This window comes from Cyprinus carpio, chromosome A24 (assembly GCF_018340385.1).
Source record: "Cyprinus carpio isolate SPL01 chromosome A24, ASM1834038v1, whole genome shotgun sequence".
Lineage (NCBI taxonomy): Eukaryota > Metazoa > Chordata > Actinopteri > Cypriniformes > Cyprinidae > Cyprinus > Cyprinus carpio.
This window is the reverse complement of record NC_056595.1, coordinates 1224701-1296789: the sequence shown is the minus strand read 5'-3', so window position 1 is coordinate 1296789 and position 72089 is coordinate 1224701. Positions and strand designations below refer to the sequence as shown.

General features: G+C 40.0%; 2 protein-coding genes and 1 pseudogene across 3 annotated transcripts; all 3 read right to left on the bottom strand.

Moving 5' to 3' along the window:
* Positions 1-5500: 5500 nt before the first annotated feature.
* Positions 5501-9527, bottom strand: LOC122135306. 2 transcript variants are annotated; one of them, XM_042714008.1, is made up of 9 exons: positions 8878-9527; positions 8405-8460; positions 8143-8307; positions 7457-7817; positions 6579-6673; positions 6409-6479; positions 6201-6266; positions 6004-6069; positions 5501-5871 (listed from the first exon to the last, which is right to left on the bottom strand). In XM_042714008.1, exons 3-9 carry the CDS (start codon positions 8237-8239, stop codon positions 5830-5832), a joined length of 798 nt encoding a protein of 265 aa, XP_042569942.1. In that variant the 5' UTR covers positions 8240-8307; positions 8405-8460; positions 8878-9527; the 3' UTR covers positions 5501-5829. The 2 variants fall into 2 exon arrangements, with proteins under 2 accessions (XP_042569942.1, XP_042569941.1); XM_042714007.1 differs by having other exon boundaries at positions 8143-8460.
* Positions 9528-9900: 373 nt separating this feature from the next.
* Positions 9901-13736, bottom strand: LOC109051287. Its single transcript, XM_042714006.1, has 7 exons — positions 13444-13736; positions 11604-11903; positions 11172-11505; positions 10887-11094; positions 10727-10801; positions 10572-10646; positions 9901-10448 (listed from the first exon to the last, which is right to left on the bottom strand). The coding sequence occupies exons 1-7, from the start codon at positions 13487-13489 to the stop codon at positions 10389-10391; spliced, it is 1098 nt and encodes a 365-aa protein (XP_042569940.1). The 5' UTR covers positions 13490-13736; the 3' UTR covers positions 9901-10388.
* A 22149-nt stretch (positions 13737-35885) lies between these two features.
* Positions 35886-66218, bottom strand: LOC109094958 (annotated as a pseudogene).
* Between the last annotated feature and the right edge of the window lie 5871 nt (positions 66219-72089).

Genomic DNA, 72089 nt, shown 5'->3' with positions numbered 1-72089 from the left:
GCCAGAGCTCAGGAGGCTCAAACGGAAGGAGGGTTTAAACAGAGAGCAGGATAATGAGGAGCGCTGGGATCTCCCGGAGGAATACGGCCAGCTGTCACTCACAAACCCCAGCGGCCACCTGCACCCGATTCCCACACTCACCAAACCCACTGGAACAGCCTCTCAATCATACGACTCAGTGCACGTTTCTTTCAGACTCAGGATCAGCTCTCCCTATCACACTCATGATTTATAGAGAGGTTCAGCTCACTCTCAGCTGTTACAGGTTCATGCAAAACTGTTTACATTTACTGCAACCCTTCTATTGCAGAGCCTTTTAAAAAACATTTCATTGGCACTGCTCCATTGTTAGTTCTGACTGGTAACGAATTGATAGTTGGGTGAATTTCCCTCTCCACTTCCTGTGAAGTGATGTATCAATGTTCCCTTACTCCCTATGCTGTTCACAGTGCCCTCTGAACTGAACATGTTCACTTCCTTCGGACTGGAATCTCACTTAAGATGGTGAAATACCCTAACGGTCGAATGGGACGCACCTTTTAACTTTAACTTTATGGTGCATTTAAATTGTTTATCATGGCTAATAATAGTTTGACTTTTTTTTTTAATTTAAATGTCAAATACAGTTTAAAGCAAGTTTATCAAATCGTGAAAATCTGCTACCACAAAAAACACTGGGGTAATCACCCAGTAATGCCCTAGCAACCACCTACAACACTCTAGTGACACCTTAGCATAGTAACACCCTAGCAACCAACCACAAAACCACAACAACACACAAACAAACCCCATAAAACACCCACAAAAAACAATCCATGCCCTAGCAACCACATACAACACTCTAGTAACACCCTAGCATAGTGACACCCTAGCAACCATCTATGACACTCTAGTAACACCCTAGCAACCACCTATAACACTCTTGCCATGCCCTAGCAACCACCTAAAACAGTCTAGTAACACCTTAGCACAGTAACACCCTAGCAACCACCTACAACACTGTAGTAACACCCTAACAACCACCTACAATACTCTAGTAATACCTTAGCAACCACCTAAAATACTCTAGTAACACCCTAGCACAGTAGCACCCTAGCAGCCACCTACAACACTCTAGTAACAACCTAGCAAAGTAACACCCTAGCAACCACCTACAACACTCTAAGCAACCACCTACAACACTCTAGTAACACCCTAGCAACCATTAACAACACTCAAGTAATACCTTAGCAACCACCTACAACACTCTAGTAACACCCTAGCACAGTAACACCCTAGCAACCACCTACAACACTCTAGTAGCACCCTAGCAACTACCTACAACACTCTAGTAACACCCTAATGCCCTAGCAAAAAAATATATTAACACCCTAGCATAGTAACACCCTAGCAGCTATCTACAACACTCTAGCCATGCCCTAGCAACCACCTACAACACTCTAACTATGCCCTAACAACCACCTACAAAACTCTAGTAATACCCTAGCAACCACCTGCAACACTCTAGTAACACCCTAGCACAGAAAAACCCTAGCAACCACCTACAACCCTCTAGTAACACCCCGCAACACTCTAGCCACGCCCTAGCAACCACCTTCAACACTCTAGTAACACCCTAGCATAGTAACACCCACCTACAACACCACCTGCAACACTCTAGTAACACCCTAGCACAGTAACACCCTTGCAACCCCGACAACACTCTACTAACACCCTAGTACAGTAACACCCTAGCAACCACCTGCAACACTCTAGTAACACCCTAGCACAGAAATAGCCTAGGCAACCCCCACAACCCTCTAATAACACCCTATTAACTACCTAAACACTCTAGTAACACCCTAGCAACCACCTACAACACTCTAGTAACACCCTTGCAACCACCTACAACACTCTAGCTCAAGTAACACCCTTTAGCAACAACCACCGACAACACTCTACTAACACCCTAGTACAGTAACACCCTAGCAACCACCTGCAACACTCTAGTAACACCCTAGCACAGAAATAGCCTAGCAACCACCTACAACCCTCTAGTAACACCCTATTAACTACCTACAACACTCTAGTAACACCCTAGTACAGTAACACCTTAGCAACCACCTACAACACTCTAGTAACACCCTTGCAACCACCTACAACACTCTAGTACACCCTAGCACAGTAACACCCTAGTAACCACCTGCAACACTCTAGTAACACCCTAGTACAGAAAAACCTAGCAACCACAAAACCCTCTAGTAACAAACTACCTCTAGTAACACCCTAGCACAGTAACCCCTAGCAACCACCTACACACTCTAGTAACACCCTTGCAACCACCTACAAACACTCTAGCCACGCTAGCAACCACCTACAACCCTCTAGTAACACCCAAGCAACCACCTACAACACTCTAGCCACGCCCTAGCAACCACTTACAACTAGTAACACCCAAGCAACCAACCACCTAACACTCTAGTAACACCCTAGCACAGAAACAGCACTCTAGTAACAACCCTCTAGTAACACCCTTGCAACCACCGACAACACTCTACTAACACCCTAGCACAGTAACACCCTAGCAACCACCTGCAACACTCTAGTAACACCCTAGCACAGAAATAGCCTAGCAACCACCTATAACCCTCTAGTAACACCATAGTAACTACCTACAATACTCTAGTAACACCCTAGCACAGTAACACCCTAGCAACTACCTACAACCCTCTAGTAACACCCTAGCAACCACCTACAACACTCTAGTAACACCCTAGCACAGTAACACCCTAGCAACCACCTACAACACTCTAGTAACACCCTAGCAACCACCTACAACACTCTAGCCACGCCCTAGCAACCACCTTCAACACTCTAGTAACACCCTAGCATAGTAACACCCAAGCAACCACCTACAACACTCTAGCCATGCCCTACCAACCACTTACAACACTCTAGTAACACCCTAGCAACCACCTGCAACACTCTAGTAACACCCTAGCACAGAAACAGCCTAGCAACCACCTACAACCCTCTAGTAACACCCTTGCAACCACCGACAACACTCTACTAACACCCTAGCACAGTAACACCCTAGCAACCACCTGCAACACTCTAGTAACACCCTAGCACAGAAAAACCCTAGCAACCACCTACAACCCTCTAGTAACACCCTATTAACTACCTACAACACTCTAGTAACACCCTAGCACAGTAACACCCTAGCAACTACCTACAACCCTCGCACCCTAGCCCACTACAACACTCTAGTAACACCCTAGCACAGTAACACCCTAGCAACCACCTTCAACACTCTAGTAACACCCTAGCAACTACCTACAACACTCTAGTAACACCCTAGCAACTACCTTCAACATTCTAGTAACACCCTAGAAAACCACTCAAATTAGTTTTTGACCCACTTAAGAAGGACTTCAGCACATCTTTATATGTAATTTCATAATTACTTGTATTGTCTTAAAGTACTGCTGAATGTATTGACAATCTTAAATTTACTTTTAATGTAAAAAAACAAAACAACAACAACAAAAAAAAAACCTCATAAGCAAAGGTACTCGAAAATGTAGTGGAAAAATAAAAAGCCTTTATTCACATGGCTTTACATTAAAAACACTGAACTGGTCACACTAAATTTAATTCAGAGCTTTACGAAGAATCATCACAAAGAGAGATCTGGCCGAGAAACACGCTTAAACAATCATCACTCTCAGACTGTTAGTTAAATGAAACGCTTCATTATTTATCATAGCGGTCATGACTTCATCATAAGCTTCTGAAAAACAGCTGAAGCCGGTTTGCTGGTCTTATGGGGTTCTCTGGTCCTTCACAAACAGACCAGACCAGACTGAAGAATACAGTACAGTGTGACTCTTCTGTCTTGTGTTTATAGAGCATCTATAAACAGACTCTTGGTAATCACAGGTCGTGTTGAAGCACACAAAGCAGCATCATTGTGAGGCTGGTGAGGAGTGTCTCTGAGGCCCCCGTGAGGAATCAGTCTGTCATTACACACACAGAACACAAACAACAGGCCTTCACCTGCACTCTACTCAGGGTTTGTTGACACTGTAAATACATCACTGATTGTTAGAGAACATTTTTACAAGAAAATACTAATTCAGTTTTTCTACTACATAAGGTTACAATTAAATCTTTGCGTTTCTTGCCATTTCTTTGTGATTATTTGTGAAATGTACTATTTTTTTTCCAGTGTTTGACATTCATTTCTACTCAAGGTTTCAGTGAACATACAGATATATTCAGCAGTTATCTGCTAACAACACTGTCTCTCTACATCATCAGTAACACAAGATATCAGTGTCTCTGTCTGTTTACAACCACTCAGTCTTTACTGTAATATTAATACCTTCATGTTCTGTAGAGACTGATGTGATGGCTAGGTTGGGGGTCCTAAAATTAATTGTTTTTCCTTACACTTCCACAAATATTTTCTGCTGACCTAATAAGGCAGAGATGACAGATATTATTGAAGTTTAAACCCAGAAATGTGCTCTATTTGACACACAAAACACGTCCCTGACTAGAGCCCAGACTAAATTATTGTAACATTATTGTGAAGGATGTTTGATGCATGTTGTTAAATGTTAATTTTGTTCCATAATCGCTTCCTCGTAATATTTGGAAAATTCATGAAGTATCAAGGTACACGCTGATATTTTTCAGTTCATGCAACACCACACTGGATTCAAGGTACACGCTGATATTTTTCAGTTCATGCATTCCCTGGGAACTGGATTCAAGGTACACGCTGATATTTTTCAGTTCATGCATTCCCTGGGAATCGAACCCATGACCTTGGGTTATGAATGAAATAAACTGCAGAGATGTTCCCTGTAGCTTTTAAAACCGGACACATGAAAATGAGTTAAACAGTAAATAAATAAAACATCTGACTGCGTCATACAGGCTCTTTAACACAGAGGTCTTTAGTTGAGATTGGAGGTAAACTGCAGTGAACCGCTGCTGAATCACACACCGGATTCATTCCTCCATTCCTGATGAGCCAAAATCAAACATAAATATAGAATACAGTTTCATTTCCATCCTGACTACAGCACTCAGTCATACAGTAGATCAGTGCAGCTTGTTCATACATTTCATATCGCGTGCACTGCTTTCTATAAGACAGATTTGCTTTCCTTTAGGATGTTCATTACTGCTCAATTGGAGATATATTTACTTATTTTTAAGAAATTAATACTTTTATTAATCAGGGATGCATTAAATTGATCAAAAGTGTCAGTAAAGACATTTATAATGTTACAAAATGTTTCTATTTCTATATCTGTAAATCCTGAAAAATAAAATATATCACAGTTTCCCCAGACATATCGTGCAGCACAACTGTGTTCAACATTGATAATAATCAGAAATGTTTCTTGAGCAGCAAATCATCATATTAGAATGATTTCTTAAGATCATGTGACACTGGAGTAATGATGCTGAAAATACAGCTGCACATCACAGAAATACATTACACTTTAACAGAGATTCACACACAAAACAGCTGTTTTAAACTGAAATAATATTTCACAGTTTTTACAGTATTTTTGATCAAATAAATGCAGCTCTGGTAAGCAGAAGAGACTTCTTTCAGAAACATCTTACGGACCCCAAACTTGAGAGCAGTAGTGTATATGTAAGTTCAGTGAGTTCCTTAATAATTCACCAAGATATTTTGTTAAATAAATACAGCTTTGAATAATCTCTCAATAATTATGGAATAGTTTTCTGTGCTGTAACAATTAGATTTATGGCCAATGGAAGATATTAAAGAACTGATATTAAACAGCTGATCCAGATTCACAGTCACGTCTTCATAATGTTCACATAATCTGGTTCTCGCACAGGCTAGAGGAGAAAAACAAGACACAAATTATTATTACTGCAATCATTTTGTGCTGTTTTAAAGCATGTTATTTTCTCAGCAATACAAAAACTACATATGATCCAAATAAATATACAGAAAATATAAGTATTTACCGCTTTTGGTAAATCGCTTTTTTTGACCACAGCCGGGCTGATGGATTTATGACCGGAAGCAGGTATTATATCAACCGTGTTCACCGATAATCAGTTTCTACACACTGGTATCACGACGTCAACAAACAAACATCTTCAGCAGTGTTTTACTATAGTATGAAAGGCAGAAGATAAAGGGAAATCCTTGATATGCACACCTCACTGTTAGTTTTGAGTCCAGCCATATTTTCATACACTTCTTCAGCAGCAGAACACCCATTTGACTGTCAGTGAGAACAGAAAAAGAGTTTTCTTTGAATCTGTCTAATCCGTTGTTTCTCTGAATGTAACAGAGTACAGGTTGTTCCCTGATCTATTACAGTAATGCTGAACCACAGTGTGATGATGCAACGCTGCTGAACTCACACGCGATGACTGCTCCCTGTGCATCGTCACATAGTGACCGTCCTCTGCTTCATTCACAGACGGGAAGAATCCTACGAGAACAGGTGCACAGAAACCAGCATCATACTGAGTACAGAATACAGTGACTTCACATATGCTCACAGAACTAAAGATGCACGTAAACTACTTACTTGTTTTGCAAATACTAGCCAGTTTCAGTGCCAAGTAAATGACTATGAGCAGGAGAATCTCAAAAATCACCGGCAACAGAAATAAAATAGCTGTCCTAAAATACAACAGAAGAGTGAAAGGGTTTATCTGCTGAATAACTGCCTACATACCACAAACTCAGCATCATGTCAAAGTTATAGTTTTGGAAAGCAGAAAAAAGCTGCAAATTCTCAAATGGACATGAATGGTTTAAAGGAATATTCCACACAAAAAGGATCATTCTGTCATCATTTACTCTCTCTCTCTCTCTTTCTCTCTCTCTCTCTCTCTCTCTCTCTCTCATGTCGTTCCAAACCTGTATGACCTTATTTCTCCTGAAGAACACGGAAGTAGATATTCTGACAAATGTTCAAGCTGCTCTTTTCCTTACAACAAATGCATTTAATCAAAATCATATCCAAAAAGGAAACATAAAAGCAGCCCACATAACTTGTAAATAATGACCTTTTCCTCGCAGTTATCATACGAGCTCAGAAGACTTTTATTTTGACACCATCTGGCCACTATATGCCTTCAGTATATGGAAAAGAGCGGCTTGGACATTATCAATAATATCAAAAACAAATAAGAAAGATACAAATAAATGAATGATAAAATGTAAAGAAAAAAACTGATTTGTTTTCCTGCATGTCATGTGATCGTTACCTGACATCAGAGAAACATAAACATGAAAATGTGTCGTAAAATTATTGAAATATTAACTTGCTATCTCAGTGGGAATTTAAGTAAGTATTTTAGGCCAAAAAGCTGAACAGTTCTGCCCTGAAGAAAGGCAGTCGTATGAGTTTGGGCCAGCATGAGCGTGACTCAGTGAGCCGTTATATTAAAGGATCGTCACCTTTTGCGAGGTGAGGACTGACCAGTCGCTGTTGTAACTGGACTCTGCTGTCCTTCTGCACTTCTGCTCTTCTTCTGACTGACAGTGATATGAACAGGCATCTGCAGATCTTCTGTTGAGCAGCAGTACCATCCCGTGTTCTTCTTCTTCAGCCGGCTCATGCTCACAGTCATGTTTCTCAGACCGTGTCTGATCTCAACCGAGGCTCCGTCTAACGTCCCAGACGCTCCTGTAATGCACTGACCTCCAAACTTACACCACTTCACACCATACTGTACACCCTGATGGTAGCAGGTGATGGTAACACTGCCATTCTCAGATCCCATCACAGTCTGAGAGGTCACGTGAAGTCTCGGAGAGTCTAGAAATTGCATAGAAAACATCAGTTACCACTCAGTTAGCAGTGTGATAAAGGAACAGTTCACCCAAAAATTTAAATGTGCTCAGTTTGGACTCTCATTCTGACGGCACCCATTCACTGCAGAGCTGAGACACTGATGCAATGCTACATTTCTACAAACCTGATGAAGAAACATTTGGGATGGCCTGAGGGTGAACACATTTACATTTTTAGCTGAATTATTCCTTTAAGAATAATAACATTTCTGTCATTTACCCGCGCTTTTATGAGTTTGTAGTTTCAGTTTGACATCAGAGAGGTTCAGATAACTGTAAGATGTTCTCACCTGCTGTGACGTCCAAGAAAAACCCCGCACGTTTATCAAAAGCTGAAGGGATATGAATGGCACACCAGTAAGAGCCAGACTCCTGGACATCATCCATGCGGACGGTGAAGATGTGACCTTCCGTGTCATCTGAGACAAACACTGTTTTGTGATGACATCTCTGGTCTGAGAAATCCACATAATCACTCAAGAGCCAAACATATCCAGCGCTCAAGTATTTGTATGAAGATGTATATTTCTGGTTATATAAACAAGGAATTACTACAGACTGTCCTCTCTGAACAGATATCTGCCTGACCGTAGTGACGTCCTGCGCACCTTCACAAAACAAATATTGTATATTAAAATAATGAATTGATTAATCCAAAAACTGTGGCATTTTAACACACTTAATTTCATATTTATAAAAAATATATATTATATTCATAAACATATATTAAAATAACAATTTGATCGAAAAACAGTCAAATATTTTATATATTTAATAAAAAAATATATAAAAAATGTATTTAAAAAAGTGTTGTTTTTTTATCCCAGATTTTCAATATAGTCTCTGACTTTTATTCCCTACTGTTTACTCTTTATGCCAATATCATAATATCGTTGACTTTATAAATTCAGTAGTCTTGTATCTTAGCATAAACATGAAAATTTTAAGATTATTCACATAAGAAAATGATTAATGTTTGTGTCTCTGTAAATAAACGTTAGGGATGCTTGTGAAGTAGTTCTCACCTGAGAGTCTGATGAAGCTGAAGATGAAGAGAAGACAGTTCAGATGCATGGCTGTGTCATTGTGAACAGTTCGATGGGAGCGCATGTGAATCTGTTCTTTTCTCATCTCGAGTTCCTGTTTTTCTGCAGCTCCGGTCTGACTCACCCTCCCGCACACAGCACCACAATTTTGCAAGAGCATTTGTGGATAGTGTGACAAAACTGCTTATTTATTTATAACAGATTTAAGTCAGATGAAACCAGTGTGACAGATTCCCTCTAAAGCAATAATGAAAACAGCATTAACACTGACAGAGACAAGCCGACCGATGGCTTTTTGTCTGTAAACAACAACAAACAAATAAAAAAACAAGAAATAAGCACTATGTTTCCACCCACAGTTTTCCACTTGATGAAAACTGGATGACTCTCACCGGAGCCATCATGAGCTCAAGCACAGACTGAGACACACAGACTGGGTTACAAGTCAAAGAAACGGTTCGCCTAAAAATAAACCTCTGTCTCTGTTTGCTCACGCCTGTATGCATGCTATCTTTTTTTTTTTTTTTTTTTTAGAACACAAAACATTTATGTTAAAATTCCGGGTACAATCATTATTTTCCAGATCCATCATTGGATTTGATTAAAAACAAAAACAAACAAAAAAAGGTATAACATACAAAAAAAAAAAAATATATTTTTTTATTACAATATATATATATATATATATATATATATATATATATATATATATATATATATGTATATATATATATATATATATTATTATTAACAGTATTTCCTTTTTTATTTTTAATAACACTGTATTTAACAACTGTTGTTTTTACAAAATATTACAAAATTATACTATTATTAACAGTATTTCCTTTTTTATTTTTAATGCTTTTTATGTATGTGTGTGTGTGTGTGTGTGTGTGTGAGTGTGTGTGTGTGTGTGTGTGTGTGTGTGTGTGTGTGTGTGTTACACCACACACACACCAAAACCAAAAATAACACTAGCAACACCACACACACACCAACACCAAAATGAATGTTCTTTACTGGCATCGATGGGTCCATGAAGAAACTTTAACATCCTTTGAATCTTTCCATTCCACAAAAGACTGTTAACTAAAAAGGTTTTTGGGGAGATAAAAATGTAATGAAATGGACATGATTTGAATTGTAATATATAAACTCTGTACACACAACTCAGAGTTTTGAACCTTTGTGGGTATGTTCATGTCCCTAAATGAGAAACAGTCACACAACATCAAGAAAAACATCCGAGGTTAACCAGTAGTTCCCACAACTCAAAAAAGGGGGGAGGGGGGTTGGTGTCAGGGGGTCAAATTAACCTACAACATTAAATGTTTTTGTTTTTTGTTTTTTAAAGATACTTTATATTACTTATTTTTCTAACCACAGAGTCAAACTGAATAAAACTAATGCTACCGGTTTACTTGAGTCACACACATCTGATTCTATAAAACAAACAAACATTATAAAAACCCTAAGCCTGTTTATCCATTTCACTTTTTCACTTTTCTGACAATAGATGCATATGTTTTCTGCTTATCTGTAGCAGTCAGCTACCACAAGAACACAACAAAACAAGACAAGACAAAACAAAAACACAGTTAGACTGACATATTATATTAATATATTGTAAGAAATATAAAAATATATCCATATAAATGAAAAACTAAAAGTACCTGATTGTTTTGTTTAAATCCAGTCATGGTTTCATAGAGATCTTCACATGCAACCTCATTGTTTTTCCAATTTCCCTATGAAAATACATATATAAATTAATAATAACAACAACCGTTTACAGTTATGTGAATTCTTCAAATGCAATAAAAAGTACCCGAGTGTTTTGTTTAATTCCAGTCATGATTTCATAGAGATTTTCACACATAACCTCACTGTTTTTCCCAGTTCCCTATAGAAATATAATTATTAATATTAATACTAACAGTAGTGATGAATAGTGATCAAAAGCTGGCAGTATTGTGAATGTGTCCTACTTTGGGCAGCTGTTGTTTTTTTTCCATGCCTTCATGAAGATTTGAGCTTTCTGCAGATCCCGATTGTTCTGCAGATACACACACATGTAATACTGCACATACGCTGTCCCTGCACTCACGTCTCTTGTGCCTTGCTTTGATCAGCATCACAGCTCCACAGACTGTAAAGGGCAGCATCGCTCCCAGAAGCAGCAGCCACCGGAACTGCCTGAAGTCAAGTCTTGCAATAAGAGCCAATGAAAGCTTGACCAGATGAGGTCTGATTAAATGAGCTCGATCACTCACCTGTCTTCACCGAGTGGTGTGGTGCTATAAGAGGGGTTAGTTGTAAACTGTGTAATATTTAGGGCCTCCGTCACAGTAACACGGACAGGCATCTGTGAATTCTCATTAGAGCAGTAGTACCATCCACTGTCCTCTTTCTGCAGCTGCCACAGCGTCACTCTCAGAACATCACCACCATCATCAGACACTGCAGTTCTCTCTAGAGATCCTCCATCTCTCCCAACACAAGCTCCCCTGATCGTACACCAGTGTGAAGCGCCGTGACAGAGGATCGTGACGTTACCTCCCTCATAACCTGACACAGTCTGACTGGGGACGCGGAGCCTGGCTTCAGCTAGACATTTGAGAGAAAAGGTCAGAGACAAAGTCTGCTTCTTTTCTGCTTTTGCACATTCTGGAATATGAGAGGATGCTGCACAGAATCAGTGATACCTTCTGTAACGTCCAGGTAAAGATACGCGTGAGGATCATATCCAGACATGGTCACAGCACACCAGTACGTGCCGGAGTCACTCACTTCAGCTGCTCGCAGTGTCGCCGTGAACACATTTTCTGCTTGATTATCTACAATAGACATTCTGCTGTGTGATACATAACCACTGAAGATCCTGACACCTCCACGACTCATGTATTTTGGGTAATTAGCATATTTCTGATCATATAAACACGGGACTGTGATCGTTTGTTGTTTCTGAACACATATTTTACTGACTGTATGGATCGCTTGAGTTCCTGTGAAAGAAAATAAATAAATATTGAAAACGACAATACAGTTATTTCACTAAAGATCTTATTAACGCATACCATTAAAGGAATAGTTCACCTAAAAATGAAAAAGATTTGTAGGAATGCAGCATTCTATCACTTGCTCACCGCTGAATGCTCTGCAGTGTTAGGAAGTGTTATTATGGATTATAGACTCTATGTATTTGAGTTAAAAACATCTTAATGCTGGATTTGTTTCATCTTTTGTCTTCTCCAGATGTTCACTGATGGACTGGAGTGCTGTGGATTACTTGTGGATTATTGTGATGTTTTTTATCAGCTGTTTGGACTCTCATTCTGACGGCCCCCATTCACTGCAGAGCATCCATTGCTGAGACACTGATGCAGTGCTACATTTCTACAAACCTGATGAAGAAACACACTCATCTATATCTTGATTGACCTGAGGTAATTTGTCAGCAAATTTTAATTTCTGGACAAACTATTCCTTTAAATGAATGGAAACTCAAACATACTGACTGTTATCAAATGAGTAATGCTTTTGATAGCGTTACAGAGACACAGTGTTTACACTTTTCAGAGAAATGAATCTGCATGAAACATAAGCATCAATAAGCAGTCAATTTTGAGATTAATTTCTGCATTGTCAAAGGCACCCGCAGAATTTTATGTGAAACCTGACCAGAGCCTCGGGTATAACACTTCATTCTGAAAGTTTGTGTACGGACAAAAGGCAAATATTACAAAAGTATAAACCATACATACACCAGAAGTTGTGCAAAAATCCCAGTCTAATGAACATACATGCTTGCATTTCAACAAAATAACCACACATGGACAGACTACACTACACATAAGATCATATACAATATTTTACATAAGCATATTCCCACCAATGTTATACTACCACATCTAAAGATACACGATAATACGGATTGTAAAAGGCATCTGTGTCAAAGCATTACATGACTTAAATCATTCAGTTGATTGTAGATCCTGTGCTGTTTGTTCTTTGTTACAAACACCCTGATACTGTTTTACTAAGAAACCGCTCTAACTGATTCACCATGAATGAATGAAACTCTGATTCAGATGTTTGTGAACCCATTTGCCCAGTTCACCGAACAGAACCGACTCTAAAGAATACAAAAAACCAGACAGACAGACCATTACTGCTGAAATGTTTCCAAAGAAATTCATGTCTGTGGTCTATCGGGCTGCACACACCGTTACACAGAATATATGTGCTGATGAATCATGATGAAATAACCAAAACAGAGCCTCATGCCTTATTAGATAAAACATCTAATTCTTGACCTCTTAATAATGACGCATCAGTTCAGTTTTAGCTGAAAACTCAGTCATTAGATATAAAGAGATGTGAAATGTGACCTAGAAAATATTAACACTGCTAGTTCTTGGCAAAGTTGATGGTGATGAATATAAAAAACATTTAAATTTTTTTATTTGCATTTCATTTTCACAACAGCTACATTACAGGACAATTATGCACAATATTTTATTACTATTATAAAAACACACGTACCTGAAGCGTGTGTGAGGAGGAACATCAGCAGCAGAGTCTCCATCATCACTGCGCAGAGTAAGAATGAGCTCTTTATATATTTCACCACATCTGAGGGAACAGCATTTGTGTCACTGCATTTAATATGCGGTCATATCATGCACTTTACATCATCTCCACAATGCACATTTCAATATTAAATTGCACAGTTAATATTTTAATGCTACATGTTAGGTTAATGGAAGAAATATAATGCAAGACTATATGCATGTATTTGAACTATCTTTGTAGCTCCTTCCTGCCGCATCACTGTAACCCGCACTTGTGAAGATGCTGCTGATAAAAGCTGCGTCTCTGAAACCTCCTGCAGACCTGAACAAAGTTCACCTCATACAATTCATACATCGAACAGATCTGTAGATAAAACTGCCTTTCAAAGAGGTCGAAACAGTTAGCTACAACACTAAAGGGGGAAATCTCTTTATATATATATATATATATATATATATATATATATATATATATATTTATACTGTATATGATCCAGTGATAAAAAAAGTGTATTGTGATGTATAGCCATTAACACCAGTTTCCCGTCCCATCTTTGTTCCTCATGCAACATTCACTCCAGCATCAGGTCTGTTCAGACAGAAAATGATGTACAGCTGCTCTTTCACACCGGTTTCACACACATCTGAACACTTATTCTCATGTTTCCTTCTTTTATAACTAACTCAAAATCTTCAGAATTGAAGATCACCTCATGTCACTGGACAGAGCCTGTCTTTGTTGTATTCTCTAGACTGAATTATCTTGGTTTCATCACGAAGGCCCAGCGTTCAGCTAGTAAATCTATTGTCGCTCTATTGCCGTCTGTGGTGGAATTTTCTTGAAAACCTACATTTACTTCCTGTTTTTGCCATTGCATCTTTCTAAAGTTAACTCACTTTCAGCGTGTTCATGAAGCGAGCGGGTAGAATAATCTAAAAAACACCTACACGCTGAAAACAGCACATTTATGTGAAGTATATATATATAAATATACATCATATACTGAGTAGAAATACATCTGAAGTTGTGGTCAATAATTTACCGACACCCTGCAGTATTATATTACCACAATAATACAAATGCACTGAGGACGACCGAGGGACTCAAACACAACTATTACAGAAGGTTCAGACGCTCGCTGATGCTGCAGAAGATAAACCCATGCGTTCAGCGCCGGGGGTGAAAACTGCCAGAATCTGAAGAGCAGGGTCAGCTGGAAGAATTAACATTATACTCAGAGTGGGTCATTTTGACCACAACTGTATATAGATGAAAAGTAATATTCTATTAACATTTTAGCATGCAATATTTATCAGACGCCACAATCAGAATATTGTCTTACCAATTTATTTATTTCATAGTGTTTATATATATATGTTTGACATCAGAACCCGGAAGACTGATTCGCTGCTGGTTTTATAACAGGGTTTTTCAATTTATGAGTAAAATAACGGCTGTGGTGAACAACACTTTGACGTTTGATTCTAAAACATAAACTGCACAAACTCACACCCAAACATTGTAATATAGCTAATTATTATTTTTTCAGTCCAATGATGCATCATGTGATGTGTTGATATGATGGTGGTGGTTCATCAGGGTTATACTATATTTCACTTATTATGAAAACGAGGTTGTGAGGGACGTTTATGCACTACGTACAGCTGTATCCTCATCCATGTAAGGTTCTAATCTGACTAGGTTTACGGATTCAGAAGTTGCTTGCTAGAGCCAGCAGTGAGTTTACCTGGTAAAGATATCTTAGAGAGACTGTGGAGAAGATCACTTCATCATCTCTGGGAGCCGCCTGCAGCAAACGTCACACACAACATCAAGGTCTCACAATATAGATGCAAAATATTCCATAATGTGCAGGAACGAGGCCAAGGAAACCCCAAGGACAGAAGCGGTGTGGATTCCAGTGCTGTGTGTTTATTGTGTGTGTTTGTCTCTTTAACCCTGTATTCTTCAGACAGTACCTGTGCCAGCCGTCCTTCACATGTGATCTCAGAGTATGTATTCTCAGTGTGTGACTGCTGTGGAAAAACAACTAAAACAACAACAAAAAACACAAAACAAAACAAAAACCACATCAAAACCTCGAGCACACCCATGAACAACCTAAATAAGAAACCGACACAATCCATACCTCACTCTTTAGGACATATTAAAGAAGGCAATAAATAATCTGAATAACAAGTAACCGTGAGATATTATAAAAACTCATTTACTCTGAGATTCCTTAAGCTGGTTCTTCTCGGCAACACCCGCTCTGCTCATTCTTGTTCTTTGGTTCTCATATCTAGGTATTGCTGGTCTCTCTGTTCAGGATCAGATGCTGGCTGGTTTTGAGGGCAGTAGTGTTACCGTCGTCTGCTATTATCATTTGCCTAGGAGAACTGGTATAAAGTGGTGTAAGCTTGTGGGGAAGATATCAGAAAATGTGAAAAAAAGTCACTGAAAAATATTAAACATTTAATATTATATTGGGTTTGGACATCATGTGCTCCTAAAGCGACGAGATACATACTGTTACACTGACACAGATCATTCAAGCATTCTACAGTCAATAAGATGAAGGAGAATCATAATCGACTCACCTGAGATGTTGAAAAGCATGTTAATAAGGAGCCAGAGACTCATTGTTGATGTGTGTGTGTAGCGAGGCCAGCGAATGAAAGGAGTGCACCACTATAGCATTTCCTTCATCACAACAGACAGCGTCGCCCGTGTTTCTGGTTCAGCTTAGAGATTTTTCGGATTATTTTAAATTACATTTATATTTATTCATTTAATGTCGTAGGGTTAAGAGATTTGATCTAGCATATTCTTGGTATACAGACTCTCCTTCAAGAAAAATCCTGCTTAGCATAAGAGCTTCCTTAGAGCTTTTTGAAAGGCACAGCTTAGATGATTAAACAATTGCACCGAGAAACAAAAATTAGAGCAGAAACAATTTTCACTCAGAAATCGCTTGTAAATTACTCAAATACACACCAAATAACACATTAAACATGAACTTTTGACCTAAAAAAAACAAATCTTTTCTTGTGAAATGCACTTTGTCTTATTTACAACTCTCAAAAAAATACGCTCTTCTTTATTTATTCTTTTTACAGTAATGAAACCGGAAAACACAAAACTATTTTCCCCTCTCTTTAGATTATTGTGTCACTAAAATGTCACTGATTCAGACCAAACAAATACTTAACAAATCTTAACCTAATTTGAACACTAAACTAAAACTAAACTAAAAATAACTTCAGAAGAAATATTGGAATATTTCCAGGGAAATGTATGAAATAATGTTATGGGTGTTCCAGTATGAACTAAAAAATCAAGGCGCAGACATGTTAGAAACAAAATGAGGGCAAATAATGACAGACTTTTCCTTTTTGGATTCCTGTAAGAGTAATGGCACCTTATATTAATTAATACAACATATTTAGACTCAAAATGTTACAACCATATGCACTTTATTCAGTGTATGCTCGATCTGACCCGTTTGGTCTGGTCTCAGAGCGAGTCTGGTTTCTCCCAAGGGTTTTTCTTCATTTTGGTTCCTTGCCACTGTTGCCCTTGGCTTGCTTAGTTGGAAACACTTAATGTCTGGCAAGGCTTTTGTGTTAGTTGGAAACACTTACTGTGGCGAAGCTACTTGGAACTCATCTTTCATGGGCTTTTCTTTTACCACACTGCACTATATTATGGTGAGAACTGGTAAAAACAGCGATTTGATCGTTTTGGAAAAAATTTGCTTGCATCACTGAATCCTTTTTTACACTGAGCTGATAAACTTTGGCAACTCTTTATATTTTACATAATGTTAAGAAACTCTATGGCAGAAGAAATCACTGAATCCTTGTGGTTTCCATGATTTCACATTCATCTACTAACAAATTATAAACTCTATGGCAGCTTGACTTATGAACAACAAATGTGTCACGGATGCCTGGTGATATGGCATGACATTTGTGGTTTCCATGATTTCACATTCATCTACTGGGAAATTAATCAAAAAGGGAAGAATAACTAACACTTGGAGTGGAGAGTTATTATGAGTTTTTGTCTATTAGGTGTAAAATCAGTGGTAGCTGCCGTCATGGGTTTTACACGAATGCATTGTTCCCGCTGTCATTTATCACATGTAAGCATTGTGATGATGATGATGATGATGCAGGCTCCCGTGCAAACCTCATATCTCACTGCAGCTCATTAAGATAAGAGTGTCTCATCCTCTCAAGGTTAATGGAAAAGCTCATGGCTGTAGAGGGCTGTAGATGGGTTATTTCAGGTGCTAGCGACGCCCTTGATCTCTGTTTCCTTGAGCGTTTATTTTGTACCCCAGCCCTGCATGATTGGTGTTTTCCTCTAGTGTTTCAGAGCGTCTGATTAAAGACGTACAGCATGTACTCCAGTGTTTCACACCTGTGCATGTTCCCCAGTGATGTCTGCCGGCGGATGATGAAAGATCACGGATGTTCGTGCAATGGATGGAAATTCAGTCCGGAGTACAGGCAACACATAGCTGCAGATTAATAAGACCTTCCACCCTTTTGTCCTGCAGCCCTGCCGTCAAACCAAAGATGAATTCAACACTGTTTCCTTCCAGATTTTCCTACCTGTGGGTTTCAATAATGGCGGTTTTTCAGTTCATGACTTAAAACAAGGTCTGGTGCAAACATACCTCTCAATGACAAAACTCAGGGTTTCTGCAGGTTTCAGGAAGGTAAACTTAAGACTTTTTAAAGACAGAGTAAAGAAAATAGAAATCAGTTGAAGGGAACACAGTATGTCATTACAGTGTCTATAAATGTAAATGTCTAGGGAACACAATGAGCCACACTCCAACGATTAAAAATACAGCTTCCACCAGATCTCCACTGGGTTCATGACCACTAGAATATGGAAATAATCAAACTTTGCATTTACTTAAAAATGACAGAAGAAGTCTTGTTTTGTGAGAAATTCAAAATGGTTAAAAATCAACTAAACTCAAAGAGGAAATGAGGTTTTGATTTCCCACTGATAGAAACTTATCTGTATGAAAATGTATCTTAATGTAAGGACATTTAGATATTTGTTTTAATTTTATTTTAATGCCATAACTATGATTTGAAGACTTTCTGCTCTGATTTAAGACCTCTTCAGTCTTGAGTGATGAAAGGTCTGTGTCAGTGCCTGGGAAACTGGCTCTCTTCTGAAGAACTGACACTCACACTTCCTGTTTTGGTCAGAGTGGCTCAAGCAAAGAAGTGCCAAGCTCATATCACATACTGCAATCAAAGAAAATAGCAGGAATATATAGAAATGTGTTGAAGTCAATGTGGCAACAGAAGAGCAGAACATCATCAAAACATGAATTCTGTCATCGTTCCTCACCCTCGTGTCGTTCTATGACTCTTTCTTCTGTGGGACAGAAAAGAAAATATGTTGAAGAACGTTTCAGTAAAGATGTATTCTTCAATAATAAAACTGAAAGAAGTTGCATTTATGATGCTGATCTCGTGTAACTGCACACACACAGAGAGAGAAAGAGAGAGGTCTGACAGATTGATCTGATCTCATTAAAGTCTGTGTGCAGCGTGGAATTATGGGTTCTCTAGAAAACACAGGCTCTGATGAGCGACCACCGTGTTCTAGGTCAGTTACTAAAAGCGCTGGTCTCCTCGTTCTGTGCGTCAGAACAATCTAAAGTGAGCAGCCACTGGGTTCAGACCCCCATGAACTTATTCTGCGGGACTTTCAATGACTTCAGGAAAACAGACACAAAGCTACTGAGAATAACTCTGGTGTTTGTTAATTGATCTGTGCAATGCAGTTTAAACAGTATTACACTGGATTACATGGACTTGTCTTTTGCTTTTGAAATAGGTGAGTTAATGTAACGTGTAAATAACTCAAACCTTCCTTTCCAGACCTCAAAGAGACTTCACTGAAACTTGATGCAAAAGCAACTATGAGTCTGTCCTGATTCTCACAATAGCGGTCTCTGCGCTTGGCCACTTGTCTTCTTACGTGACGTATTTCCTGTGTTTGGACCAATGTTTCAAGTGGACGTGAAGACCGCAATTGTGTATGCCTTTCAGTTATGCAATGAGGCATGCTTACAACATCGCGTAAAAATCCATGTAAAGTTTTCACAGAGCTTTGTACATTTAATTCATTGCACGTTATTTTAGCATTTTACAAAATTACACATTTCTCTGTACCAATAAAAAGTTCAACACTACACTAATTATTTGCAATATCTAATTAAATTCCTCAACATCACTGGTGAGATAGAAATATACTAAAGTGTATTCTACCCTACATGTATTTAATGCTAAGTATACTATAAATACATTTACATAATTATGCACTTAACCTGGAATTGTACTTTTGGCTTATTTCAAATCTGCTAAATCGTAACAACTGATTCTGTGCTAAATGCACTTTAATTGTGCTGAAGCTAAGTAAAGATACTGAAGTATACTTGATTGAGCTAAAGTGGAACTATTGCAAGTACTCTTACACTTTAAATATCTTGCATTTAAAGACCCATATTATTCAAAGATCATACAATTCTCATCAACAGTGACATTAAAACACATTTTAGGCTTAATGTTGAGAAATGTGCACAAGCAGTAGCCTACATCAAATAAAGTTTAATTATAATTTTGATATTAGTATGTTTGGAGTGATATGTCAATAAATGGGTTAATAGGTTTGAACTACTTAGTAGACAATAACTGTGTTTTAAATACATGACTTTTGTACTAGAGCGGTGATTTCCTGCAGGTGATGAATGAGGCATGCTGGGATATGCTTGGCCTCCAAAGCAGTTTAGAGTGTGTATGTAGTGTGGATGAAGCACACTGAGCTTGTCATGTTCAGTCTTGAGCTCTCACCCTCCAGTGGCCCACAAGCGCTGGGGTTATTAATACTGGGACAAACCCTTACTGAATTCAGCACGGATGAAACTTCAGCTCAAACTTTCTACTGAAAGTGTTTTTCAGAAAGTATATTATAAACTGAGCTTCACGTTCATTCATTCACGCCACTCTCAGTCACTAATGTCTGTAGAGTTACACAGAGGAGGAAGAACGGTCATCTTCAGACACCGAACACGAGATTGCTTTAAACAGTTCAATAAACAAAGCTAACATCGAGTAACTTATGTGCTAGACACAATTTTCCAAGTTACTTTGTCTGGTTTGTCAATAAAACGAGCTGCCAAAAATACACAGACAGCCTAAAATAAATAAAGAACAGACAGACTAAACAAAATAATAATAGATATATAATATATATAATATATATATATATCTATATATAGAACCTTTTGTTTTGTTTTCTAAATAAAAAGTCCCAAAATGTTCACAACTTAAAAAAAAAAAAAAAAAAAAAAAAAAAAAAAAAAACATTACATAATGAATTCCCTTCTAATATACTGATTTGCTTCTTAAGAAACATTTCTGATTATTATCAATGTTGGAAACATGTTTCTGTGGAAACTGTGATTATTTATTTTTCAGGATTCACAGATGAATAGAAAGTTCAGAAGAACAGCATTTATTAGAAACAGAAATCTTTGGAACATTATAAATGTCTTTACTGACACTTTTGATCAGTTTAATGCATCCTCGATGAATAAAAGTATTAATTTCTTTCAAAAATATCTTTCTGACCCAAATCCTTTGAGCGACAGTGAACGTGGTTTGATTTTTTGATTATCTAGAAACTGTACAACAGAGTCTCAACCTCGATATCGACTAGAGCATTCTGATGAAATCCTTCGCCAATATGATCACATTTATTATTATCATATAAAAATATACACGGGAAGTGTTAGACACAGACAGACAGGACACAGAAAGGCCGTCCCGTCGTGCTACACAGCTGCCAAAAGCCAAATAATACTGTCTGGGACGGACGGCCACAACACACACATTCAGTCAAACACGGCAGACCTGTCAATCATGTTCATCTCAAAATAGAACACTTAGCTTCTCTTATCAACATTAAGGTTTGTTTTTGCAATACTTCATTAAAAAAAAAAAAAAAATCTATACACATATTTATATATATATTTATACATTTATAAGCAAGGCATATTGTGTTTACCACTTTATGGATAAGCAGCATGATTGTCATATTTGTTTACATGGCTGGGCTCCTCTTCTGTATTTTTAAAAAAAATGATTGACATTAGAGGAACAATAAAATATTATATATCTATCATAATTTTAAAAAAACAACAGGTTTTCCTCAGGCTGGTATGTGCTGGAGCGCTGGGGTCAGAGAGATGACCACAGCTCCGTTTCCTTCAGGAGGTCCTTAATACTGAGAGAACAGTCTGATTGTCCTGGACGGTCTGCAGCGACCACCCCAGGACATAAGACAACCAACCGGAGGAGAACAGGGTCCCTGCTACAGAAAGGAGGAGCGAGGAGGAGAAGACACAGAGGGAGAGGGAGAGCGGGGTCAGCGCGGCCGAGCTGATGGTGGACAGCTTGACCTCGGAGTGAAGGAAGGCCGCCAGAGGCACGTGGGCCCCCAGCGTTGGGCTGGCCGAGTTAATGAGAGAGTCGATCTTCTCTGTCTCTTTACTGCAGGCTTCGATCTGCACAGGAGAGCACAACACACTGCATTCAGTCCTTGCTCTAGTATCTCTGGGCAAATGTGAGGAACATCTGGAGCGTCTGATGCAACCGCAGGAAAGCTGAGAGCCAGACGCTCAACAGAGCAGCAGTCATTAAAACGGACTGATCCAGACTACAGCGTTCAGCGCGGTCCTGGCACGCTTTCACTAGAGCTGTGTGTAGTGGTGATACATTATCACAGGTTTGGACCAAGTGAGGTGATCTATGACTTATTGAGAAACTCTTTATTATATTTATTACATTTACTCTTTAGGCGATTAAATATGGCATTTCGTTCATGCTTCTTTCCAGCTATTTTGTCAGCATCTAAAAACACAAAAGTTCATCTCTAATAATTTAATAATGCTGTTAAATGTAATCCTCATTTAATTAAAATTCATCTGTTTTTCAAACTGTACATTTACATTACAAATTACATATTTTAGTTTTTTTTTTAACTTCTTTAAATTTATATATAATTAAATTAATTTAAATAATTAAATTATTAATCAATTCTATATGCATTCTGTCAAAATACTAAGAATCACCCGTTTACTGGTTATCAGCCATAATACAGAAATAACACCCTGATTTTCCCATCCGCAGTGAATGCAGCAGGTCCAAGGACTGAAATCATAAACAATCCAAAATCAAAATCCTGGATACTCACACAGAATCCATCCATTACACACTCATAAATGGACATTCCTGGATACGGACTGGTTTTCGTCCTGTAGAAGCTAGCTGTGACGCTCTCATACAGCATCCCTTCATTTTACAGTCATTGATATCAATTAGTTAGGATGCACTGTACTGGTATTTTCTGGAGGCACAACACCTGCAGCGGGCTGTGGGGCTGCTGATTAGACAGACACGGATCCCTTGAGGACGATGAGCGTCAGAGCGACGCTCCAGATAGCCGAAGATATCACACTGAGGAACAGAGAGGTGCAGAGACGCACAAAGATCTTCAGGACGTCATGAACCGTCACCGGCTGATTCCGGTTCAGCTGGAACACACACACACACACACACACACACAGTGTAAATATGAATGCATAATTTAAAGCATCATTCATTCGTTCGAATCACTAATCCTGTTATGTGCAATAGTAACAGAGGAGATTCATTAGTACAGCATCGCCGCAGTTATTGTGCATAAACTGCCTGCATGTATTAAATGCAACACTCGTTCGTGACCTCATGACTGCGGAGCGGCTGATGTAAACTGTGCTTTTCAAAATCCAGCCCAGATAGAAACATTCACTGTTATTAGTTCAGAAAGCACTGGACTAATGTGCTCATGACTGCGGAGCGGCTGATGTAAAGTGTGTTGTTGATGAGGGAGTCAGGCGGTGCGTTTCGAATAACAAACTGACCCACACTGCCTCCTGCTGGCCGCCTGGTCCAGAAGATGGAGCATTCACCTTGGCGAAGGTGTTCATCTGTGCTTTATTCCAGAGGATCTGCAGCAGACCTGCACACACCGGCCTTGCACACACGAGGACAGACAGGCACTGCAGGCAACATATACACAGCAGATTACACAAATATCCTCACAAAGGTACAGAAGTCCCTGAAAGTCAATACAGTTCTCTTAATGGTTCATTCTGAGCCAGTGCTTCTCCAGCAGCAGGGGGACTTAAAGTATTTCGGTTATTAATAATTTTTTAAACAATCCAAGTCTATTCTAACTTAAAATACTAATAAAGAAATAAATAAAATTCAAAGATGTAATACTGGAAAATCCCATCATTTTACCCCATAATATCAACACTCCAATGTTGGTGTAATTAAAAACACCTGGAAAACAGACATCCTAGTTTCAGTGTCACACAAACAGAACAGATTGGCCTTTGCGCACTTCAGCGTTTGCACCCCCCTTAAGAGGGACGAGACTCTAATTGTGACTGTCTTACCGCATCGAGGCAGATTTATTTCATCAGAACTGAGCATATCAAGAGTATAGGAGATGAGCCTCTGAGCTTGTGGATGAACTCGAGGGTCTATGGTCTTCACCGGGGGGGTGCGTGAGGTGGTGTGCAGGTGCGCGGCTGGAGAGCAGAGGGAGGGGCAGGGGAACCATGCGGTTGTGCACGTGCCTGACGATGCGTGCGATCGGGAATAGACCTCTGGACACGACGCCCACCCAAGCATGACAGCGACCATGATAAGTACCACAGCCACACGGTCCGAAGAAACGCTTAACACTACACGTTACTGTTAGGTCTCACCTTTATGGACCAAACACCTACTTGGGGACCTCCTGCAGGCGCATCCCGGAGCACACACACACCACACACACACACGACAAAAGCAGATCAGATAACACACACACGTCAAGAAATCTAGCTCATACACCATCAGGTACAACCCAAAAATCCCCTGGAATTACAGTTCTATCAACATGTCAAGCGCTGTCTTGTGTGTGTGAGTGTGGTTACATGACCAGTGTCTCCAGTGTAGGCCATGGCTCTGCTACGCCTGGAACAGCAGACACAGATTGGCGTGGTCCTATGTTGATCTCGTGTCACACAACGGATCCAGATGGTCTGGTCACAAGGCCGGCCGGACGGGTAAAACAATCATACTGAGGGCAGGGATATTCTGGACAGCCTATGTAACACACACCTGACGCCTGGGGACGACACCTCATGTCAACACACACAAAAAACACTGAGGACAGTTCAGAACATCCAACATAGAAACAGAGGCAATTTTAATGAGAAGACACCACACATAACACAAACACACAGCAAACACACACCAACTCCAACACACACACACACAAACAAGACCATCAGGACATAACATTACTACTAAAGCGACGCTCTACGGACAAACAAAAAAACACACACAACAAACTACAAAACAACATCACACTAACACAACCAATGGATCCCCTCAGACCATCACATACAAGAGATGGCTTTTACCGACCACACACACACACAACAACACCACCGACCGGCAAAACATTCAAGCGTGTTAACGGACATTCACAGCACACCACCAAAACACACACACACACAACACACAACACCACAACACCCAAACCACCAACCTCACAAACACACACCATGGTACACACCACACACCACCACATGACCGTCAGCATAGAACCGTCAAGAAAACTTTAGATACGGAACAATTCCCAGATCCACACACACAAACAAACACACACACAAACCACACCCCCAACACAAACCCACACAAAGACACACACAACCACCCAGAACAAAAACAGACCTAAAGTATACAAGAGCTTTACTGACAAACACAAAACCACAAACACACAAAACACACACACACAACAAACACAAACACAAAAAACAAACAAAAACCAACCAGACAGCATATACAAGGAGCTACAACAGAACACACACAACACAACAACAACAACACACACACACCACTGGAACTTCAACAAACATTACAACAAGACTTGACTGGACATTTCTCGACAAAAACACACAGTCAACACCACACACACACACCAACACACCAAACCACGAGTCAGACCGTCACTACCAAACACAAGTAGGCTTGGGAATTGACAATTCTCAAAACAACACACACAAAACAACAAACACACTTGTGTGAGTCTTTGAAGGATCCTGAAGGGCAAGATATATTAGCAAAACAGGACACATTCACACACATTCTGTTAAGTCTTACAACTAATCAGTGTGATCATCAACCAGTATGCAATTATTACAGCAACAAGAGGCTGTGGATCACAGCGAGTAAAACAAGAGAAACATACCAGATATGGCACCCACATTACAAGCAACAAGAGGCATGTGGATCCAACAGCGGTTTAAAACAAAGAAGGGGCTGGACATTTACAGAAGACACCAATGTTTGGTGAATAATAATAATTGATAATAGCTGAATTTAATAAGTCTGTAATTACCAAAACACCACAAAAACCCGGGGAATGTGAAACATGCCACATGGAATATAAAGTGAATACTATAGACAATATGGTAAAACACACTAATAGGGACGCATTTGTGAGTAAAAATAATAATTAAGAATATGAAGCAATAAGATTAAACGGATACCAATATGTTAATGAAATAAGTATAATATACAATTTAATGAGAATACTTTCCAGTAACAAAAAATACAAAAGTAACGCATGGGGCACAATATATTAATAATATAACAACCCATGTAAAAAACAAAACCACACAAATAATGTGGACATTCAACTAAAGCTACACCACCCTGGGAATAAAGATCCATATAGCACCGTAATACACAAATTATATATAATAGCTATATCTATACCTATATAACACTAAAAGTCTCCAAAAATTATTACGTTTATATTAAATAATATGTCAAATCACACGTAATAAGCGATTATATTAATGGCACAAAAAAAGGATACAACACTGTATTTTAACAATGGCGCTTATTACTTACCCAAAAGGAGGGCATCTAAGATAATTAGTTATTAAGTAACAATTTACACAACAACGTTCGTGTTGGATTATGGAACAGACGCTGGACTGAACATGCCATTCTCATCACACAGAATCCCAGAGTTGTGTGAAAAACTCTCTGTTGTCTGTGAAGGTTTGTTTGCTGGTTGTGGATTCAACATTCAGGACAACTCGGAACATCAACACCCACACCCCCGACGAAACCCACATCTGTCGTGTGTGGAAGACACAGCGGTGTGTCGGAAGGAGGGTCACATCTCCTGGACCGTGTGCTTCATGCGGAAAAGTTGTACCTCAACAAAACAAGCTGAGTAAACTGTTCAAACACACAGTCGCGGATTGGGTGTGCTATGAACAGCAAGAGCAGAGACATTTATCTCTGCTGCAGTAAACCCCTGGGAATTCTCGAAGGCGAGCAGACTAAACCACAGACCTGACAAAGTCCTGGAAAACCCCATCCGTGTCGAAAACAAATTGCATACTTTCAATAGTTATTGGTTCTGAAAATCACACAACCCCAAAACACACACACCACCACCAAAAGAAAAAAAACCAAACAAAACCCAAGGAAAAAAAAACAGTGATGTAACAACCGGGCTCGGGGGGACACAAAACAAAGGAGAAAAAACAAAAAAACAAAACCGTGGCATACCAAAACAAACCAACACACACAAAAACAAAACCAGCAACAGGCACAAAAACCCAAAAAAACGGTCAACAAAAAACCGGGGAGAACGGCCCCGGGGGGAAACCAACCACCAACAACAAAAAAACCAAAAACAAAACAAAAAAAAAAAACAAAACAGGGCACAAAACCACACCGGCAAATAGAGCACACACCCCCCCCACCCACCACACACCCAACAACAACCAACCCAAGGGGACCTGTGGGAACACCAGGGAGATTAACCACAAACCAACCAACACCCCACAGGCCAAAAATAGGACCACGCCAAACAGAACAACCCACAAAACAAGGCCGGGCGGGGGGCCCACAAACAACCCCACAACACAAAAAACGGACCCACCCACAAAAACAGGAACGCAGAGGAACAAAAACAAAAAAACCAAAACACCCCCACCACACCACCAAGGGAGCAATCACAAGAACCGCTACCACCCCCCCACCAACACAACCGAACCAACAGAAAAACACCACCACCACAAACCAAAACACACAACCTGGCACGCAAACAAACCAGCCCCCCCGGAGGAAGGGCGACACCCAAGACCCCACCCCCGGCACCAAACCCCCAAAAAAAACCGGCCCCCCAACCCTTGACAAACAAACAACCCCCCCAGCACAACAACACCAAAACAAACACCCCCAACCCAACACAAAACACCCCACAAACCCACCCCCAACCAACACCACCCCACCCACACCCCAAAACCCGGAACCCGGGGGGAAAATAAAAAACAACAACCCAACCCCACAACCACCACACCCAAAGGCACCCCCAACCCCCAAAAAACCCAGCGGCCCCTAGTGTTTTTTCCCCTGACACAAATGTTTTAACAGGCGGATGGCCAGGCACACCAAAAAACACAACCAAAAAACCCCACCCCCAACAACAAAGGACGGCTCAAAACAAAACATAAACACAAAACAGGAGGGAGAACCCCCCCACACATAAACCCCAACAGCACAGTCCGCCCAACGCAACACACAAACCAAACCACAAAACAACCCAAAAACACCAACAAAAAGGATGGAACAACACCAAACACCCCCAAACAGAGAAAACACCCAAACAACGGACAACAAACAAAGGCCCTCAAAACCAAAGAAAAACACGCCAAACCAACAACCACCCAACCCACAAACAACAAAGGGGCGGGAAGGAACAAAAACACAAACAAACAACCACAACCCAACACAGGGAAGGCACAAAAACAAAACAACAAAACAGGGGAAAGGAGGAGGAGAACACCACACAACACAACCAAAAAACAAAAACAAAACATACACGGAACAAGAATGGTTTGGATAAAGGCGATTAGTCGACCCACCAGGGGGGGGGACCGTTTGCATATACTTGCTGGCTACGAAGGAATATTTAAATTTCTCCTATTTAATTGCATTTCGTTGGCACTTGTATTTTTCTGGTAATTATAAAATTGCCCTCAGGTTACGTTTTTTACAGTGCTAGGACACATTATAAATATGAGGTCAATTTTGCAAAAATCTTCACACAGTTCTCTTAACCAACTTCAGCTTGGCAAAGCAGTCATTTAACATTCAAAATGCACTAACTACACACATTTATTCAGGTCTCAAATAAAACTCATTCTTCACAGAACACTAGCAAAGGTTGACAGCCCGACAAACACTTTGTCACCACCAAAACAATGACCTTAAAAAACAATAACAACAATGTAGCATTATACAGTGTTTTCTCTTGTGTTAACAACAAGGACACATCTCTGTTTATAATTCACTGCAATATATGTTACTGGAATGAATCAGACATGGTTTACATCACAATACAAAATATTCAGCAGTGTATCTGTGGTTAAATGAAATGAAAGAGTAACACCTGTTGTAGTGTTAATCTTACAATGAAAGAATCAGCTGTGGCGTGGTGCCAATTGTCCAATTGTTTTTATAGCATTACTTTTAGATTTAAAATATATTTCATTAAAATATTACTGTAGAAATGTAGCAATCAGTGCGTCTTATTCGTTTTGTATTATGTAGGGTTTTGAAAACATCGTTTTAACAGTTTGAAAAACAGGTATGTAGCTCTGTGGCAAAATGGCCTGTACGTACAAAGAGTATTTTTTTTCGGCAGTTGTTGTGTGCTGGCTGTGAGAAAGAGATCCGGAAATTTGGAGAGATGTAGTCATTGAATGCATTTTGTGCCTAAGCACGGAATTGATCCTCAGTTTAGCCCACATAGACATCTGGCTGTGCCTCACTGTTCTGAAGAGTTTTAGCAGAAGTGACCGAAAGGATTGCAGAAAATGATTGTTCCTATGTGGGCTGTAAATAACTGGAAGAAGGAAGGCGCAGTTGTATTGCGCATTCGCGACGCTTTATCAAAGGTGTGAGAACTGTCATTTGCGTCTCGGTGGGCTGTCTCTGGATAAATGGCATATCTTATTAACAGTTAAGAAAACAAAGCAGACTTCGTTTCTGTGAACTTTTCTTTAAAAAAAACCCGACGCTCCGGGGCGCCCTCCCCCCGCCTGTTACCCTTGCCCGCCTTTGCGACTTGATATGCTCCCGTCAGCTGAAGGGAACCCCCGGTGGGGGGGGGGGGGGGTGGGCGGGGGGGGAGGGGTGCCGTTGCGCGTGTCCCCCCTCATCGTTCCGCTTAGTGTTCCGTCGCTCGGCGTCATTCCCTCACCTACCCATCTCTACTCTGGGTGTGAAACTTCAGCTGTTTGAATCCTGTCCTCACTGGTAGGTATTTCAGGGTCGGCGTTGGGAGGGGAGGGAAGCTAAGGCACATTACGTGGTCACTAGCGTATGTTCCTCAGGTGCAGATGCCTTTCATGAGACACCACTGCCTTCTCTCCCGTATACACCTACAATCCTTCACTGGGCCCCTCATACGGCACTGGCTTCTTTCTCCTAGCCATTGCTGTGCTGATGACACACAGCTCTATCTTTCATTTCAACCAAATAATCCAACGGTAACTACACGGATCTCAGGCTGTCTGGTGGACATCTCAGCATGGATGAAAGAATATCACCTACAGCTCAACCTGACAAAGACTGAGCTTCTTGTCTTCCCTGCCATTACAACTCTACAGTATGATTTCTCCATCCAGCTAGGCTCATCGACAATTACACCATCAACTTCGGTCAGAAATCTTGGTGTAACCCTTGATGACCAGCTGACCTTCAAAGACCACATTGCAAAGACTGCTCGATCTTGCAGGTTTGCATTGCACAACATCGGAAAGATCAGGCCCTTTCTAACGGAGCATGCTGCACAACTTCTTGTCCAGGCCCTGGTCATTTCTAGGCTGAACTACTGCAATGTTCTTCTGGCTGGACTTCCATCAAGCACAATCAAACCTCTACAAATGATTCAGAATGCAGCGTCACGACCGGTCTTCAATGAGCCCGAAAGAGCCCATGTCACACCTCTCTTTATTGCTTGCCCTGCTCCCGGTTGTGGCTGTCCATCAAGCTTAAGTTATTGATGCTTTCAAATAAAACAGCCCGGCTCAGCACCTGTCTACTTCCACCTCACTACTACAATCTACATCCCCTCCATAGGTCTGGACTGCTAGTGAAGCGACGACGCTCTGGTACCATCACGAGAGCTCAAAATCCACTTTCCCAGAACATTCTCCTTCACCGATATCCTGGCTGTGAATGAGCTTCCCACCGACCTACCGATGCGAATCCTGACAATTTTCAAAGACACGATGAAAACTCGCACTCTTCCGAAGCTACTTGATTAAGCTCATCATAAGGGCGGGGAAAAAAATGTCCTTTCTCTTTATTTATTCCTTTCTCTTTCTAGCTGTAACTTATTTAAACAATGTCTAAAACTTCGGTTATCACAAGCACTTCCTGTGTACTGTTTGCCTCTTTGAGGAAAGAACTCGCTTTATGTATCCCCCATGTTGTAAGTCGCTTTGTATAAAAAAGCATCTGGCTAATGACCTAAATGGTAAATGTAAATAACCATAGCCAAAATGAGTCCAGGAGAAACTGATAATCTAGAGGTTTAAAATTCAGATCAGGCACAGAAGAATGATAAGCTCTGGATAAAGCATTTCCTGTTATATTAATTGCTGTAACATTTTTAAGCTGAATTTGTAACTGGTTGTATACACAGAAATAATTTCTGTAGGGTTCAGGTTTCCTGGAATATTTGTAAGTACTAATAATTCAAATCTTGACGCTTTCAAAGTCAACGGTTTAAACAACGAAAAATATAAACCTTGACAAACAATATTCTTTTGTTTTAGAATGCCTTAATAAGACATTTAAATCCACAACCTAATAAAAGTAAACAATTATGTATAAAAAACAACTAGGGAATTCACAATCCTCTCTATAGAGTCCACATACAGGCTTTCTTAGTGGGGTACACCACGAAACGGACAGGGTTTCTCTTTCTTTGCTCTCACCAGGGAGGGCTATTCTGCCGTCAAAAACTTTATTTAAAGTCATAGGTCCCTCTATTTTTAATATGAAATGCTGCATTAATTGAAAAATAATTGTAAAAAAATAAAAAAATAAATGTTTGTACTATTTTCAATGGGAGAAATGTATCATAATTATTGCATAAATATTAATCAGTAAAAAAAAAAACCCCCATGAAAATTCTCCTCAAAATACAAAAGAAAAAAAAATTATTATTGGAACAAACAACTATGGGTTGAGATTGATTTTACTTGAGAAGAAAAAAAAAAGTTACATTTCAGGTGGTCCGGTCACCTTTGACCGTTGACAAGACCACATGAGTGTGACTCCCATAATAGAGGAGCGCACAAGGGTTAAGTGTTTTAATCCCCGTGTGGTAAATGGGCTTTGTATGAACATCAGTCTTTTTCTTCTCTTTTTCTGCAAAGGTGAGAGTGACGCACGCACAGACCCTGTGAAGAGCCGCCTGTCCTCGTCAGAGCCGTCGGAGCGCACACACTGACCCCCCCCCCCCCGAGCCGACGAGCAGATGCGTTTCACGCGGCGAAGCGAGGAGCCAGCGCTGGACAGTCGACCCGGAACGACACGCGTGACCTGAACCGGAACCACAGATGAGCGGTCAACAACTTGTGATGACACCCCCAGCTGCAATCAAACATTCACGTCTGGGTCTAATTTCATATTTAATATAGGATATATACAAGGCTGCTCTCTTCCTTTAAACATCCAGCTGAAGTGATGCCGGAAGGCTACAGCTCAACAAACTACAGTTTCAGAGCAGTTTGGGCCTTTTTTTGTCCTTCACTTTACTGAGAATGAAAAAGATATAGTTTTATATATATATATATCTATTCCCATATAAGTTATACGAGTAAGAATATAGCAGTCTACACATTAGTTTCATAAGAGTACAGTAAGGATCTTTCCAGGCAGCCCTGCTGGACACGACTATAAAGCACAGCACATCTGTCTCACACAGATGAACCCAAGATGACCACGAGCGGCTTCAGAAGTGAGAGTAAAAATAAACGGAAACGGTGAAAGAAAAGACAATAAAACTCATTCAGGTTCAAAAACGACAGGCCATAAAAATGAGTGCTGTTTACAAAAAGAGCAACTTACTAATAAAAGGTATTAGAACAAAAGAAACAACAAACTTTTAAGCATTTAGTTCTATATTCTTAAGGTTTTATGTAATAGTTTTTTCTTATAATTTGACATATTTCCTGTTAGAGTGTTTGTGTTGTTTAAAACATATTGGAGACAACTCTTAATATCCATCCACTGAGAATTCCGCGATTCCTTTGTTATTAATGCAACACTCCACCAATAGATGGCGGTATTCTCATTAAACAGCCAAATCACCTTTCCATTGCCTTGATTGCTCTTATGTTAAGCTAATAGTTAATTAAAGTAAAAATAACAACAACCAATGTCGGTGTCTGTTGTTATGCACCCGTTAATATGTGAAAACACCCTCGTTCCAGCAGTAAGTGCTGAACACATGTTGCTGTGAAATAACAGAGCTGTATTGGTAAGGCACATCTCACCTCTTGCGGCTGAGTGGCCTCCTATGAGGCATGGTTCTTGCTGGTGTCGAAGCAGGGCATTTTCAGCAGTTCAGTTCTTACAGACGTCCGCTCTGACCCGCGGTGCACACCTCGTAACAGCCCCACCTGACCGCTCCTAGTGGGCACCTGGATCCGCCGTCCCTCGCGGCTACCAGGATCTACTGACACGCTATCTCCCCGACCCTACAGCCTTAGAGACAATAGAGCGTAGAAACAGGGGTGTTCCTCGATGATACCACAATTCCTCCATGGCACTGTGTGGGCAGTGTCCGACTGCTAGCACAGAACACACGGATGGAGCTACCTTTGACATTATGTGCCCGTTCAAACAGAGAACACAACGGCTGGGGCATCCACAGCACCTCCGGGCAACTTCGCTTCGACTTTCAACCTTTATGTGGTCTGATGAATTTATTTCTTAACCAAGTATTGTGTGAATGGAACTACTCAAAAGTTCACACATAAATAAAATAAATAAATAAATAATAAAATACCAAGTTTCTTTACAAATCTATGCTCTTCACGGATTTAACCCTGTGGGGTGGGGGGCTACGTAATTTGATGGAAAAACTATCAAAACAGTTTTTAAAAAAAAACAACAAAAAGATGTTTAAAAACCAAACCAACACAAAACCAGAAAAAAAAACAAAACAAAAACAAAATATATATATATTTAAAAAACAACAAAACCAAAAAACTAAATAAAAAAACAACAAAAAAACAAAACAAAAACAAACGAGAACAAAATAAATAAATAAAACCAAAAAAAAAAAACCAAAAAAAAAAAAAAAAAAAAAAAAAAAAAAACAACAAAGAACAAAGGAAAAAAAGGAAAACAAACACACACAAAACAAAAAAAATATACACACAAAAAAAAAAAAAACAAAAAGATATACACACACACAAACAAAACATAAAAAAACCAAATTTTTTCATTCCCTTGTTGATAATGTTTGATTGCGAAACTAGACTAAACATGTTTTTAAAACCAAACCAAACAAGAAACATTTCAGGTACTCCTGGACATTTTATTGGCAGTATTCCCCGCTTCATGTCAATAGTGTATGCCCAACTGCGCCTCTAATTCACATGTAACGATCTTAAGTAGTAGTAGTGAGGCAGGTATTCAGGGTACGCAGTTACTCTATTACCTGGCCATTCTGAATAATAGGTCCATGTTGTTGAGTCACACTTTAGTCTGATGATGAGTGAAGAGTGTGTGGTGTGTACCCGCGGGGACACTAGAAGGTAGTGGGCAGCGGCAGTATCGATGTCCGCCCGTGGCTTGGGGGGCGCCTTCCGTTTGACCCTCCACATGAGATGGCGTCTTTGCTGGATCGGGCTGGGGTTGCAGGGGTGGATACGGTTCTACTAGCCTCATGATGGTCTGCGAATTGGGGCCTGGAGCTTTGTGTGAAAGCGGAATGCAACTAGTGCCATCCGTGAGCGACTCCGGCACGCCAGCCCTGAGTTGGCGCAGACACGAGGCGCGCACCACTTCACCTCAGGTATCCTGTGGAGAGGGATTGCAGAGCTCGCGGCTCTGTCCGTGGCCGACCAGTCAGGCTCCAGATGCGCGTCCGGCCGCTCTGGCCCTTCGAGGAAAGCCGCTTGCCATCGCCCACACTGGCTCAGGATATCCACCCACAGTCTGACCTGAGGAGACACGCATTCCGTCACCACTTCCTGAGCTTCATGCTCTCTTCACTCAGTAGTTTAAACTAAACACTACAGTTATCACCATCCTCTAATTCTAATGGTCATCTTAACCTGAAGGTAATGTAGTGTTCATTTGTGTATTGTTGTGACAATGGTATTAAACTGGGGCTTTTGTGTTATTGCAGTGTAATTTTAACATAAACCTGGTGGTCATTTAGTGATTTATTTTAAGCAAAGAATTATTACGAACTCTGAATTGCAAGAAAAAAAAGTCAGAATTGTGAGAATGACCTTTTTTTAAACTTTTTTTTTTTTCAAACTCACTAATCCTAAGGAAAAAAGGTGTCAGAATTGTGATATACTGTATAAACTCAGAATGGCAGGGATATGAAATCAGAATTACGAGATAAAACTGACAAATATATTTCCTATCTTTTTATCCTGTGGCAGATGCAGGCTTCCTCAGTTATCTATTACTCTGACAGTGTTAATAAACTGTCACATCATGTTAATATGTGTTCAGTGTTCTAAAACATCAAAACAAGTTTTAAACCATTCCAGAAAGAGCACTCTAATTCTTTTAACTATACTATGGATACCTAAAAATGAAAATCACGGTACACTTCACAAGAGAGGCCTTCAAAGCATCGTAACCCATCACACGCCAGCTGTGCCAATCTCTGTTTTACTTCTACTATATATATATTTATTTGACTTTTTCATTCTTTAGAGAGGCAGCATAAAACTGCTCTGCAATAACTGACCTCAAGCCCAAAAATAAACAGAAAAAAAAAAAAAGTGATGACATATTTAATTCATTTTTTTTTTTATAAACTACATCTAACAAACCACATGATGTGCAATTGATTGACTCAAAAGAATCAAGTCTGAGTAATTAATTTGGGAATCGGACTACAGTTCTTGAGCTGTAAGAACTGACTCATAAGAGTCATTCGTTTGGGAATCAAACAGCACTCACTAGTAGAGTTATTTAGCTCCTCGTGGTGTGATGTGACCCCTGGACGCGTGTTTTACCCATCAGTCCAGCAGAGATGAGGGTGAGGGTGAGGATGAAGGCTGACCTGCAGATGACGCTTCCTCTGGACTTGCTGTAGCAGGGTTTGATCTGCAGCGCACAGACCACGGGCCTTCCCACATGTCCGGCTGACACCTCCTGATGTCCAGCACACTGGGATGTTCATGAAGGGCATCTTGATGCTTCCGTTGGACCAGAGTCTGATGAGTCGACTCATGGCACCCTGGTCTGACTGCACGTTACAGCTGCGAAACAGCTCCGTTGGCCTGAGAACACAAAAACAGTGAGCTGAGATGATGAAGAAAGAAAGCGTCTGATTGACAATATATCAGACTCCCAGAGCAACAGCGCAGACAAAAACCTGCTAAACTGCACACGCCCCTTATTCTCCACAGAAGCAGTGAATGGTGCTCAAAGCACCGCAGCCTTTAAAAAAGAATATAACAATCAGTCTGTTTCTAATATACAGCCGACTCAAACTGCTTTGTGGAATTGCCTTCTTACTGCATCCACAGAGGGCCATTGTTCACTAGCAACCGGACATCCCGACAAAGCTTTGGGGAAGAGGGACTTCCTCAGGAAACCTGAAAGCCGAGAGCAGCTTTTATTCCTTCTAATATCCGATCCGCTCTTTTTATAGAGCTCAGTGTGAGACTGGATGATGGTTAGAGCTGAGGTTTCTGCATTGTGGTCTGAAGCTGAAGTCCTGGTCATTTGAAGCTTTGTTTACAGCTGTTTTGGTTTTCTATATTCATGGTGGTGATGGGCTGATTTGTGACAGGAAATAAAAGAAAACCTCGACCAAAACGCAAAACTCTCTTTGCTGGATTTATATGAACTTTCTATTCATCTGTGAATCCTGAAAAATAAAATGTATCACAGTTTCCACAAAAATATTGTGCAGCACAACTGTTTTCAACACTGATAATAATCAGAAATGTATTTGAGTATATTTTATAAAAAAAAAAAAAAACACTGTGTGTGTGTGTGTGTGTGTGTGTGTGTGTGTGTGTGTGTGTGTGTGTGTGTGTGGTGTGTGTGTGTGTTGTGTGTGTGTGTGTGTGTGTGATAGGTTTGTGTGTGTGTGAAGTAGTGAGTGTGTGTGTGTGGAGGGTGTGTGTGTGTGTGTTGTGTGTTGTGTGTGTGTGTGGTGTGTGTTTGTGTGTGAGTGGAGGCGTCGTGTGTTTGTGTGTGGTGTGTGTGAGTGTGTGAGTGTGCGTGTGTGTGAGAGAGCGAGAGTGTGTGTGTGTGTGTGTGTGTGTGGTGTGTGTTGTGAGAGAGAGAGAGAGGTGTGTGTGTGTGTGTGTGTGCTGTGTGTGAAGTAGGGGCGCTTTGTGCTGTTGTGGGTGTGAGTGAGGAGCTGAGTGACGTGAGTGTGTGTGTGTGTGTGTGGTGTGGTGTGTGAGTGTGTCGTGGAGAAAGAAAGAGTGTGTGCGGTGTGGTGTGTGTGTGAGTGTGAGTGTGATGTGTGAGAGAGAGACGAGTGTGTGGGTGTGAGTGAGTGTGGTGTGTTGTGTGAGTGGTGTGTGTGAGAGAGAGAGAGAGCGCGTGTCGTGTGTGTGTGTGTGTGTGGTGATGTGTAAGGTGTTGTAGTGTGTGTGTGTGTGTGTGTTGTGTGTGAGTGTGACGTGTGAAGTGTGTGTGTGTGTGTGTGTGCTGTGTGTGAGAGAGAGAGAGTGAGTGTGTGTGCTGTGGGTGTGTGTGTGTGGTCGTGTGAGTGAGTGTGTGTGTGTGTGGTGTCGTGTGTGTGTGTGGTGGGTGTGTGTGTGTGTTGTGTGAGAGAGACGCGAGTGAATGTCGTGTGTGTTGTGTGTTCGTGTGTGTGTGTGTGTGTGTGTGTGTGTGTGTGAGAGAGAGAGTGTGTTTGTGTTCATTTCATTCAGTCATATAAATAAATACCACATCAGTCAGTGTCAGGGATGAGCTGGTGTGGTCAGGATGAGGTGTGTGTGTGGATCTGTCTGTCTGGGTTATATAATCAACGCAGGGTGACCAGCAGACCTGCTGTGATGTGCTTCAGGGTAAGTATACATCACTGCAGCACACTTGACGCTCCGCTTTCTTCCCTATTTACCTTCAGCGCTCTTTGAAATCTGCAGGATCCAATCAACACCAGAATCCTTCAGAGAAACCAAAGCCAGCGGCTGTTTGCCTGAGCTCACATCCCGTCATCATCGTCATCATCATCATCATCAGCCAAAGAAAATAAAACTCAGAACATTTCAGACTGAACTGGATTCCTTCCTCAGCCTGCAATCACAGCCACTTTTGAGGAATTTATAAAAAAAATTAAATAATTTAAAAAAATTATAAATAAAATACTTTTATTTGTATTTTTATATATAACTAATATTTTAGGTCTCATTTTCTATGGATAATATAATACAAGTTATCTATTCTCTAATAACATTCTTAAAACATTAAAAATAAATGTTATTTAAATGTCTTTCATGGATTTTTTTTCCCTGAAAAATTGTTGTAGAATGTTCGTCTAACATTTTTTAAATGTTACTACTTGTTCAGAGAACAACATTCTCAAAATGATCAAATGGAACATTCCCTTAATGTTTTTACTAATGTGCGCTTAACCAAGAAAAAACATTTTTAAAGCCTTTACAAACTGGATGTTTTGAACGTTAAGATAACATTCAGAAATAACATTTTCATAACCATTTGGGAGCGTTAGCAAAACATCCATCATTGTGTTACTTTGATTAGGATGACTATGCTGGGATGTTGATACATGGTGTTCTAAGATGCTTTTAGTGTTTCAGAACAGGAAGCATGTGTGGTGTGTGTGTGTGTGTGGTGTGTGTGTGGGTGTGTGTGTGTGTGTGTGTTGTGTGTGTGTGTGTGTGTGTCGTGTGTGTGTGTTTGTGTTAGTGTGTGTGTGTGTTAGCAGCTCTCGTCTGCTTTGATCATGTGGATGCATTAGCCATCCCTTAGCTATGACAGAGGGTCAGTGTGAGTTTAAGTGTCTCGGGTCAACCAAACTCTGTTTACTCAGCATTAAATGATTCTGTTTTTTTCCATAACATCTCTCAAAATCCTCAGCCACCTCTAGAGACCACCAGCTGTAATTGGATTCAAAAGTCATGAAAAACCCTCCAAACCCCCTCAGGAGGTCTGCACATTCACCGCGAGCCTCATTTGGATGTCTCGCAGGGTTCTGAAGAAATGCCATTTCATCATCTAACGAGGCTTGTTATGACACTTCCACAAACTCGTAGAGTCACACTCGCTGTTTTACAGGCCTGAATCTCTCTTTCCTCTCAAACGCTTGAGAGCACTCGTGGGATCGACTACGGCGCTGAGGAACCAGAAGTCCTGCCATAGAGCTCCAAGCGTCTTTGACCTGAAAACAGTGCTGGACTACTTCTGTCATCATAAATCATGCTGTCTACATCTGTAACCCACAGAGAAAACACACAGGCCAGAGAAACCCAACAATACGCCTGCTGGATATTCATTTTTCCATGAAACACAGTCATCGTGTTCAGTTACATAACTGCATCCAAACTTATGAACCCAGTTAACCCCTGTCTATATATATATATATATATAAAGAGCATAACAATACTACAGTTGGTAGATGAGGATATATGTCAATTAATTATATTTCTGCACATCAGTCCAATAAATGAGAAGTTGTAACACAATGTCGGTTACTCTATAATGAAAAGAGCCGTCAAAACAAAAACATCTCTTACACAGCACAGTGGTGTTTTCCTCCTGAATGAATCATCTGGTAATTCAATGATTCAATGACTCAATTCTATAGAGTTTTGATCCTGACTCTGTTGAGTAAATTATCAATGACTTACTTTAGTGTCGGTATTGTTAACTGTATCTAAAACTACAATTATTAAAAATCATTTTCATTTAATTGAAATAAAGTTGAAATGAAATAAAAAAAAATAGTTAAAAAACTTAAACTTCAATAACTTCAATAAATAAATGTTACCTTGGCAACTAACTGAAATAAAATACATTTAAGCTGAGCTACTAGATTAAAAAAAAAAAGTTAAATTTAACAAAATTACTAAAATTTAATGAAAACTGAAAATATATAAATATAAGCGTATTCAAAATGCTAATAAACACTACAATAGTACATACACAATACTAAAATAACTGACTCACTTGTTTGGTTCCTGAATGAACCCGTGTTTTTGAATGAATCAGTTGAATGAATGAATCACTAAGATGACGCACTCATTGTTTACAGTCACTCTACAGTGTTAAAATGTAACCGATCTCATGCTCAGATGGACAGACAGAAGCAGTGGAAAGTCCTGGTGCTGGTAGACTGTATATCAGCACTCTTGGTAGCAGTCAGATTCGAGGATGGGAACCAGTGCTTGTATAAGGAGATTTATAGTCAGAAAGTGTTTCTAACCTGTTGTTGAAGTTGGTGCAGTAGCTGAGGTCTTTGCAGCCTAACTGGCACGGCTCCCTGACGTCGGCCAAGCAGGTGATGAGGTCCATCTCAGCCGGGTTGTATTCACAATGCTGGTCGAACTCCTGCCACGTCTGAGTGCCCCAGTTTGGTGCTGATCTCCAAGCACATGTTCCTAACAAACAGTGAAGATACGGACACATTCAGTCTCAGAGCGACGCCGTTAGCCTTCAGACGGCTCGCTGCTGACCTGCAGTGGGATGTGTTGGCTTTGAAGCAGCAGTGGAGTTTGGCGTAGTCCATCTTGGCGATCGGGGGTGTTTCGGGGTCACTTATGGTGGGCGGGTGTGCGCTACCCAAGAAGCACTGCCACAGCGGGTCCTGCGGGAGCGGCTGACTGCCACACTCACTGATCAGACCGTCCATGATCTCCTGCTCGGTGCTCATGGTGTGAAGAATACGCTTACAGGCCGTCTGACAGTGAGCCTCCTCCGCCCGGTCACAGCAGTACAGACCTGAGCACAGACACACGGCATTCTGGGTAAGTGAGTCATTTCCCCAATCAGTTCAAACCGTCAGATTCAAAACCTGGCACTGTTCATGTTTAACATGTGTAGAAAGCATGATCATGGTTACCTAGATCTTATTCTGTTGTAGTTTGAAGTTAATCTACATGGTGGCTGCTTCTGAATCGGTTGAGTGAATCATTCAGTGACTCACTCTAGGGTTGGTATTGTTGACTAAAACTAAAATGAATATTTTTCAATAACTGAGATAAAGTTAACATAATAGAATAGAAATACTGGCTTGGCAACTAACTGAAGTATTCACAGATTATGTTTAACTAGATTTTACACTGTTTTAGTTTTTAGTTCATCTATATGTAGGTTCCTGATTTCAGAGCAAATAAATAACTATTGAAAAATATATTGAATGTTGTGTTAATTTTATATTGTGTGAACATTTTTAAGCTAATTGGAAGCAGTCCAACTCTTGTGGTTCCTTAAATGATTCTTTACTTTAGGATATAACAGATTAATTTTAATTATTTTTATGTTTTTGCATATGTGACAGTAAAAAATGGCTAGCACGCATCTTACACCACGCCTCAGAGGATCACATGATCTCTCCTTTTCTTTACATATATGTAGTTGCACAATTACAAACTAGGTTAAAAACATGAATTATTCATGAGGTCAGTCATCAGCTGGACTGCAAAATAATTAAAACAAAAATCTTTAATGTAATACACAGAACATTAGACTGTCTCAAAGAGATGAACCTAATTTTTCATACTTAATTCCAATTTCATACTTGATCTAGGCACTAAAAGTATTTGACCAAAAATAAAGTAAAAACAGTGAAATATTATTATGATTTCATATAACTCTTTTCTGTGTGAATCTGTGTTAAAGTGTAATGTATTTCTGTGATGTGCAGCTGTATTTTCAGCATCATTACTCCAGTCTTCAGTGTCACATGATCTTCAGAAATCATTCTAATATGATGATTTGCTGCTCAAGAAACATTTCTGATTATTATCAATGTTGAACACAGTTGTGCTGCACAATATTTTTGTGGAAACTGTGATACATTTTATTTTTCAGGATTCACAGATGAACAGAAAGTTCAAAAGAACAGCATTTATCTGAAATAGAAATCTTTTCTAACATTATAAATGTCTTTACTGACACTTCTGATCAATTTAATGTGTCCTTGATTAATAAAAGTATTATTTTCTTTGAAAAGTTTTGGCATATATTAGCACTGACCTCATCAAATACTTATTATATGTTTATATCATTGGCGTTTCCTCTGAGGAGAGAGGCAGTGCCTCCTCGAAAAATTGGATGAGAAAAAAATTTGTATTACAATAATAAAAAATAGCAACCCCTCCTCGTTTCAGAACAGCACTGCACTGGTTTATATGCACATGTTACCAAAGCTAAAAGTATTACCTTAAAAAGTAGTACTGCTTAACTGTGACAGTCATACATTTAAAAACTTCTACTTCACATTTTATTCCCCAAACTGAAAATAGTTGAAAGAGAACCATTAGAAACACATCAGGAGCTTGTGGGAAATATTAGCATCTACTAAAAACAAAGGTTCTTTAATGGCTTTTAGGTTCAGCAATATGGAAGCAGATTAGTCTCAAATATAATTCACGCAAAAAACACGATTCACACATGCGTAGACAATTTCACATGCATGAAACCTAATTCACGTACACACAAAAAAAAAATCACGTGCGTGACAAAAATATATATATTCACAAAAAAGCAATTCACATGCGCAAAATACAATTATATATTCATAAAATACATTTCACAAATGCAAAACACAATTCGTAGATATACAACTGTGCACAAAAACCTTTGAATGTTTAAAATGTACGAGTGTCTGAATGTACAAATCTTCATTTACTACGAATCCACTCGGATTTGTGTGTGTGTGTTTTTGAGACTTTCCTGGCAGAGCTCTCTTCCCACGTGGGTCTGTCGTACTCTTTAGCCAATCAGATGCTATCTCACAAACCAAACAATCATATCATAAGCCACTGAGAGTGCATTCAAGGAGCACGATTCTGCGCACCTTTTGCGCAATATGGATTAATTAGAATGGAAATTAAGCCTTTACATCAGTAATCCCATAGACAGTAAAAGAAATGGACACAGCAACCCAATTGGAACTCAATTGAGACAAGTGAAGCCCATTTTTAGTGATTTTTAGCACTTCCGTTTCTGACGCGCAGACTCAAACTAAGCTTGATGACGTCAGCAACCTGTCTGACAGATGTAAATCTTCTAGTAGCTATGCGTGCAAACTGCCATCGTTAATCTTGCAGAGACGTGAGCTTGAGCGGGGAGTTCTTTGGCGTGAGTGAGCAGGAGTAAGTATTCTGATTAATTATTTTGTATAGTATTTTAAAATGTAACGCCAGGGCTTCTATGGGCTTCTCTCTTGACGTCTCCCCGATTGCCTGCGAGCTTCTGAATGCACTCTCGCTGGCTTATTATATGATTGGTTGAATGGTAATGGTAAGCTCGCATCTGATTGGCTAAAGAGTACGACAGACCCACGTGGGAAGAGAGCTCTGCCAGGAAAGTCTCAAAAACACACACACACAAATCCTAGTGGATTCGTAGTAAAATGACGATTTGTACATTCAGACACTCGTACATTTTAAACATTCAAAGGTTTTTGTGCACAGTTGTGTATATCTACGAATTGTGTTTTGCATTTGTGAAATGTATTTTATGAATATATAATTTTATTTTGCGTATGTGAATTGCTTTTTGTGAATATATTTTTTTTTTTTCACGCACGTGAATTTTTTTTGTGTGTACGTGGATTAGGTTTCATGCATGTGAAATTGTCTACGCATGTGTGAATCGTGTTTTTTGCGTGAATTATATTTGAGACTAATCTGCTTCCATACAGCAAAGACTCATATCAGTTCTTATGCACTGTGAAAAATATTGTAAATAAAAGATTTTTTAGAAGCCAATACTGTTTCAGTCTTTTTTACTCGTTTAATTTGATGTGTTACTTGCCATTTCTTTGTAATTCTGAGTGAAATGTACTATCAGGTGCTCTTACTGTCGAGGGGGCTGCGGATGGGGTAGGATTTGGTGTAGTTGGCCACGCAGCCGATGAGCTGAGGACTGATGCTCTGGCAGTACTCTTTGACCGCGTTGATCTGGGAGACGGTCGGCGACGAGTCTGTGCGGAAGATGGCCTGACAGTATTCACGGCAGTTTGTGTGTCTCCCTGCATAACTGCAGCATACTGAGCCCACTGGACACACACACACACACACACACACACACACCTTACCACACATGTCACAGAGCACTGACTCAATCATCATTTCTATATCTGATCATGCAGTCTGCCACTGTTTAATAACGGCTGTCAGATGTGCAGGGAGGTCTGGGAGTTTGTCTGCAGGGCAGCGCTCTACTAATGCACACAGATAAGCGCTTCATTCAGTCCTGAGCTCAGCGAGCGCAGGCTAAAGGTCGTGACCTTGCCTCCCAGGCACAGAATCAACTCCAGCTCATTTCCTTTCCATGCAGGCCAGAGACTGGAGACGTGACGTCATCAAACAGGAAGTTCAGTCTCTGAGGACCGAATCACATAAATGACCTCAGACGGACTGATAACCGAAGACCTTTTCATGCAGCTTTGCTTACTTTCATTTTTGGTGATACAGCTGTAGAGTGGTTTCTGCAAGAGATAAATAACAACAATTAGAATATTGCATCATAGTTTATGAAAAATTTATATCACAAAGAGACAAATACACTTTATTGTTATATGTATAATTACTTTTAATTCTTATTATTTCATGCTTTTTATTTATTATTTTATTTGATTTCTCACACAAAGCTGCTGTATGGTTTGCAGAGAGGTGTGCACTGTCCCTTTAAGACAAGCCATTTTAACTTTAGCCTTTCAAAATTGTGTAATACGTACACTACCATTAAAATGTATTATTTTTTTAAATTAATTTTAAATTAACACTTAAAGACATTAAATGTTAAAACATAAAGACATTTATAATGTTACAGCAGATTTCTATTTCAAATAAATCTCCTTAACTTCCTAACCATCTGTTAATCCTTAAAAACAAAAAAAAAAAATGCATCCACAAAAATAAAAAATATTATGCAACACAACTGTTTCAAACATTGATAATAATCAGAAATGTTTCTTGAGCAGCAAATCATCATATTAGAATGATTTCTGAAGATCATGTGACACTGAAGACTGGAGTAATGATGCTGAAAATACAGCTGTTCATCACAGAAATAAATTACAGTTTAACAGAGATTCACACAGAAAACAGCTGTTTTACATTCTAATAATATTTCACTGTTTTACTGTATTTTTGAAATGCAGCTTTGGTGAGCAGAAAAAACTCCTTTAGGATCTTTTGAATGGTGGTGTGGTAATAGAAATAAGGCACATAAAGGCTCTGTATTTCCCTGACTGCAGCTCTGAGCGATGCAAGCATCAGAAGCATCTATTCTAATGCTATGTAAAGGCTTGGATGGTTTTCACTGCATTAGAGTTGAGAGTATGCGTAAGTTTGCACAACGACTTCTCAGAAAACCAAGGGCACAAGATGAAAGAGCTGAAGTTGGTGTGAGAGCCATCCAAAGCAAACATTGTGCCGATGGTCTGCGTGTTTGTCTGGATCTCAAGAGTCTGACCGATGGAGAACGCCATCCGATCTACAGCATTTCTATCGGGAATCGTTACTCTTTTATAACTCTTAGCCAGCAGAATTCCAGATTTATTGGACTGTAATGTGGCGACAGCATGTCCAGCTAGAGGGAAATTATATTTTTCCATTGCTCAACACTAACAAAACGACCTCATAAAGAGGTTTGGGCTTGTGCTAGAAAGCAGGCTTTAAATGAACAAACACAAATAAAGCTTGAGTCCCATTTCAGACTGCAGAGCCGCCAGACAAACAAACACAGAAGTGTCCGGTCATATCGGGCTCTTTGATGAAGGACAGAGACCTCCCAGAGTCTGCCTGCTTTCATCTCAGCATCTCAGAGTCTGTGTGTGAAACAGATTCACAGCGCTTCTGAAGGAAATGGTTGTCAGGGAACTGTTATGTGGTTGCTAAGGTGTTTGAAGTATATTTTCCATACTGGCTCAGCACCAGCTCTATGATCTTCTGGTTTAAATCGGACTCAGATTATCAGTCTAATCCAGTCTTATTACTGAGAAGTATAACTAAAACTGTTCAAGCATGAAATATAGCTGCAATAAAGTCAAACATAAATATTAGATGACAAATTAATTCATTAATAAACAAGAAAACACATTTTAAAAATGTCAAAAAATAAAAACAAAAACTAAAAATAGAAAAGCTAATTTAAAATAATAATAAATACTGCAAATAATGCTAAAACCACTGGTGCGATCACTTGACTCTAATTTGGTTTTCTTAGTCAAAAATGACGGCTGTTTAAAAATAGAAAATATTATACAGTATATTATCCCCAAATCATGGATTCAATCTTCTTTCAGTTAGCACAGGTTTTGTATTTCTTTAGGAAATGATTGATTGAGCTTAAACCTCCGTTTTTAAAAAGAATGCTTTTCCACATCTGGAGGTGCATAAGCTCAGATCAGTGAGGCCTACAATCAATCAGTGCTAATAATGCAGCGTAATGACCGCTTTCTGGTCTCTTGGTCTTTTGACCAAAAACACCACAGTGTAACAAGGTGTGGGGACAAAAAAACTGGAATGAACTTAATGTGTAATTTCTGAAAGCCTGTTTCTACCTCGAAGAAGGAAAATAAAAGCATTTGTGACTCTCACAATCTCACATCTTCGACAATCTCTCACAATCTGCATTTCTCACAGTTGTGACTTTCTGTTTCACAAAAATAGAGTAACGTTTATTATTTCACACTTTCTCATAATTACCACAATGAGTTATTCTGACTCTGAGGTGGAAACAGGCTTCCAAAACGTCTGCATTTATTTGTAAAATAAAGGTAAAACTCCCACCTCGGTGTCTTTCTTGCATACTTTAGTGATGTCATTTTTAGACGATGCCTGAACAGAACATATAAAAACACAGATATAAGAATGACAGGTCAGTCATAAGATCTCACAGTCTGACAGTGACATCTCTACATTCTCTATGTTGTGGTCCGGGAGCACATGAGATGCGTGAGGTGGAGAGTCAGATCTGTTTACTGACCTGCTTGCAGTCCCTGCGGCATTCAGCGGAGATGGCCAGCTCACAGCAGCCCAAACCCACCCATCCGTCAGACTTCTTTGATGCCCCTGAAAATGTTCAGAATCACAGTCAGCCTTCCAGAAGATCTAATGCAGAACCATACATGACACACTGATGATGAGCCTCAAAACAACACGCCCTTCATATTTCCTGCAGACGTGTTTGAATGTGCAGTGTTTGGCTTGGGTTCTTTACGAGCTGAAGCTCAAAGCTCTGGACGGGGATTTAATGGCCATGTAAGGTGTAGTTTGACTGATGTGAAGTGTGATATTTGTGCATCTGGGAGGCATTAGGTCTTCAGAGACTCTAAATCCTCTCTTGTTCTTTTAAGGCTGGTACAGGTGTGTTCTGCAGACGGCTCTAAACGTCTCCATCTGCGTTCACCTACCCGGCAACGTGTTGTTGATGCAGACCCAAAGTTCACTCTGCAAAACCAAAAGGAGATGTTTAGCATGACAACAACTCAAAATACATCATCTGCTCGCTCTCATGTGCTTCCAAACCTGAGGATTCTTCTTTGAAGACAGAAGAAGTTTTATAGCAGATCATTATTTACTGAAAATCTCACTTCAAGCAACATGAGAGAGTTGATGATAATATAATGTTCAGGTTCAGAAGAACAGATTTAAAACGTGAGACTCCAAATGTAATATAAACCTAGAAATTAAAAATGAATAAATAAAGTGTTTTATTAAATACAATAACTTTTTGAATATTTATACATTAAATGTATTTATTTTTTAATCACACTACCATTCAAAATTTTGGGGTTGGTAAGATTTTTTAATATTTTTGAAAGACATCTCTTCTGCTCATCAAGGCTGCGTTTATTTGATCAAAATACAGTAAAAAATTTTAAATATTAGAAAAATTTCAAACATCTGTTTTCTGTGTGAATCTCTGTTAAAGTGTAATGTATTTCTGTGATGTGCAGCTGTATTTTCAGCATCATTACTCCAGTCTTCAGTGTCACATGATCTTCAGAAATCATTCTAATATGATGATTTGCTGCTCAAGAAACATTTCTGATTATTATCAATGTTGAACACAGTTGTGCTGCACAATATTTCTGTGGAAACTGTGATATATTTTATTTTTCAGGATTTACAGAGGAATAGAAAGTTCAGAAGAACAGCATTTATTTGAAATATAAATCTTCTGTAACATTATAAATGTCTTTACTGTCACTTTTTATTAATGCATCCTAAATGAATAAAAGTGTTAATTTCTTTTAAAAAATCTCACTGATCCCAAACCTTTCAACAGTAGTGTAAATATTTTGAGAATCTGGTGTCATGGTTTAAATTTTGTTCAACATAAAACACACAATGCAATATGTGAAGCATCTCAAAATGCAAACTGAAAGACAAAAACACTCTTATATAAGCAGTTTGGTCTCGTTTTAAAAGACTCGTATGAAAACAGCCTGTATATGTACAGGACTCGTATGAAAACAGTCCGTGTACAAAGATGGCTTCATGAGAACTACGCTGGTATCAGTGAAGCTGTTCTTATGTGCACTGTGGCTCCAGAGAGCCTCCTAACATGACTCAACTTTAATTAAAAGTAGATGCAGATGAGAGCCACAGAATGCTTTACTGAGCCATAAACGTCTGTGGCGGGACGCTGTTGGATTAGATTCATGGCCGCTCCTTATCCACACGGCCTGCGCTTTGACAAGATAATGAACCGAATAAACAGGACACCGTCTGAGATTCACATTCGACGTCAATGCTCTCTGGTGTAGGAAAAACAAGCCCGTCAAAACGATTCAGCATCATTTGTGAGGAGCACAAAAAACTGTGGTTTTGATGCATCAGACTCAAAAAAACTCTGAAATGCTTCCAAAATCCATTTACATCCATTTTCTGTGAATTAGTGCAGGACACACGTCCAATTGAAACAGGCCCGAGGCTTCCACTATGGCTAATTAGAGGCTGAGTGTAATTGCATATTGCATTCCAGCTTTGAAACTCAGGGAAAGAGGGTGGAGGGCGTCCATCAGCCTTCATCTCGGCTTCCTTTACTACCAAGCAGGTAAAACCGCAGGACCAGACCATGAGGGAGGAACAGGAAGCAGCAGCGCTCTCTCTGTTTAAGACTTCCTGTGTAGCGGGGGAGACAGCTGTAATGTAAACACAGATCTGGAGGACTGAGGAAATGCCTTACCAGAGACTCGGGGCAGTAACTGGGCAAACGGAGGAGAAAGTGCTTCAGACGCGATTCACTTCTGATGGTCAGGAGCTGCAGAGAGAAGCATTCAGTTAATGCACAGACAAATGTTTTGCATGTTTTAGATCAAAAGCATCATGTGACTTCGTGAAAGCAGCACACATGAAGCACTGCAGGGACCTTTGTCTTGGAATGATCTTTTTGTTTGGGCGTGATTCATTGCAATTAATTTGATTAGTTAAGTAGCATATCATGAATGAATTTAGAAAAACATTTGGAAACAATCATTAGCATTGCAATTCCATCTGCTGTGTGCAAAAAATGATACACAGAAACATGAATGCATAAACCATGGGGTCATTTTCATCTTTGGCTGAACTATGCCTTTAACAGATGAAAGGACAGTACGACACAGATATCGCTTTCTTCAGCGGACATTCAGACTAATGTTTTATTGTGAATATGAGACTGAGCTGAAGAATGAATGCTGTATCAGATGCAGGGAATCACACTCTCAGTCCACCTCTCTCTCATCACACAGAGAGCTTTTAATACAGTGATACAATAAGCTTTCAATGAAGCAACTCAACGTTCCTTCGTTACTTAAGATCAGAAGTAGTCTTGATCTTGAGTTCAGCTGTTACACTGAGATCTGAGTCTGTGGTGGAAGGAAGTAGTTCTGCACAAAAGAGGGTTATCGCACTCGTACAATAGTGCTTCATATCGTGGTCGCATCACCACCTCAGGTGTGCATTATTTTCTAATGTTTCGATTATTGCTTATATATATACCTAATAATTATTGCATAAAAATTTGTTTTCCAGTTCCTGGCACATGTGAAGCACTCAGAGGCTCTTGTGGTGTGAGAAAGCCTCGCTGTGATTGTATTTCTCAACCTCGGCCCAAACGCTCTGGATCTGATGTACGAGGCTCTGTGAATGGCGTGACGGTCAGAACCTGGAGCCGATCCTGTCATTCTGTCTGCCGTAAACAAATCAGCGGCTGGATTCTGTCTCTGGAAGCGCGATCAAGAATGAACTGTTCATTAATGCAGAGCGTCTGCCAGCGAGCAGTTTGGAGAACAGAAGCCAAACTCCGTTCCAGTGAATTATAGATCTTCATCATTTTACACAACAGCAGCATCTGAACGAGGCTGTGATGGTTTTCAGGCGGCTTGGCCAGCGTTTCTGCAAAGATTCCCTCTGTGATGAAGGATAATTAGCGACAAATGGGGACAGAAAATGGGAAAATATGAATTTGCTGGAAGATGTTTCAAATAATTTCTTCCTACCGAAAAACATGCACATGCACAAAATGCGCTTTTTTTTTTTGATTCTCATTTTCCCTACGTTTCAGTGATATTTGGAATATATCATACAAAATGTCCTTACTATCTGAGAGATATCACTGAATTAACACTCAAGATCATGTGTGACAGCCAATCAGAGGACTCAGAGGCGGGGCTCAGCCAGTGTCAACCAATCACATGATTTTAATAGGTTTTTTACAATTTTCACCACATTTTTGTAATATTGTGCTATTCATTTCATAATACTGTTTACTCATCTGCCACAAAAAAAAAGAAAAAAAAAATTAATTATAGAGGCATAATATAAATAAATAAATAAATAAATTATATAATTAAATTAAATTAAATTAAATTAAATTAAATTAAATTAAATTAAATTAAATTAAATTAAATTAAATTGTCTAGAGCTGTCAACACATTTATTTAAGAAAAAAGAGAGTTTGGAATAAATAATTTACAAATAGTTAACAATTAAAAAATAATTAAAAAAGTAAAAATAATAATAATAATAATAATAAATAATTAATTCATTTTTGACCTAGTTAATCATGCAACCCTTGGTCTATACATAAATTCCATACAAAGAAAATTTCCAGTTTTCACCATTTTTTTATTTTTTATTTTTATAAGAAAAATAAGCATAGCTGAATCAGTAGCTGAAAGGTGAGAGGATTTTAATGAGGCTTCTGTCTATTATCGGAGACGAGTGAAGCACATGATGTGAAGTGCAGCATTATAACTAACTGTGCGTCGCTCAGCAGCAGGAAGATCAGCGATCAAAGGAAAGCTGTGACTCCGCCCACAGGACCAGAGAAATGAAGCGTCCAGTCCGCTTGGAAAGTTCTCCTCGTTTCTTTCTTCAGTTTTTTGTTTGGAGGGCTCAATCAATGGCGGTTGCCTGCGAGATCTTCTAAAGCAGCGCAGCCCCTCCTCAAAGGGCTGAAGGCCTCGTCTCTTCATTAGGATGAAACGATTACGCCGTGACAGAACACACAAACCGCAGCAGCGCCGCTAACAAGCCGCCATTATTCTCTCCTGCTAATCTCCTGTTTTATAGCTCCGTCTCCATCTGATGGGCTCTCTGTCTCTCTCGGACACTCTAATGCTGGTTTCTGTATCTCCCGTCACTCGGGGACTGGCAGGTGCACACAGCAGGCTTCACTCAGACTCTCACTGTACTGAATGGAACAGTGTTTCTGTGCGGGTCAGCGGGTTAACGCACCGCTACTAACTGACCCGTCTGAACTTCATAAAGAGGCCATTCAGAGAGTTTTTCATGTCCTTGGAGTTGCAGAGCTCAAAAGACACACGTGAACCAGTGAAAGTCGCCTCGGCCTAATCGCGTTCACTAATGATGGGACGCAGGCCTTCACCTGCTCCACACGAACACAGAGCAGAGATGGAAACTCTCCTTTGCTCTTATTCATCACTCAGCTTCAAAGCACGGAGAGAAACACACTTTGTGAATCCCCAGCAGCTTTGTGTTCTCATCTCACTGATTCATGCTGGTTTCATAGTCTGCAGTGCTGCCAAAATATACAGCTCTCCTTTCGATTTCAAAGAATAACACAGTTATACCATGTATGCAATGTTATATGAATAATATCACTCAGCAGCATGGCATCCATATATTCATATATTTGTGAGGCATCCATATATTCAGTATATATATATAAAGACGTGTCACTAAATTCCCTAACCTTCTGTAATAAGGAATTATTACTGACTTCTAAAGGGTGTGTTTTGCAATGTCTATGAAATGCTTTCTTCATCTGTAAGTTTTATTGTCTTTGAATTGTCTTCATTTGGATGTGATTAACTGCAAATTAATTGAATGAGTTAGTTTAGTACATCATGTAATTGTAACGTTTGGTTTAGTTTGAGTGTTTGTTTCCAAGGACTTTTAGCTTTTATTTCCTTGTGTTCCTTAGTTCTACTAGGTTTTTCCTTGTTAACTGATCGTGTTGTTCACCTGTGTCTTGATTAGTTCTCATATATACGCAGTAGTGACTAGAATACCCTAAACAAAAAGTAGTATACTTCAAGTTTATTTTATTAAGTATACTTAAAGTTAAGTAAAGTTCAAGTATATTTTTAAGTATACTTTATGTAGCAAGTATACAAATATCAGTATTCTGGTAGTATACTTGTCAGTGTACTGTTTCAATACTACTTGGGACTAAATTGGCCCACTTTCTAGTATATAAAAGTATACTTTTAAGTATACTTTAAGTATAACAGTAGCAAACTTTGAGTATACAACTAGTTTACCTCTGTGTTTGTAGTTTACTGCAATTATACTAAAAGTGAACTATGCTAAAAGTTTACTAATTAAATACTTTGTACACTTTGAAGTATAGTTTCAGTAAACTACTAGTTTAGTAGTTTTATACTGCAAGAATACTCATAAGTTTTCTTTTGAGTGAACTTTACATCATACTTTAAGTATAATACTATATCCCTATTTAGGTTTTAATTTGTATATATTTAGTTATATGAATATCCGAACATATAAAGTAGATGCATCATAAAGCTTCATGCATTCTTTTTCAGAAAGATAATCAAAATGTAGATGGAGTCGATTAACTCCCCAAAGCTTGACTGTCATTATTACCTCTTCATCAGTCAACATTTTATTCCATAACATTACAGTTTTGATGCTGTTTCATGTCAGAAGATCGTGTTAGATTACATGTGTTAGTATCTGTTGTTTCTTTTTCTTCTTTACTTATGTTTTTTGGGAAATTCTGTACAGAAGATGTGTACTAGCGTCCTCTGCTGTATAACACTTAAAACACGGATTCTAGGAGCACAAGTATAGTTCAAACATATTTAGACTTTTTGTAAGTTTAAGTCAAGTGTACTTAAATGTCATTTTAAGTATATTTCTGAGAAGTACATAAAAAGTAAACTTAAAGCATACTTTCCTATTTTTAGTTTAAAAGAAGTATACTAATAGCAAACTTGAATCAACTTCTTTTTCGTAAGGGTAAGAACAACTCGGGAAATACAAACTTAAAGTCTTTGGAAACAAACACTGAAACTAAAGAGTTTTGATACAGTGTCAGATCTAATGACAATCTTTAATTGACTTATTCACAACAGACATTCTCAAACAGTCAGAGATTCTAACTGCTTTGCTTCTAGAGCCGTCTGTGGGAGAGCGTGTTCCTGCAGGTGTTCTGTGGGTGTGAATGTTGTTACCTGTTCACAGGCTTCTCTACACTGAGGAAAGAGCTCTGCAGCATGATGGCAGCAGGACGGATCTAGAAAACAGAGAGAAGGGAGTTCAGTCCATCTGATGCAGTCTACTCCCTCCATATTTCACTCTAAGCCCCGCTGACGGAGCATCCGCTCGCCGGCGCTTTGTATTCGGCCATAAACAGTCAGACTAAGCATCTTGAAATGGGCAGTTGGCAGTTATTCACTATGGGATGGATGTCTATATATGGCCTCACTGAAGCTCTGGTGCATGTAAAGGTCAGCGCGCACTGCTCATTAGTGGTTACATTTAATAAAATCACTAGGGATTTTTAATCAACATCAACGCTACACTCCAAGAAAAGTGTAAAACACACTACAATGTATCGATTTTTTCCATATTGATTTTTCACACCCATATTTTGAATCATATATGGCATTGTTTTCTGTTTTAATGTAACAGGAAGTGGATAATGTTCTGGCAGAAATCACCAGACCTTTCTGTTTTTCTTATGGTTTATGTTAGAAGCGTCCTAGTCTGGTGTGGACAGAGCTTCGCAGGTCTGGGAACCTTGGCTGCTTTGATTAGCCGAGACCCGCCCGAGAGGCTGTATGACTGATAGGTAACGCAACCAATCTGTAACGCCCTCCCCCGAGGACTGACCGTGCTCCACTCCCTCTGCTTCCACTTCCTGTTTGACTTCCATATAAACTCAGACCTGTTCATGTGCTAATCACAAAGTATTGCCAGTTCATCTGCCTTACCAAGTGTTATCCTAATGCTATTCCTGTTTATGATCCTGCCTGACTTCTTGACTCACGGTGTTTGTACTCTGCCCTTTAGTTGTGACGCCTGATTGGACTGATGTTTGTGTTTGGACTCATTGCCTGCCCCGTGTATGACGAATCTGTTTAAAGTCTTGACCTTTAATTAACTTCTGCACATGGATTCTAACTAAACTCCAGCGTCTCTGTTACACAATCACATTTCGTGTTGTGCCACGTTGTGTTTAGGGGAGTGGAAATGTCCCCACAATAACTGACTGTGTGTAAAACTCTTGGACATATTTTAAAAAGGCCATGCCACAAACTTTACACATTCCACATAATTTTGAAAATGCACAGTTTAGTTGATCCTGACAAGTGCTCATCATCACAGCTGTAAACACGACAGCTTCCTGCTTCCATGAAGGGTTTTTTTTATTCTAATTTTTATAAATTAGTGCTGTATAAATTGCTCAAAAGTGTCAGTAAAGGCATTATAATGTTAGAAAAGGTTTCTATTTCAAATAAATGCTGTTCTTTTGAACTTTCTGTTCATCTGTGAATCCTGAAAAATAAAATATATCACAGTTTCCACAAAAATATTGTGCAGCACAACTGTGTTCAACATTGATAATAATCAGAAATGTTTCTTGAGCAGCAAATCATCATATTAGAATGATTTCTGAAGATCATGTGACACTGAAGACTGGAGTAATGATGCTGAAAATACAGCTGCACATCACAGAAATAAATTACAGTTTAACTCATATTCACATAGAAAACAGCTGTTTTACAATGTAATAATATATTTCACTGTTTTTACTGTAATGTTTAGCTCAAATAAATGCAGCCTCAGTGAGCAGAAGAGACTTACATTTGGAAAAACATATTCTCATCTGTTTATGCTCCTCCATTATTAAAATGAAGAGCTTTCATCTCATCCTTTCATCAGTGTGATGTGATCTCTGTCTCGTCTCAGACGTCTGCACTGCTGAGTGCTCTTCTTCTTCTTGCTCTGGTTTCTGGATGATCTCTGCTGTCTGTCTCAGAGCATCTGGTTTTTAAACAAGCAGACGCGGCTGAAGAGAGACACACCAGCCTTTTCTTTCATAGTTTATGGAGACGACACCGCTGGTTTTTAATGTGTTGGATGTGCAGTAAATCTCACGCTTGTGCTGCTGTTGTTGTTCTGAGGTTGAGGAATTGACCTCCATTGTCTCTGAAGTAAAGCCACTAACTGAAAGCAGTCGCCTCTTTGATGGCTTCCACGCCATTCGTGACAAAGTTTTAAAGCAGTGATAAACATACGCTCACAGCGTGAGTAAAAGCAAGGCCTGCTGAAGCGAACCACAGCCGAACGGAGCTACGTGTGCTGCTATAAAACCAGAGCTGTGCAAACGTTCATTTAAAAGAGGTTTACGTGCTTGAAAGTCTAATAGACAGAAACATTTACACTTCTGTTATTCCAACATGGATGAGGATGGTGCTGAGGTTGAAAATGGTAATGGATTGTGTTGGGAGGGATATATCTGAAAGGAGACAGGAGAGGGCTTTGTGACACTGCCTTCAGGAGCTTTGGCTCGATCCACAGGCCTAGAGGCTAACGTTTGTGTTTTACACACATTTACACACAATTTTTTTTAATATATACATATATATTTTCATATATTAATATAGGACAAAAAAGAGTGTCGTATCATTGAGCCTTTAGCCAAGCTCGGGTCCCTGGGAACCAGATCCCTCTCCAGCATCAGGAAGCAACATGTGCTAGTATTTTGAGCTCCGCTGCTACTGTTTGCCTGTTTTTCTGAAGAATAGTAATAATGCCACCCACAAGCCACATCAAAGGAATTCCCCTCTTCAACCCTCCCTCGCTCCTGAACATCCACTGCACCCTCCAAACTGACCCATTCAGCCCGCTAGAGACGCTGTGTTCTTCACCCGATCGCTGCCCAGGCTCCCCGGGGAGTGAGGGAGAACGGGTAAAGCTGCCCCGGTGTTTGTGAAAGTGCACATGTGATGTCCAAAGCGGCCGGGATCTCTGGCAGGAACTGAAGACCACTTGAAAGGGAGGCACTCTGACGAAGGTGATCAAACAGCAATGAGAAGCAGACGAGCACGAGGTGGGGGTTACAATATGTGGCCCTGAGACCCCGGACCAAAGACACCATGAGGAGCCCATCAAAGTTCAAAGCCTCGGTTAGAGCGCCTACAGACACAACTGGAACGGATAAACCCTACGTTAACCGGCTGCTAACCAGTCCTGCGGCACATGGTGCTCGAAACACAACTGATGAAATATAACCCCTGACTGAACCACTTTACTGACCATCGACTGGGGCAGCCAATCCTGTTCTGCTCTGTTAGGACATAACATGACGCTGCTGAAGGTCCGGTGCTATTATGGGTTTCACGGGAGAGAAAAAGCAGATGCACGTTTGACTTTTTAATAAAGAAAATTATTTTTTAATGAGTTGTAACACATTACAAGCATATGCAATCAGATTACTTATTCAAGTAACTAGTAAAATAAGACATTACTTTTAAATGTGAAAAAAATACTTTTAAATATTTGAGAGCCTTTTTAAAATAAGTAATGCAAACTTTTGTTTCTTTTATTCACTGATATCTCTCCTGTCCCCATGTTGAGAGATTGAGAGAAATCAGGAGTGAGCGCAGACGCTTATTCATTTCACGTCTGGTGTGAAAGGACCTTTACATGTGACAAAAACATTACTTTTGGGTGTTATTAAAAAACAAATAAGCCAGCCCAGACCAGAAGACAAAAAAAAAATTAAAGCAAAAGTAACGTAATGCACTACTTTCCATAAAAAGTATCGGAATTACACAATATTGTAATGCATTACTTTTAAAAGTAACTTCACTGAGGACTGTCATGGACAGTATATCCTCTCTCCAGCTCGGGAAAAAGCCACTTGAATTCCTTCAGCAATCACACCAGCTCTTTTTAGAGGGATGGGATCCACTAGCATTCAGTGGCTGTTCTGGAAGCTGTGTCATTATTCTCTGAAACGCTGGTTAACCAGAATAAGATTGATTTTGCTGAGTTTGGCGTCGATTATATGCTGAGATTCTAGCAAATGGTCAATGAATATCATACCGCTTGACCACATTGTGACAGCAATATTCATTACAATAATATAGTCTTGTGTGAAAACAGAATGTCTGTTGTGCTGCTCCTAAATTTAGCTTGCAGTTTAGTTGACTCACTGGGCAAAGCTGGTTTTGTGTGGTTTCAAAAACCAAAAAAAATCTGTTTATTTTCCTTACACCATGAATACACATGTACACATCTTAATCAATATTTTCAAAACAGTTAAGTTACTCCATTTGACATTACAGTTTATATGACCTAATGTTAAGAAAGCATTTAATGAAGCTTCTTCTTGACCAGGCGTCAGTCTCTCACACCAGATATCCACCGCAGAGGTGCCACAGAAGCGCTTCTGAAGTGGCACTGTTTAATGCTGCTCAGAGGTGGCATAAATGCATTTACACACGACAGCTGTAACTTCATACAGTACTTTGACACTACAGGGGCTGAGGTGAATCAGAGCAGGCATAATGTAGTCTTCATGCAGCATCGCATCTTCACACAGAGTTCTGAGCAGGCACAGAGCAGCCTTAACTCAGCTGTGTGCAGATTCTTTCCTTGAGTTAAGATTCTGAAATGCCGTTGTTTAGAAGTGTGATGTAAGTGTACACAATGCTGATCAATAGTGTAATGTCACTTCAAGAATTTCAGACTGGTGAAGTTGTTCTCAGAAGAGCATAAAATAGTAACTATCAGTCCACACTGTGGTTAAAGAGAAGGGAAGCAGAGCAATCTGTGGCCTCTTTGTGTCCGTCGCCGGGGTCCCTGAACGAGCTGGGATTTTAATGACACAGTTGAAGGGTCGCTGAAGCATTCAGTCCTGCTTACAGCCGCTCAGAACCCTACCTCAGGCATTCGGTGCTGGGGACACGGTAAAAGCCATGGCCACTGCTGGAGTGAGTGTGTCTCTGTGGAGAAACCACAGGGCAGCAGAAAGCAAACATCATGTCTGGCGCTCCCTGAGTTGAGTAGCACGGTGAGCTCAGAGGTCTACATTATACAAGGAGAGCGAAGCGAGCGCTTTCTCACGGCGAGAGCTTTAATGAGCAATGACAGCGGCACACAGGCCCATGAGACGAGGCCACGAGCGCAGCGGCAGACTGTGTTCAGATATCTGACGTCTACAGACGTTTGTTTACACCATGGGATAAAAATATAGCGCTGGTTTTAAATGCTCATGCAAAACTAGGCTAAAGTATGATTTTTTTTTATGGTGCTAAAACATTTATAAACATTATAAATGGAGTTCACAAAAGAAATAAAATGATTAAATAATCCCTTTAAAAGAAAAACAAAGTTTTGAGGTCAGAGGTCAAGGGGAGCGTTAGGGTGCTGGACTATAGTAAGCATCAGTGGAAGCCCAGCGTACGCTCAGTGCCTTCTCACTTCAGCACGAGTCTGTTATGCAGTAACTTCAGCAACACCTGCTGTTACACTCAGATGAAGTAACACACTGAAAGCAGGAGCAGAAGGTCCTGTACAAGCTGAAAAACCAACAGAGAGCCGGAGCAACAAAAGGCTGAGTGACAGAGGCGGTGCGAGGCGGATGCTAATGCTGTCACGCTGTAAAGAAGCATGCGCCGTCACACAGAGGGGCTCCGAGAGACACAATAGAGCGGCGCACAGCTGAAAGCAGCGGACTGACTCCAGTACAGCACACTCTCTGAGCTACACAACCCCCAGCAGAGCGTCTGACAGAGACACACACGACCTCATCCCGGCCTTCACGCTCTTCTGTGTGATCAGACTCAAGGACGTGTCACTGTGATTCCTTTCCCTCCTGCCAGTGTAAAGAACTGTGTATCAGCCGACCACCATCACAAATAAACACTGTTCTTCTGAACTTTCTGTTCATCTGTGAATCCTGAAAAATAAAATGTGTCACAGTTTCAACAAAAATATTGTGCAGCACAACTGTGTTCAACATTGATAATAATCAGAAATGTTTCTTGAGCAGCAAATCATCATATTAGAATGATTTCTGAAGATCATGTGATTTAAATTTGTGTGATTAAAATTTTTATTCAAATTTTTACTTGATTTTTTTTTTTTTATTTAAAGCAATTTTCTTTAAAATAATGATTAAGTAAAAACATTTCTTTCTACTTTAAAAAGCTACATTACATTAAATATAAAAATTTTGCAAAACCACATGAAGCCAGCTTAAATGACAAACAGCAGATTTCTTGGCACATGTGCTCTAAACCAGATTTTGAAGATGTTTTTATCCTCCTGGGCACTCTTATTTGTGACCGAGCCAAAAATGAAAATATCCTGTGGCCGAGCTAATACTGCTATTCCACAAAGATTCTTCCTCTTTCTAAAGTCAGCATGGGTGGCGAGCGCCGATTTCAGATGCCACCCACCACGTCCACACACACACACACACACACACACACACACACACACTTCTGTAAGCTCCTGAAGCTCAGCCTCTCTCTGTGTGATCCGTCAGCCCTACACCACACATGCGGCTCCTGTGATGCTCACATGGCGAGCGGTTATCAATCAGGTCCTCCTGACACGTGCCATCTTCATCATGAATGGGACATCTGCTGCAGCGGAGCCTGTGTTCCTCGCGGAGCTGCAGTTGGCACACAAACACAGAGACACTTCCACAGACTACAGAAGTCTGTGGAACTCCAGAAGATCTGAAGCGTGGACAGATGCCGTCTGAGACAGCGCTGATAAACACAACGGCTGATCGTGAGCTCGAGCAACCAACTGAACACAGATATCCTCAGGATTCACTTCAGAACTTACAGGACTGATCCCAGGGCTTAAAGATTAATACTAATAACAAACTTTAACTTCAGAATGAAGTTCCTCCAGTTTCCTCCAGGATAATATTACTGTTTCATAAATGCCATTGGATAAAGTATCTAATTAGCAATTAGTAAATCATTTGCATATTGTAGGTAGTTCGTCACTATAATTTAAAAGATTTGTTTTAATGTTGCACCGAGGTGTCATTTATTTGATTAAAAATACAGTAAAAATGTGAAATATTATTATAATATTATTATTATAAAGCATCGTACAGTGTCACATGATCTTCAGAAATCATTCTAATATGATGATTTGCTGCTCAAGAAACATTTCTGATTATTATCAATGTTGAACACAGTTGAGCTGCACAATATATTTGTAAAAACTGTGATGCATTTCATTATAAACAGCTTTAATATAAGAATAGAAAGTTCAAAAGAACAACACTAACAATAAACATAAATCCACTTTTAAACAATAAATGTCTTTACTGTCACGTTTGATCAATTTAATGTCTCCTTGATGAATAAAAGTATTCATTAATTTCAAAAAAAAAAAAAAAATCTTCCTGACCCCAAACTTTTGAACAAAAAATTATGCACAAGTTATAAGTTGCCTTCCATTTGTTATTATTGTTAACAACAACAATAAAGTATATGTGCAGGCTAGAATACTGCATCCCTCTGTACAGAAAACTGTGTGCATTTCTGATGAAATAAAGTCCTTCACTGAAGCTTTTCAAGTAAAGAATTAAAATGTTTCATGTTGAAAATATGGAATGTATGTGGTTAAGCATGAATTGTTAATTTCTCTTCCATTGCCAAAGCGCTTGTGAACAGAGCCTCCCTTCACTCGTATAAACAGCACATTAGTGACGCGATGCGTGAAGCTGTCCTCGGGCCGCGTTCAAGTGGCATCATTAAAATCCGTTTGGGCTTCCATTGTGTTCAACAGCTGATTTCTGACAGAAGCCTTCCTGCAGCTCAGCGTGATGAGACCAACGTCTATCCAACGGTTCCTGTTTCACTAACGATTCTTTGAGAACTTTTAATGAAATTATGAGACAGTTTCAATAATAAATACGATCTAATAAGTGATCTTGTATAACAGGGGTTCAGTTTCAGAGACGAGCACGAGGATGTTCACTCATCAACTCAACCATAAATGAACGCTCTGTACATCACGGTTTGCTGCCGAACCTGAAACGGCTGCAGATCTCTTCCTGGTGCAGCTTTTCAGCCCAAAAGCTTGTTTTCTCTCACAGCTGAAGTCGGAGGAAGTCTGTCCGTCTGTCCAGTGTTACGAGAGCCGCTTCTATAGCACTTTTGCCTTCCTGTGTCACCCTTTGCCCCGTCTTTACAACTCCAGAGCTCAGAGCCGTACAGCGCTGAATGGAGGCTGATTCTGCTCTGTGTTTTTCTGCCGGCTCCTGCATTCCTGCGTGTCAGGCCCAGAGAGAATAATGCCCACGGGTCAAAGGTCACTTCCTGTGCATCAACAAGAACAGACTGACCAAGGGGGAAACAGGAGGATGAAATGTAAAATATTTAACACTTTCATCATTTTGGTTGATACGAAACCAAGGTTGAACAGCTTTTTGAGCAAGTATTTGTCAGGCGTGTGACTTTCTCTCAGAAGAGTCAGCCAGCTGCGTGATTCGTCTGTAAAAGAACGTTCAGAATCACTTCCAGAAACCACCGCATTGTATAATGCACAAAACAACGCCAAAATGATCATGAGTTTGACAAGAAGGATCTTTGACGATGATTGAGCAGCTTGCAAATGTCCAGTTTGTGGTGAGGAAGTGTTTTTTACTGCATGCAACGGGTTCCAAAACCAAACAAAACCAGAAAAAAAAAACCTTCAAAAAGCAGAGCACTGGAAGATAAACAAACCAAGCAAATGTCAATTACTCATTTAATACAAATTAATGGCAATTCTTTCAAGATGCATTAAAAAAAAAAAAAAAACTGAAACGCAACTGCAGTAAAGATGATTTACTAAGCAGCACACTTCCAAAAAACTCAAACTGATGATTTGAAGCTCCTTTATTCAAATGCTCAGATGTTCTTCCACTGAAGCACAAGATGCTTTCTGGATCATCTCACGTCACGCTGGAGAACATGATCAGCAGGTTTCATGCAAACCAAATACTAAGACATTCATTTTTCATGACTCAAATTATCTATTAACATCATTTGTAATAAAAACACTTGCATTCAGTTAGAAAAAAAAGAAAGAGAGAGAGAAAAAGATTTTAGATGTAGCCAAACTGCTAAAAAAAAAAAAAAAAAAAAAAAAAAAGTTTAAAGGGCAAAAAATGTGCAAAATATTTTCCTCTGTTGAAATTGCATTTACAAATGAAAGGCCTCAAAGCAAAGTGTTCTTTTTTATAAATAAAGGTTTTTGATTGAAAGTTTAGTAAAGATTTCAAAGGGCTCATTTTAAAACACCTGATAAGAATAAACAGGCTTCATGGAGACATGTGGAAGCCATCAACTAAACAGCTCTCTGGAACGCCACGAACAGATGAATTTACTATAGCATGAAGATATTTACTACGGATTATTTCAATTGTTCTCCATTAAGATCAGCATTTCACCCTGGACTCCGTGTGATCTGATGAAGTCAGTTCTGAACCTTCATAATGACATGAAAGTGCCAGATGTCTTCAAACGACATGAAAGGCATGTGGGCATATCATGAGTCCGGCCGTACACATGTCCAGCAGAGACATGCATGTCTGCAATCAGAAGGAAAGCACATGAGGGCTGGATCAGAACCGGCCTGCCACCCCATCGGCTCTTCAAACCCAATAACAAGACATCAAACACCACATAAAGTGGAGCGAGTCCAGTGCATGCAGATCCAGTGCTTTGGCAAAGGACTAAATGAGTCCATGAGCTGTAATGTCTTGCACATGTTCAGGTGGAGAGGTGCTGCTATTGCTCAGTCTCAGCAGATCATGCAAAACTGAGAACGAGTCTAAAAACATACAACCCAAACCCTGCAATCAAAAGACTCAGAGAAACAGAATGAAAACGGTGTGTAGAATTCTGAAAAACTTTGAACTGCGTGAACCGGAGAACAAGAACCAAACTTCTGTAAATGCTAAAAAACACAGTGGATTGAAGACATTCCTTATTTCATACTGTATGGATGACACTGATTTTAAGCATGACTTTGATTTTCAGCGATGTCTGCCACCTCTGTTTTTCCTGTTCTTGTCCTGAGCCGCATGTGAAGGAGTCTAATTTGTTGCAGATGTTTGCGTAGAAGAAAAAAACAAAAACTGCTTCAAATAGTTAGAACGCGAGCGGCTGCTTGATCTGCTGGACGTGATTCACTCAAGGCAGCGTTTGGAGGAACACAGCTTCACAACAGAGCTGTGAGAGGAGAGCTGGACACCGTGAATACAGGATCAGAGGGTTAACAGCCGACTTCAGCACGCTCACGTCCTCCATCAGAACGCCTTCTGTGTCTGTCAGAGTCACGTCAGTTATACACTGAACAATATCCCGAGTTCACAAACACACACACACACACATGCGATACACACACACACTTCACACAAACACTTCACACACACACACTACACACACACTTCGCACACACACACACTACACACACACCACACACACACACACAATGCTTCACACTCTCTCACTCACACTTCACACACACACACACAAACGCTTCACACTCTCACTTCACAAACACACACACTCACAGACACACACACACATGCTTCACACTCTCACACACACACTACACACACACACACAAACACACTCACTCACTTCACAGACACACACACACGCTTCACTCTCTCACACACACTTCACACACACCACACACACACTCACTCACTTCACAGACACACACACACATGCTTCACTCTCTCTCTCTCACACACAAACACACAACACACAAAAAAAACAAACGCTTCACTCTCACACACACTTCACACAAACACACTTACTCACTTCACAGACACACACACATGCCTAACTCTTACACATACAAACACACTCACTTCACACACACACACACACACACGTATACACAAACAGATACACTGTCACACACACACAAACAACACACTCTGTCACACATAAAAACAGACACACTGTCACACACAAACACATGCACACAAACACACGCGCACACACACACACACACACACACACACACAAACACACACACACACACACACACACACACACACACACACACACACACACACAAACACACACACACACACACTTCAAAGCATTTTGGCATCCAGATGTAAGTTTGACTTTGTTTGACACTGATAGAACATGAAAGAATTGTCTTTAAATTTTATAAACAACATCAACATTTTGCCATTGTAAATTAGTATAATGTATGTTTAACCAAAATTTTTTTTTTTTTTTTTTTTTTGCCGATGCAAAACATGGAACATGATTCGCTGATTCTGACACCTACAACAAACGGCAGCTGTGAACCAAAACAACAAATATTTGCAACACCTTCAGCACACTTTGATGAATACCATCAGCATGACCTCAGCTCAGCTGAAACAGCTGCTGAAGAATCTGTGACTGTCTGTGTCTCAGCAATCTTATAATTACACAATAACTGCAAAAGCACTTCAGTTCCCAGAATGCATTGTGGTATAAAAAAAGCATTGCCTGTATTCACTATTTGCTTGATTATTTATGAAAATATATTGTAATTTAACATTATAAAGCACAATATTGCAATTATAAGTTATGATCAGAATTAAGAGTGAATCATAATGCAAAACTTGTTTTCTTAAAAGTGCAAAATTAAATAAATTAAAGTAAATGTAATCACCAAAACTGTGCCCTCAAACGAAACACATATTTGAACTATTATCCCACATTACAGTCACTGATGCATAGTATTTTGTTATTATGAAATGACTTTTGTATGAATTTTGTAAAATCGTGGTGTTCCACAGTGAGTCATTCTGTAGCCCAGAGCGCGTTTATGAATGATAAATGTGTTGCTCTAATAGCAGTCCTGACAGGATGTGACTGTATCCGCTCGAGCGCGCACTCTCATTCACAGACTGCTATTAAACACTTTATTCAGGTCCTGCTTTCTGTTGATTTATATGACAGCTGAAGATGATATTCTCAATCGCCCATATGACAGCATGAATAATGGATTCATAAACTACTCAACGAAGTTACGGGAATATAACGGTACAGTCGAGCATATACAAAGATCAGTATAGACTCGATCAGTGATTTATGCATTAACGATCATAACACAAATCACAATTTAATAATTCTGATGCAGCATTTAAAGCCTGGTTGAGAATAACGGCGCAGAATCAACAAGTCCAAACTTGCGATCGTGTGGTTAAAATGTCGCTATTATTAATAGCGTCTCAACTTTAACCTCGTCTCATCGGTGAGAAATGATAATTTATCGGATACAACTAGCAGATTCTTGACGTTAAAACAACTAGAAGCAGAAGCGGAGAAGTGAAAGCGGACTTACCCTGAGTGTAGACGAGGACGCAGAAGTTGCAGGAGAGAAGCAAAATGATTATCTCAAAACACACGTACATCTTATTAAAATCCTAAAGTGCATGGTGGAGTCAAACGCAAACGAGACTCGAGCTCCATGAGAGCATCTGTGCTGGCGGGAGCGCAGGAGAGCACAGGCCGCTCAGGAGACGCGGAGCGCGGCGTGGAGCTCTGAGCATGTGCGGCGGAGCCTGGAGGAGGAGGAGCAGGGCTGGGTTCACTGACGGAGCCATGAGAAATCAGCGCACTTATACCGTTATGTGCCCGAGGGGAGGGAGAGGAGGGCGGACACACGGGCACGAGAGAGAGGAAACAAGAAAAACAGCCTTGCAAAACTTCAACAACAACAAAACATTTTTTTGATCAGACACAGCCATAACACAACAAGAGTTAGAAAAAGAAGAAAAAAAAAACACATAAACATTAGCTTAGAGAGAAAACAAAAGAAAATTACAAATAAACAAGACTGAGAGAGAGAGAGATGTGCTCAATATGTGTCTGTCTGTCACCAGAGAAGAGAAACACTCAACCTGCCCTGATCTGATGTGTCCAGCACATGACATATTACTCTGTTATATTACTTACATGTATATTTTGCCTCTGTAAATCTAATACTAAATCTCATTTTATTTTATTTCTAACTTATACACTTACACTAATTCATTTTGCACTACATGCTTAATACTTAATATATTATTATAATTATTATTATTACTTTTATTCTTTTTCTTTCTGTTAATACATATGTGCACTATTTGTAAGCAGCCCAGCTGAAACTGCTTTGGCAATACAAATGTACAGTTTTTATCATGCCAATAAAGCACACCTAAATTGAAATTGAAATTGAGAGAGAGAGAGAGAGATCAGTGAGGAAGTTCTGGTGTCCCACCTCACTCCCCATCACACATCATTATTCCCACCTCAGTACCAGAAAAGCGACAACCCAGAGACAAACCATCATCTCAAGCCTTCTACCTCGCAGAGATGTACCACAACGGATCATCAACACAATCAACGTGGAGATTGAAGTCGATCAAAATTATTTTTGGGAATTATGGAATAATTCAGATAAATCCAAAGAAGCCAAACACATTCCCATCCATGACCCAAACAACCAGACTGAACATTTCTGGAAAACTCTATTCACAATCCAAACCAACCCTTACCCAAAAACATCTGACCTCCCAATTACATAACCTAGAATTCACAACAAAAGAGCAGCTTAACCATTTTGACAAGCCCATAGCAGTAAATGAACTAACAGACAAGATGAAATCCCTAAAATATAAAAAATCCTATAGCTTGGATGGAGTATCTAATGAGATGCCGAAACATAGCAGCCCCAAACTGAAAGATGCTATTCCGAAATTATTTAATCTCTCATTAAAAGCAGGACACTTTCCTGAAATCTGGAAAACACATACAAGGGCATCACAGTGAGCAGTAACCTCAGAAAACTATTCTGCTCTATTAGTAATGACAGATCAGTTCAGATCATTTAAGAACACAAGATTCTAAACAATTATCAAATAGAGAACATCAGATCACATCTATACACTCCACACACTCACACAAAAATATGTTCAGCAGACAAAACAAGGAAACATTTTTTGGCTGCTTCATTGATTTTAAAAAAGCCTTCGATTTGGTATGGCACAATGGACTTTTCCTAAAACTCATCCAAAGTGGAATAGGAGGAAGGACATGACATCATGAAGGACAACAATTGCTGTGTCAAGATCAACGACAGACGGACTGATTATTTCCGTCAAGCCTGACGCAAGCCTGACTTAATATCTATATGAATATGAACTGACATCAGCACTTGATAAGTCCTCTGGTCCTGTTCTGACCCTCGAGGGCAGAGGAATCAGATGCCTCCTGTATGCTGCTGTCACTCATGAAGAAGGACTGCACCAAAGCCTCTTCATTTCGGAAAAGTACAGTATTGATTGGGCCTTGTTGACAAAAAAATATATAATTTTACAATTGGGGGATTAATTCTTAATAATGTCACCTGTGAAATTATCTGGATCTGACAATTTCAGCCTCTGGACAGTTCAATACCGCAATAAAAGATCTGACGGATAAGACACGCAGGGCTTTCTATAGGATGAGAAAACCACTGTTCAAACTCAACACACCCATTAACTGTGGCTGAAAATCTTCCATAGCATCATCAAACCCATTCTTATACAGCTGTGAAATCTGGGGCCTCAAATCAAAACTAAACTATGAACCATGGCACAAAAACCATGAATTCTACCTTGAATTCTGCAAAAACATCTTGGGAAAAGTTCTCCGGACAGTTACCCATCGAATTTCTCAGCTGCACACCCACAGAAACCAACTACTTTCTCAACTGAAAAACCACAAAAACCAACTAATACATCACAATATATATACTGTAATCATGTACATACATTACAGTATTTTGATTTTATCCATTGGTTAGCAATTTCTTAGATAGATAGATAGATAGATAGATAGATAGATAGATAGATAGATAGATAGATAGATATGCAAGGAAAAGTTCATATCTTTTGAGGCGACTGCAGCAGCGTTAGATTAAACACACTCAGTTGTGCAGACGGGGTTCAGCTGGACACTAACTGAGATCTCATTGTGTTTCTATGGCATGGGCTGCTGAGAGTATAACTGATGTTTGCTTTGAAGGCTATTATTGTGCTCTGATGGGCAAGACACCGTACATTCAAATCACTGTTTAGCAAGGTAATGACAGCCTATTGAGGCCAGACATTACCTATATAACTTGAGATAATTACAGTAGGTGTTCCAAGCTAAGCTAAAACTGGAGACTGTAATGACTTTTTTCTGTCATGAAAAGTGTATTTAATGAGCTACTTTATAAGTTGAGTGCCGGAAGTGCCACGCGCTGCTTCCGTCACGTCCGGCGTGGCGCTGTAATTAATACTCACAGTCGAAATGTTCTCTTTGTTGTGGCATTGAGGCTGAAACTGATGAAAGAGCATCAGGAAACAGCACTAATTCTCCATGTGCTTCACACGTGCACAGCTAGAGCTCGGCTCCCAAACCACTGCTATATTTATCCTCAGCGACCGCACATTAAAGTCACCACAACTGCCATTACCCTAATGAGCCTAAACGAGCCAATCACAGAGCAGGACTCACACATAGAGTCCGATCGCAAGAAACAAAACAATCATAGATGGACACTGCTAGAGTAATACTGGAGTCCTCCAAGATCCTGATGATAACTGAGATGAACAAATATAAATAATTAAATCCTTACATTAAAACAGCATCAAATTAATACCACACCCATATACAGCATTAAAGGGATACTCCACCCCAAAATGAAAATTTTGTCATTAATCACTTACCCCCATGTCGTTCCAAACCCGTAAAAGTTACATTCGTCTTCAGAACCCAATTTAAGATATTTTGGATGAAAATGTCTCAGGTTACGAATGTAACCATGGTTCCCAGAGTAGGGAACGAGACACTGCGTCCTCTAGGGGTCGCTATGGGGAATGCCCCGTTGTGAACCGTGTCTGAAGCATACAATAGAAAAACACCAACAAGTTGGCCAGGGACAGCCCCTGATGTCACTACCGGTGCGACTATAGATAAATAGGCACCGGGAGAACACGTCATTCACTTCTTCGTCTGAAGCTTGCGTCCGAAGCATGGCAGGAAGCTAGAGGACGCAGTGTCTCGTTCCCTACTCAGGGAACCATGGTTACATTCGTAACCTGAGATGTTCCCTTTAAAGGGAACTTCAAACTGCGTCCTCTAGGGGTCGCTATGGGGAACAGTATACCCACGCCACCATGCTGAGGGGAGTGCAGGCCAGAACCATAGTGAGTACTAAGTACCAACTCTACCATTTCCATTTCCAGTTGCCCCTGGGACGTTAGACATTATCCCTTATGGCCAAAGGCCTAGACTACATACCCAAACTTACCTGTTAGGGCCAGACTCCTGGGCCCGGGGTAGAGGTCAAGGCTTGGAATCAAGATAGATTCCTTTAAAGAGATACGACCAAGAGTTTAGCAATATACTAAGTCTTGGTCTGTCACACAGGGGCTACCGCTTGCTCTTGCAAAAGCTTGCTAAAGGACTTACCATAACATGGATTTAAGACACTGTTTTAAGGGGCTCTTTTGGCACTCTGAAAGAGCAGCATAGGGGCTCTTTTGGCACTCTGAAAGAGCAGCTCATAGATGGAATGGCGCATCCAGAAAACCACATGTTTGAGAGTCATCAACTCAATCTATGATAATAATGCTGGAGCGGCTAGCAGTAGATAACTAGCTGAGGGGAAGGGCAAACACCCAACTCTACGAGAGGGGAGCTCGATCTACCGCATGTTCCAAAGCTTGAACACCTAGCAATAATTTATTTAGCTGAAGGAGCACAACCCAGCTCTCATGAGAGAGGGGGTTCAGCCTGCAGCATGTTCCAATGCTGGAACGGCCAGCAGTAGGCTACCTCGCTGAGGGAGCACAAACCTAAATCCAAAGAGGGAGGGGGGAGGTCGACCTACAGCCTGATCGTGAGAATCAGAAGGGTAAGCGTACTGCAAGCTAGCCAAAAACCTCAGCGCATCAGAGAGGCAAAGGAATTGCCTAGCTCACCTGATGCTGCTGGTTGCCAGGTGCTCTGGGGGAAAACATAGAACTTAATTCTCATGTGAGAGGAGAACTCTGAATTCAGAAAGAGAGTAGTGCACTCATAGGCAACCCTTTTTGGTAAAGGGGAGCTCTGCTAAACTACCACGAGACAGAGAACAGCCCAAGGAGCGAGGAACTCCTCAGAACGGGAGAGAACTTGGGCGCTTAAGGGGAAGCGCCATGCCCACAACAGCCCTTCATGTTGAGGGAAGCGATGTTTAAGTGTAAATAAAGACACTGGTTGAGTGGAGCCCAATGAATCAAGGTCTAACCAACTCGAAGAAAGGGAACGAAGCTGAGTGCTTATTTCAGAAAGTGTGCAGAGTCTTGCATGCACACTTACCACTTATGTGGATTTTAGAAAGTGTGCAAAGTGCTAGTGTGCACACTTACCACTTATGTGGATTTTTAGAAAGTGTGTAAAGTGTTCAACGTGCACAATTACCACCATATGGATTTCAGAAAGTTCACAGAGCTTAGCTTCCTAAGCATCGCAGAGGTGCCGAACCGCACGGGAGAGGCAAGCTCAAATTTAAAATCCTCTGCGAGGGGAGCACTGCCTAAGACAGCATTATACAAGCAGATTCTCGCAAATGCCACCTATACTTCCCACTCGAAACGTCAGCAAGAAGGGATATCCAGGTGACAAGGAAGCCCCTCAGGGTGACCTGACCGGACATCCAGGAAGCATGAAGCCGGAATCAGGGCTATCATACCAGCTGGACATAATAGCAACGAGTGTTTAGGAAACACTGCAAGTTGAGCACTGCAAAGAAATCTCACAGGATTAATACACGCATAACCACCAGCAAATTAATACATATATATGTATATATAGAATGGATCATACTCACCCACCCTGGTTCCTGCGCTGGAGCTCCACTCAAGGGGCGACTCCCTTTAGTCCGGACCATCAGTAAGGTTGTCACTTTGAACCATAGAACCAACCAAAAACATCATAGGTCAAGCATAGGAGACTGTTATGCAAGAAGTTTCCACCTAACCTCGGTCAGGTGGAGAGCTGGTGGTTATAGGGGAATTAGGAAGTAGTAAAAAATCCCAGATGTAAAACCCCCAAAGGGTGTGTGTAGATACTCAAATATCACTCTGATTCGGACAAAAGCACTGATGCCTTGTCTGGATCACATCCCTTAGGTCTTGCCTACCTTCCTTTGACCCGCGATTCCTCTGACCCCTACCCACAGGTGGGGGAGGAGCGTGACCCGCAACACTAGCCTTCTGTGCCTGTCTCTGATCCTCAGACCGAGATGGACCAGGACCCCTATGTTGTTCGGGCTCAGACCTGGACCTTTGTGGAATGAAGGATCTGAAGGCAGCTGAGCACGCCTTCGCCTCCCTGAACTTCTCGACTACCGTCTCAATGGAGGTACCGAAATGTTCGGAAGGCGAAACCGGAGCATCGAGAAGAAAGCACCTTTCTTTCTTCCC

Coding starts and splice junctions, on each gene's coding strand:
- LOC109051287 (XM_042714006.1), bottom strand. CDS start 13,489: ATGATGGAGACTCTGCTGCTGATGTTCCTCCTCACACACGCTTCAG. Junction 11,904..13,443: donor CCTCCTCACACACGCTTCAG/GTACGTGTGTTT, acceptor TTTCTTTCACAG/GAACTCAAGCGATCCATACA. Junction 10,647..10,726: donor GAATTAAACAAAACACTCGG/GTACTTTTTATT, acceptor GTATTTTCATAG/GGAAATTGGAAAAACAATGA.
- LOC122135306 (XM_042714007.1), bottom strand. CDS start 9,058: ATGCTCTTGCAAAATTGTGGTGCTGTGTGCGGGAGGGTGAGTCAGACC. Junction 6,480..6,578: donor GGCTAGTATTTGCAAAACAA/GTAAGTAGTTTA, acceptor CTGTTCTCGTAG/GATTCTTCCCGTCTGTGAAT. Junction 5,872..6,003: donor AAAGCGATTTACCAAAAGCG/GTAAATACTTAT, acceptor TTTCTCCTCTAG/CCTGTGCGAGAACCAGATTA.